The 62,371-nt window shown below is 38.0% G+C and overlaps 3 protein-coding genes and 1 long non-coding RNA gene across 5 annotated transcripts in view; 2 read left to right on the forward strand and 2 right to left on the reverse strand.

Moving 5' to 3' along the window:
• LOC146489948 (uncharacterized) overlaps positions 1 to 3,030 on the forward strand; it is a 28,463-nt gene extending 25,433 nt beyond the window's left edge. The window contains exons 6-7 of one of the 2 annotated variants that reach the window (XM_085112722.1): positions 1 to 1,809; positions 2,474 to 3,030. The exon at positions 1 to 1,809 is cut by the window's left edge and continues 2,883 nt beyond it. In XM_085112722.1, coding sequence (XP_084968848.1) covers positions 1 to 1,809; positions 2,474 to 2,484 — 1,820 coding nt within the window. In that variant the 3' untranslated portion in view covers positions 2,485 to 3,030. Of the gene's footprint in view, positions 1,928 to 2,473 lie in introns of those variants that run through there. The other variant, XM_085112654.1, reaches the window with a different exon arrangement.
• Positions 3,031 to 41,829: 38,799 nt separating this feature from the next.
• LOC146489949 (melanocyte-stimulating hormone receptor-like) lies at positions 41,830 to 44,514 on the reverse strand. Its single transcript, XM_085117554.1, has one exon. It carries the CDS (start codon positions 44,411 to 44,413, stop codon positions 43,484 to 43,486), a length of 930 nt encoding a protein of 309 aa, XP_084973680.1. The 5' UTR covers positions 44,414 to 44,514; the 3' UTR covers positions 41,830 to 43,483.
• Positions 44,515 to 47,775: 3,261 nt separating this feature from the next.
• Positions 47,776 to 48,842, forward strand: LOC146489950 (uncharacterized). Its single transcript, XR_014866883.1, has 2 exons — positions 47,776 to 48,207; positions 48,701 to 48,842. It is a non-coding gene; the product is annotated as an uncharacterized LOC146489950 (long non-coding RNA).
• An 8,237-nt stretch (positions 48,843 to 57,079) lies between these two features.
• On the reverse strand, positions 57,080 to 60,005 carry LOC146489951 (melanocyte-stimulating hormone receptor-like). Its single transcript, XM_085118050.1, has one exon. The coding sequence runs from the start codon at positions 58,939 to 58,941 to the stop codon at positions 58,033 to 58,035; it is 909 nt and encodes a 302-aa protein (XP_084974176.1). The 5' UTR covers positions 58,942 to 60,005; the 3' UTR covers positions 57,080 to 58,032.
• Between the last annotated feature and the right edge of the window lie 2,366 nt (positions 60,006 to 62,371).

Here is a 62,371-nt window from a genome sequence, read left to right on the forward strand (position 1 = left end):
AAAAGGATCTGAAAATAGCAAAAGAATTAAACGATAGATCCGGAGAAGGGAATGCCTATTGCCACCTCGGCAACGATTATAAGAGGCTTGGCAACTTCCAAAAGGCCATAGAGTACTACGAAAAGCATCTGACAATAGCAAAAGAAGTAGGCAATAGAGCCGGACAAGGAGTGGCCTTTTTCAACCTTGGTGTCACTTATTTGCGCCTGAGAAACGTCCTAAAGGCCATAGAGTACAATGAAAAGTCTCTGGAAATAGCGGAAGAAGTAGGCAATAGAACCGGGGAAGGAAAGGCTTACTTCAACCTCGGCAGCATTTACCAACTTCTGGGAAAGTTTCAAGAAGCTTACGAATGTTTTCAAGCTAGTGTAAATATACTTGATATTGTCAGAGCTTTCATTACTCGTGAAGATGCCTTGAAAATAAGTTTTCGACACCTTTGTGGTGCTGCTTACAGTTGTCTTTGGCAAAGCCTATTGAAGCTGGGAACAATAGATGAGGCTTTGTGTGCTGCTGAGGCTGGTCGAGCGCAGGCTTTGGTTGACATCTTAAAAATACAGTATGGTTTCACAGAATCTCCATCAGAGTCACTTGAACCTAAAGAAACAATTTCTTACATTTTAAACAAGTTATCTACAACAACGGCTTTCTTGGGTCATAGGCGCAACAAAATCACTTTCTGGATTATCAGCAAGGGGAACAAGGTTGATTTTCGAGAAAAGAAATTGGAGCCAGAAAGAGTAGACGAAGATGCAGTGACTGTCTTGTTGAATACTACTATGGAGAAGATTGGAGTTCGTGTCCGAGTAAAATGTGAGAATCGTTCACTGGATGAGCTAGATGATGGTGATGTTGATAACACTGATGAAGAGGATGAAGATAAACAAGGAGTGCCCTCACAATGCACCATCAATGCGTTAGAACCATTACATGATGCGATTCTTGGCCCCATTGCAGACTTGTGTCAAGGTAACGAGTTGATTGTTGTCCCCGATGGTCCCCTTTGCCTGGCTCCATTCTCTGCTCTGAGCACATCTATCCACATCCGCACTGTACCCTCGTTGACCAGTTTAAGACTTATCACAGATCGCCCCGAGGACTGCAAAAGTGTGCAGGAGGCACTGCTTGTCGGAGATCCATATCTGGGGAATGTCGAGTATCCAAAGTACAGGCAACTGCCATTTGCAAGAAAGGAAGTAGAGATGATAGGAGAAATTTTAAAGATTCCCCCACTAATAGGAACAGAGGCAACCAAAGACGAGGTGTTAAAACGAATTTCTACAGCCGCCTTAGTTCACATCGCAGCTCACGGACGAAAGGAAACGGGAGAAATTGCTTTAGCTGCAAATCCCGGATGGGAAAAACATTGCGATGGAAGTTCAAGATCCAGAGCAAAGAACAAGGGTCCTAAGGAAGAGGACTACATGTTGCAAATGTCGGATGTCCAAGCTGTTAAACTGCGAGCAAAGCTGGTTGTGCTTAGTTGCTGTCATAGTGGCAGGGGAGGGATTAACTCTGAGGGTGTCGTCGGAATTGCTCGGGCTTTCTTGGCTGCTGGCGCTCGTTCTGTTCTGGCTTCACTTTGGGCAATTTCAGACCAGGCAACTATGGAGTTCATGAAGAGTTTCTACCAACATCTTGGAGATGGTAAAACCGCCAGTATGGCTCTTCACCAGGCTATGAAGTGTCTACGAGAATCAGAGGAGTTCTGTGCTGTGAAGTACTGGGCTCCTTTTGTACTAATTGGTGATGACATTCACTTGAATTTGGACGCAAAGAAGCAAAACGCTAAAATGATGCGTGAAAATAGTAAGTTTTCTTTCCAAATGTTGTGGTGGTTGTTGTTGTTGCCTTTTTGTGAAAAACATAATCTTTGTTTAATGTTTGACTTTTGAATTATCCACCTACGGGACAGGTGGTTGTAACAAAAGTGTTAAAAAGCAAGTTGTATAGCTGCCTGTTGTTTTACAATCAAAAAGTGGGGAAGTCCAAAACAGAGAAAACCCAGATTTAGCACAAAAAATGGCAATCCTACCTTCACCCAAAAATAAAAAAATGCTTCAGTAGACGGAAGCTTATTAAAAGGAGTCTGAAAAAAACATTCACCAAATGAAAAAAAGAATGAATGAATGCATGAATATCCAGAAGGGAAGTTTATGTAATTTTGGCTCCCAGAGAGCAATTAAATCGGACGTAATTTTTCTGCTGATTATTTAAATACATTGACAATATTTGTTTCTAAACCTATCAAGCTACTAAGTAGAACCAAAGTCAGGGTAATCCATATTTTGTTTTGGTTTTCATAGCCTTCACATTGTACTTGCACTTAAGTCCAACGAATTGATGTTAACATTACAATTTCGGAAAATCCTTGAAAAAAGTGCCTGAGTAAACATCTGCACCAATCACATCACATGGATCATGGTGTAATATTTTGGCTTAGCTTATGTGCTTCATTTCTTCTCTCTTACAGTGGCTGAATAATCAAGTCAAGAGAATGCCCACAAATCAGTGAACCAAACTTTGCCAACATACATTTTCCCCTTACCCTGGGGATTTATTTTATCCGTTCTAATCTGGAAACCTGTAAAAAGGTCGTGCCATGAGCCGTTTCTTAAATGCCTATTTGATTAAGCCGCTATTTTCTTTTTCGTAGTGATAATGTGGGAAAATAAGATCGAGGGACATTTTTTAACAAATTTTCTTATTTTCTCTCTATACGACTATAAAACGCTTTACATAGGCAAAACAGCCGTTAGATTTTATATGTGACCATAATTTGCATTCATAAAGATACGCATAGACAACCAATCCAGAACAGAAGTTAAGCAAGGGCCGTTAGGCAATAAGTACACTTAGTAAACAAATTTTATTGCTTGAATGATTGTCTCTTACGCAGCTGTAACTTGGCCCTCAGTAACACTTTTACACACTTACGACTGTTCAAACATTTTGATACGAAACACATATCCTTCTACGCTTTTAGCCAATCGCCGTTGTGGTTCCGTTTTCCCGAACTAACACATGCCAAATTCTACGCCGGAAGATCCATAACCATGACCTGTGCTTATTTGCCGTTTCTGGGATGTTATTAGACTCGGTTTTGGTCCATGATACAATTTTTAGGGTACCAAAATTTCACAACGTGTAAATGGCTGTCCACTGTTGCCGCATCCTGTTGATTCTCGGTTTGGTCTAAAAGTAAAGTAAAGTAATTTATTTAATGTCAAATACACAGGGGGTGGTCTCCCAGTCCCCCGAGCCACAGGCTCGTGATAAAAGTGTTTGACAATATAAAAAAGCTAATGGCTACTAATTAAATTAAAAAAATAACATCTATCTATAAAGATAAATAAATAAAAGTTTTCTACGCAGTCCGATCAGCCTTGTAGAAATTTGAGTCATTTATATTTTTGGCTGATTAGATCTTTTACAGATCCTGTGTATACTTGCAGCAATACTTGTTTACTTTTAAATCGGGCCGTAAAGATTTTTTTTTAAGTATTTTGGTCTGAAAATCGGTATGGATTTTACAGAGTTGGGAATGGATGCTAGAAACCAGATCTGAAAATTGGACATGAATTCCAGAGGCCAGGGGCCCGCTTCCCGAAAATCACGGTAACTTACCGGGCCCGAAAAGTCTCTTTGGTGACAAATGTTTCTTAGCAGAAGTCAATTTTTGTTAGTTTTGAATACTAAATTTTAAAATTTTATAATTCGATCCGATCTATGAAAACATTGGCCAAGTACCATGTCTATAATCACTGTGTAATCGGCGAAAAAAACATTTAAAAATATACTTATCGCGCCCGGTAAGTAACCGGGACTTTCGAGAAACGGCACCCAGGTCCTGACCACCAAATCTGCAGAGGAAAGGGTAATCGAACTTTTTAGTATCCTCTGGAAATTGTTTTGGCTGTGTAACCGCGCCAGCCGCCTTCTTTGCTACGACTGTCAGTGTCATGTTGCTATTGAGCATCGTTTAGAAATGTTCAGCATTTCTCTCCGCACATGGATCAACTCCTTCAATCGAACCACCGAGAAGCGTATAGCAGGTACTTCGCCACAGTTTTGTCACGTTTTCAGCGCTTAAAAAGTAGGCCAAAGGCGGCAATGAGGATTCGAAGCTCAGCATGCCTATTATATGGGTGTACGTGCGATGGGACAGGCCTTACCGCGAAAGTTTGCTCGTGGGAAATGTGCAAACGTTTAAAGCAATTCTCTCAACTTAGTATTTTAAAGTGCCTATCACCCTTACACAGTTTTAATGAATTTCGAAAGTTTATGCATGTCTAAGACCCTTTGTGAAGAAATAAATCGTATTCCACGTTTCGCTTTGTTTAAATCAGACGACACAATACCCCGAAATAGGCCGTTTTCCGCCACATTGAATACAAAAAAGAGCAGTTGAGGGACTGGGAACTAACATGCTTATGAGGTCGACCCGGTATATCGGCCACAGAGCATTTGCTCATTAATTTTGTCACTAAATTCTGTGTTCTGAACATGGAATGTGCCAGGAAGGTATGTGGTAAATATAGGTGAATGTGCTGCCTTCTCAGATATGTAGAAGGGTATAGTTCTGCACCCTATACTGTTCAATAATGATGAAGCAAGGAAACGCAGAAAGAAGTAGATCGATTTCATGAAACAAAGACGGGCTAAATGAGAGTTTACCCGGAAACTCGTCAATATGCTCCAAGCACTTCACGAACGACTACTTCAGGCGTCGATTCTGATTTATTGATGAAGTAAGTAGCAAGTCAATCATTCCAAGACTGAAACGAGATGGTATCGGTATAAATGTGATGCCAACTGTCCATGTACTAATTTTGCAATAAATAACCCTGGGTTGGAGTCAAAGTTAGCAATTGCTGTTTCTTGAAGGTGTCAAATATCCAGGTCACGTGATTTGAACTGTTCCCTTGAGCTTAATTTTGATCACAGTCAATTCAAAAGTCATTTTTTGTCAGCTCAACTCTTGAACTTCCTTTAGCAAAACTAATGACCCACAGGAATATTTTTGTTGCACACATCAGTAATCTCACGATCTTTAAACAACCAGTCACTTGACGAGCCTGTGGCTAATCTGAAAACGTATGACGATAGAGCATACTCTGTTGCAGGACCGAAACTATGGAACAAATTACCATTGACAGACTGTGGACAAACTGTCATCTTTTCCAGTTCTTCATCCTGGATAATACAACATCTAGATTAATTTATTACGAGCTTGTATTCCTGGAAATGTTTCACTCTTTAAGAGGCTGAAGTTTTACTGCCGCCAGCACCAACGTTAGCTAGCAGGGGAGTAACATCACGGACCAAGGTTATCAAAGGAAGACTCACGGATGGCTCACCCAACGTGTTATTGTATCATGCCCCAAAGAGGTCATGTTTCTTCCAAAAAGAACATCTAATAGACGTCATAGCTTTTTGTAACTTTTGAACCCAAGCGGCTTTAATTTAAGAGATGTTCTATCTTAATTACGCACTACAGAGTCAAAGCAATTGACAAAGTAGATACAGTACTAAAATTCAAAATTTCCGAATATTCACAATACGGAAAGGCTAGATTTTGAGCGACAAAAGGGTTACGAATAACAAAAACGGAAATAAATTTATTTACATTCTGCTGTACAGTTGTAGAAAATGCTCTGTGCTTTTATAAAACTCGAAGCAAAGAAAAGTCGCAGTATGGCAAAGACACCTTGTTGAAAATCGATAGTAAAGCGAATAACAGAGGACGAATGAACGTATTTTTATAGCATGGCAGGCCATGCAGGGACAAATCTCACGGCTACGTCAGGACTGATTTGAAACACAAACAACAAATTTCGCTCAATTCCTTTACTTTTAGCGGTGTCACAGTGATTTGGGCATCCCCGAGTTTTGGGCACCCCCGTGCCCAAATCCCTAATGATATGGGTATCCCCTTCCAATATGGCTGCCGTGTTTTCGGTATCCCCCGGTACCCTTCCCCCATGCCCAAAACACTTGTGATTTGGGTATCCCCTAAACATGCGAGCAGATTTTCGCGGGAATACGGAAAATCTTCGAAAGATGGATTCCCATAAATAGAAATGTTTTAGGGTATGTCAAAAGCCAGTGCTATCCGCTCAAGTTTTTTACGAAACAAAAAAAGTCCGGTTTTAGGAAAAAATTTCGAAAAATTTCGAGTACGATCAATAAAAGGATTTCCTGTTTCACATCGATAAACGAAAGGATACAAGAAGGTCGAGCAGCGTTACTGCTGGCCAGATTATTACAAGGATACAATTGAAATGGTAAGAATTGCTTTTCACTGCCGTGCATGCTTCTTCCCGCGGCATTGATTTGTCGACATCAATTGATATATTTTTAAATTTAAAATCCGCAAGCAAAAGAAGCTTCAAAAACTTACGTCAATTTTGACCTAAATATAACAACAAGTTAAAGCCGGCTATACTTTACCCCCAAAATCCCCCCTTAACGGTATCGAACGTAAAAGGAGTTATTTTGGTCTAGGTCTTGCTGCAGAAAAGCGTTTGACCCACAGTTTGCCCGTTGTCACGCCACTTCCTTTGTGGGCATTTATATTTTGAAGGGAGGGGAAAGTGGGTTGAGCAGTTACCAAAATAAAAAAATCCTGAACAAGAATGAATGATTTATGAAACAAAGGTAGCTGTCCTGGCAATCCCTCTTTTGCTCTGTGTTTTTGGAAGTTAACTGATTATTTCCCTTTCGGCTGACATATGAGATGGGGATACTTGTATATCACTACCCCAATCTTTCACTCCCTTAGTACTTCATAAACCTGATTTGTAAAACAGATTTCTTGTTTTCAATGAAACTATTAGCGTGGCTTGTTTAATTTATTTTTTCCCTTAGGCTGTTTCTACGGTGAAGGGGACGACCGAAAACACTACAGCCATATTGGAAGGGGATACCCATATCACTAACTAGGGATTTAGGTATCCCATATATTTCATTCTCCCTAGCTACTTTAGAAAACTGATTTGTGGGCTGATTTATTTTTTTAGAAGTCATTTGAACGTTTTTGGTATATGTTACTTAGCAGATATTTTTCCTGTCGGCCGACTCCACTGCGAAGCCATATTGGAAGGGGATACCCATATCACTAGGGATTTAGGTATCCCATATATTTAATTCTCCTTTAGTTTACAAAGCCGATTTGTAAAGCTGATTTATTTTTATTATAATTATTTTTTTGAGTACTCATTGGAACGTTTTCAGTCTATATAAACTCACCAGAGTTTTTCCTGTCGGCCGATTCCACTTCGAAGCCATATTGGAAGGGGATACCCATCTCACTAGGGATACCCCATATATTTCATTCTCAGTTGACTTGCTAAAGCCGATTTTTAAGGCTGATTTCTTTTCTTGAGTAACCCTCCAGATTTTGTTTCCTGTTGGCAGATTTCACCATGAAGCGACTGATATTGGACGGGAAGATCAATAACACTAGGCTGCACTAGCGATTCAGGTATCCCGATTCTTTCAGTTTAATTTATTTTCCTTACTTCATGTTGTTATATTCATTTGATTGTTTATATTTAAGTATTATTTTCGTTTTTCTTTCTTTGTACGATCCAGTGGACGGCCTTATCTCATTCTCGTCTTTACCCGTTGTGATTTATATTGTTTCAGGCTGGACACCGTCGGATCGAATGAGTAACTCAGAACTGAGAAAACTTGCCTTCATATTGCGTGACAGCTGTACCGTCAGTTATCATGTTCTCACTGATTAGTGATTAAATTTTAAATCGCCAAACGAAGCAGGCTTTCAAATGCCCAGATTTGTCTACGTTTACCTGCATTGGAAAGATTTGTACCAAACACATGTTTGCACAAGTTAAATTCAGCGCGTAGTCAAGAAAACAACACAAAGACAAATTGCAGACGAGGGTCAGATAAAACTGTGTTCAGCGACGTCTTGTTTTCATTTCGCGTAAAATAATGTCTATAATTGAGACAACAGGATAAGCGATTACTTTTTACTGTACATGCGGTGGTGCTGCTTGGTGGAAAACGAATTGGCCACCGTAATGACATTCGAGTGATTACGTATACTCCTCTGAAGATCTGAAATCTGGAGATTTTTATCTTCTGAGCACCCCCCTTAAACAAAATTGATGTACTTAACCCCCCCCCCCCCCCCCCCGCCTCATTGGCACAAAATTCACACGAAACTAGAGCTTTTTTGTCCTGCTCTTTAATTGGTTGAACGTTTATATCCAATCACTGAGAAAGTCGCTTATATTACAATAATGATAAAAGCGTATTTTCTTAGGCTTCCGTCACAGTTTGTGGCAGATTGGGTAAAACAGGTATGCAAATGTAGCCATGACACGATATTTCTTAAATTTACGGAAAATTTGAGTTGAAATACAAGACTATTATACAAATAAGATGCCAAGTAGCTTTTATCCGGGAGGTTTAGTCACCCGTAAGGGAGATCGGGAGATTTGTTCCGTATCCGGGAGACTCCCGGATAATCCGGGAGAGTTGGCATGATAGGTATAGAGAGTTAGCCTCTCGTCAGATTGACGAAGGGCTATAAAATACTCTAAACTTCAGCAGCACTCGAATCTCTTTACGGTGGCCAATTTACACTTAGTCATCGACTCTGTTGATAAACTAAATATTTAGACAACACTTCGTCTTTAAGACTTCGATTGAATTGACTTGCCCCAGTCTGCTGTATTTTACATTGTCAGTGTTTTGTGTATCCCTACCGGGGATACCCATATCACTAGGGATTTGGGTACGGGGATGCCCAAAACTCGGGGATGCCCAAATCACTGTGACAGCGGTTTATCCTCAGACACTAACTAGAGGAGCAAAAACTTGGCTCCAGTCTCCCGCATAATGCAGAGCAGTTGGCCGTTTGGGGCAACAGCAAGATAAATAAGTTATTCTTTTAAAATACCATCCAAACTTCAGATTTGTTTCAAATAAATTTTCATTAAGGACAAAGGATGCTTATTAGAGTGTGACGCCTATCGCAACTGAAAGTGAGATTTTTTAAGCGTTTTTATGGTTTCGTACCGCACGCAATGCAGTAATGTTTGTTTTAAGAATAGCTTAAAACAGACCTCGCTTCTTAACGTTTGAATGCAAGTGTTAAATGGTGGCCTTGAAAACTAATTAAAGTGCAATAAGCTTAGATAATGCTGGGTCATTTTGTATTTGCTGGCACATTTGTGTTGAGCATCCTTTTAGTGATACGCAAAGAGGAATTTGACCGGAAGTGGCCTTATCAGTATCTTAATTACAAGCAAAGCTATACAGTTAAAAAGGTTCAACCTTAGTATTTACATTTTGATTTTCATATAGTTTTCATATAGTCAGACAGAAGCTCTTAAGTATTAGGAAGGTTTATTTGCAATGCACTTAAACATGTTGAGCAGAAGCAAGGTTTTGAAATGTTACATTAATATATGAACACCTGTCACTCTTTAAAATTAATTCCTTTTTCTTTTGCAGCCAGTTAAATATAACTTTCTTATCATTGAACGAGAACAATTGGTTTACATAAAGACTGCTCATTGTGTATGGTGCATCTTTCAAGTTGTAGCCTGAACACTTTACCCTGTCAACCAATAAATATTAATTTTTCCGCTATATATTAAAGCATACCTTTGAGATCCGAATGGGGGAAACACAGCTGAAATGATCAAAGACCGTATTGTTTATCTGCTCCCTTGCCATCTAAGGCAATTGGTATCGGCTTATAAATAAAACGAAAGCAATTTCCAGCTTCGCTTTTACAGCTTATTTGCTTAAAACTAGCTTTTCAAGGACAAAAGGGCTCTTTTATCGAAATTAAACACAACTGTCCAGCGTTTTAAAGATGTGTCAACTTGCAAGGCTCTCGATCGAGTGGACGCAAATATTCTTCGTACCGAAACCAAAATTATCCGTTCGTTAGAAACGATTGAGAATCATCTTTCTCCATTTTACGTGCCAGTGTCGTTACTGCGAAATATTTTATTGACTGTGTTCTTAAGAATTTCGCGAATTTCCTGATATTGCCAACAATGAATAAAAGGATTTAACGAAGATTAGTATAAATCTACTAGTGTTCTATCACGAATGCCGTTCTCTGATTGGCTACGCTACTCGCTATCTATTCTGTGATAGATAGTGAGTAGCGGTTTTCAACAAAATGGCGGCCGCTTCGTCGCGTTTTTGAAGTGTCTGCGATGAGGATATAGACAATTTACTTGTTTAGTTTTGAACGACTAGTAGATTTATACTAAAACAATTAGATTATTCGCTCTCGATTTCTATGCGTGATAGCTGATTCGGGCTGCGCCCTCATCAGCTATCACGCGATAGAAATCTCGAGCTCATAATCTAATTGTTAAATAGATGAAGAATAGCAATTCGGAAACTTTTTCAGCTACCGGCAAGAATAAAATTGGGATAAAATTTGTCATTACCAATCCATATGGAAGATAAGTAAACAAGCTAGGAAAACAATTTATACAAACAAAGCGTTAATGGATGATTTTTTTTCTCGGATCGAGTAGCTCCATTACCAGGCTATTATTTATTTCCTTTGTATTTGATTCTGGTGATGTCTCATAACATTGTAAATACAATACACACAATACACAGTCGTCAGGAAAAGTCTAGCAAGTTCAGTAATAGTAGCTGCCAAAATGTTGTGGTGAGGAAAACGAAATCATCATGGAGGCAACGATAGCACTCGTGAACCATAAACAAGCTAAGACTGAAATAACACGCTTTCAGTTGGAGTGACAAGTTCTTGATATCGCAGATGGAGAGAAACAGAAATTATGCTTTCCACAGGACGCGAAAGCGAGAAACCACAATGAAAGAGAAAATAAAGTACAAAACACAAAAAATGAGCAAGAAGATAAACTAGTTGTGAGAGTTCCTCTTACTCGTGCGAACAAAACTGGGTAGCCATGGCGAACTTTGCTTGATTTTAGGATCGTTCCCGTAGCCTTCAAATGGCAAATAATCAGAATCAGGTCGACTCTTAGCAAGGTGAACTGAAGTAAACGTCTGTGCTGTTTATATTACCGTCTAACTTTGTGAGCGAGTTCAGAACCTCATTTAAAATGTGTTATGAGCAATAATTTAAGCTAATCTTATATAATTATTTTGACGACTGCATCACACCTGGAATGCGTCTGCCACAAACGCAATGTTGTACGCAGAGTCCTCTGGCTCTTTGGCCAACGGTTCGTCGCTGGGAGAGACTCGAGGGTATTTTTTTATCGCAGGGTTTCTGCGGTAAAACAATGCAAGCCGTTACGGGGCAGCCAATCAAAAAATTAAATTTTTTTTTTTATTATTCTCCAGAGTCTCTCCCAGCGGCCAACCACTGGCCAAAGAACCTGAGGACTCTGGGTAAGAGACTGGCTCAAGAAACAAACAATAATTATATTCGGCGGTTGTAGAAACTAATAACTTTGTCGTTATGTATGATTTTACCCAAAATGTTACTTTCATTAAAGCGAAAATGGATTCCCAATAGGCTAGACGACTTAGATCAGACAGGGATCACAGTAAAATTCATTGAAATGTCCCTGTTTTTTATTTATTTATTTATTTATTTATTTATTTATTTATTTATTTATTTATTTATTTATTCACCACGACATACAATCATAGAAAGTTACAGTGAATAATAGACTAGGATCTTACATAAGTTTACAGTAAATAATAATAGTAAAAAAGAAGAAGTAAGCAAAGCAATTAACTATCGGTGTATAAATGAACAATTAGCAGTCGCCAACTAAGTCTCCACCGTTTGTTTACTTAAAGCAAAAACACGTTGGTAGATAGCTAAATCCACTCTTTAGAGTTTAAATTTTAAAATCTAAGTTTTTTCTTATAAAATTTCTCATCCCGTCTTCCGTTTGCGGTAGAAAAAGCCCGTGCAAACGTTTTTCAGTGGAAACAGTTGGTTTTAGGAAATTAAATAGCAAGTACTTGAGCCCCCAGAAAAAGTCCCTCATAATAGGTGTAGCTCTTTTTATTATAAAGCTGGCTCCGCGAGAGAGCAAGATGAAAATCACATTATCTAATCCTGCACCGTGATTGGCTTCTGGTTTACAACAATGTGCTATGTGTTTTGATTGGCTGCCCCGTAACGGGAAGAGTCGACCTGGTTCTGATTATCTGCGCTTAAAGCCTAAGGGAACGATTCTAAAAATCAAGCTAAGTTCGCCATGACTGACCAATTTTACACGCACGAGTTGAATTTAATGACATTCGTACACAACTAATTCGCCTTCAAGGAACCTTTCTGCTCATTGTACACACATTGCAATGTTTTTGTTTGAATAAACCTTTATTTCAAACACAATACTGACAATACTTTACAATCCCATGTACTACTATAATCATCTTCTTTGATAAATATTATAATCTAAGAAGAAGAGCAGCTTTCATTATACATATGAAATAATATTTTAAATTTTGTACTTATATTTTATTTTTTGGATAAAGTCCGGAAGAAATAGAGGTGGCGAGTCATTCTGGAGCTTTCTTTTATAAATATAATAACATAGGAAGAGGAGGGTACAATACTGAGTGTGTTGGTTTTTTTCGGTGAAAATTTCTAAAAACTCTTGGTCTACTATTGATCGAGGATGAAGGAATTACCTTTATAATGGGACAAATAAAAACATAGCACAATGTCATTTGTTGATTTCACTTTCTAAGCACTAAGTCTCCTAGCTTAATATTAGTTTGCATAACACGGCTGCTATATACTGATTATGTCTCATATTTAATGCTTTCCTCTCATTGATAGTTTTTATCAAGACTGTGTCATAAATTTACCAACGTAGTGAAATTAGTGATCATCGAAAGGCATCTATATGAACACGTTTTCTGTGAATTACGCATAGTTAATTATCACCATTTGAAGGCCGTGTATAGTTTTATTAAAGCTATTCACGTAGGAGAAGCAACATAAAGTTGCAGTCTACTGTACTTTGGAACCATTTCTTTGCTTTTCTTTATGTTGGTCCTTATGCTGGAGTTTTCAAATCATATTTTTCTTGTTAGTTTCATGAAGAGGTTATGGCTCATAATTTGCATAATAGAGAAATCTAGTAATTGGAAGCGCCGACAGGGTCTTGAACCATCTGGCCGAACGAATTTATTTTATGGTAAGTAAGACAAAGTCTTTGTCTTTTAAGTTACAGCGTGAATACTTTGCCTTTACAACCGATAAATCTTAATTTTACCGCTATATATTAAAGCCTGCATTTAAGATCCGAATGAGGCAAACACAACCCATCTCAGTGTTTCCTTGTCAACTAAGGCAATTGGTATCAGCTCATAATTAAAACGAACACAATTTCCATGAAGGTTTTTATTGCCTGTTTGTTTAAAGCTATTATCGTATGCTTTGAAGTCCCATGACACTTAAATCTGCCAGTTTTTCAAAGATTATAGGCTTTTCTTTCGAACTGAAAAACGGCTGTGCATCGTCTTATGGATGTTTGAACTTGCACTACTTTCCATCGAGTAGACGATATTTTTCCCGGCGAAAGCAAAATTATCTGTTCGTCCTCCATTTTTTACGTCCCAGTGTCGTTACTGCAAAATATTTTCTTTACTGTCTTTTTAACAATTTCGCAAATTTCTCGATATCGCCAGCAGTAAATAAAAGGATTTAACGAAGAATTGAGGAAAACTAGCAATTCGGAAACTTTTTCAGCTACCGACAAGAATGAATTTGGGATACAATTGGTTAGTACCAAAATAGCATAGCATAAATATGGAAGATAACAAGCTAGAAAAACAATATGTACAAACAAAGCATTAACGGAGGATTTTTTCTCTCGGAGTAGCTCCACTGCTTGAGCATTATTTTGAAGATGAAGTTGGCTTTGTATCTGATTCTGGTGACGTCTGATAACTTTATAAATACGAATATATGCCACAGTCGTCAGGAAAAGTCCAGCAAGTTCAGTAATCGTAGCTACCAAAATGTTGTGGTGAGGAAACGAAATCATCATGGAGGCAATGATAGCACTCGTGAACCATAAACACGCTAAGACCGAAATAACACGCTTTGGAGTGACAAGTTCTTGATATCGCAGATGGAGAGAAACAGCAAGAAACCTATCGACAGCAATTGTGGTTATAGTCAGAAACGATGCGGAAGCAAGAAGATAAGAAGAAAAGGAAGCTGCGTTTAAAATCGCCGGACAGAAGATCTCAAATCTGAAATTTCCATTTGCTGCCATTCTTAACATCACCGCAAATATCACACCATATATTACTTGTGCCAACATTCCCACTGCAAGATCCGAGAAAGCGAGACTCAGGAACAACTTCTTCATATTACTGGGCATCGATGAGGTTTTCCACATGGCACGAATGACGAGAAGATTACCAAGAACCGCAATTAAAGAGAAGATAAAATAGAAAACACAAAAAATGAGCAGGAAGGTTCCGTGAAGGCGAATTAGTTGTGAAAGTTCCTCCAACTCGTGCGTGCAAAATTGGCCAGCCATGGCGAACTTAGCTCGATTTTTGAATCGTTCATTCGGTCTTTAAGCGCAAATAATTAGGATCAGGTCGTCTTTTAACTGGGAGAACTGAAGTAAACGTCTGATGGGCTGCTTATCCTTTCTTTCTTTGTGAGCGACTTAAGAACCTCGTTTAAAATGTGTTGTGAGCAATACTTTCACCTAGCCTTATGTAATTATTCATTATTATTTTTGTTAATTTTGACGATCGCATCTCACCTGCATGCTATGCGGCTGCCTCAAACGCAAAGTCGTACGCAGAGTCCTTTGGCTCTTTGGCCAGCGGTTGGTCACCGGGAGAGACTCTGGGGCACAGGAAATTTATTACCGCAAGGTTTCTGCGGTAAAACAATGCAAGCCGTTACGGGCAGCCAATCAAAACAAATTTTTTTTTCAATTCCCCAGAGTTTCTCCCGGCGGTCAAGGACTGCCCAAAGAACTTGAGGACTCTGGGTAAGAGACTGCTTCAAGAAACAAACAATATGTTCGGCGGTTGTAGAAACTAATAACTTTGTCTTTCGGTATGATTGAACCCAAAATGTTACTTTCATTAAAGCGAAAATGGATTCCCAATAGGAAAGACGAGTTAGATCAGACAGGGATCACAGAAAAATTCATTGAAATGTCCCCGTTTTTTATTCATCCCTTTGCCATCCCAAAACAATTAACTATCAGTGTATAAATGAACAATTAGCAGTCGCAAACTAAGCCTTCTCTATTTGTTTACTAAAAGCAAAGACACGTTGGTAGATAGCTAAATCCACTCTTTGGAGTTTAAATTTTGAAATCTAAGTTTTTCCTTACATTATTTCTTATCCTGTCTTCCGTTTGCGGTAGAAAAAGCCTGTGCAAACGTTTTTTTCAGTGAAGCTGCTTTTTTGGTTTTAGAAAATAAGAATAACAAGTACTTGAGCCCCTAGAAAAAAGTTTTTGATTCGTTTCGTCCACACACTTCACCATCTATTTTGAAGTCAATTCAAAGCGTACTAGAATTTTCAATATTGTTCGCTGTATAAACTATTTATCCTGAACAACGTGAGCGCTGAACGTGAAAAGGTAGTTACTAGTGAACTACTCGTCAGCAGCTCACCATATCTAGACACGAAAGGAGACAAACGGTCACAACATAGCGAAAGCGAGTGGCGCATCAAGGTTTCTAGACGAGCTGTTTTCCTATATCGAGGGTGTTGACTTTTTTTGTTTTGTTTTTTGAATAAACCTTTATTTCATATACATACAACACTTTAAAGCCTAAAACTTACAATACTGACAACACTTTACAATCCCATATATTACTATAATCATCAACTTTGATAAATATTATAATCTAAGAAGAAGAGCAGCTTTTATTATATATAATAAATAATATTTTAAATTTTATACTTATATTTTATTTCTTTGATTAAGTCCGGAAGCAATAGAGGTGGTGAGTCATTCTGGAGCTTTCTTTTATATATTACAACGTAGGAAGATGAGGGTATAACACTGAGCGTGTTGATGCTTTCGGTGACAGTTTCTAAAACTCTTGGTTTACTTTTGATCGAGGATGCAGGAATAACTATTATAATGGGACAAATGAAAACATAGCACAATGTCATTTGTTGATTTCACTAAGTTTCCTAGTTTAATATTAGTTTGCGTAACAAGGCTTGTACTGTCGCACTTTGTAATAAAGCTGTCACACTTTGTAATACCTGTCGCACTTTGTAATAAAACTTGTCGCACTTTGTAATAAAATAGCTGTCACACTTTATAATAACAAGTTGTCGCACTTTGTAATAACAAATTGTCGCACTTTGTAATGAGCTTTTAAATTACTTTTGAATATAATGTTCTGTGGAAAATAAGTGAATTCACTGATCACCCAGGGCACAAATACGTTCGTCTTTGATATTTTACTTTGCATACTAAAACTGAGGTTATGAAAAAGAAACGCGTTCTCCTCCACGCTTCTCGCAATTGCTGTTTTTCTTGACTACGATGTATCTTGACAGAAACACTTTGTCACCACGAATAATGACTTTTAAAAATCGCTCCATTGTTAGGTCCATTGTTAGGTACGTCCCTCGTCTAGTGTTTATTTTGGATAGTAAATGAATAGAATTTCTTCTTCTTGAAAAAGGCACAGCTGCAAATAAAAGCGAACTTTACAGGGAAATGACTGTAAAAATATTTGTTATCAAAAAGTTTTGTTCATTGTTTTCATGTTTCATTCCTGTGACTCCCTTCCCACCACCCCCCCCCCCCCACCCCTCCCGCTCCCCCCAAAACACAGTAGAACAAGTAGCGAGTCACTCGAAGTCTTCATCAACCTTACTAACCCTTAGACTCAACCCTCTCGCGCATCTCTACCAAATTTCGTATTCAAAGGAAATTTAAAAGCTTACTCAGGCCTGTAGCAAGGATAAAATAACTAGGGGGGCCGAGCAAAATGGTTAAACAAAACTACTCTTCCCCCCCCCCCCCCCCCCGCACCCGGTCCGTCACCCCAAAAAACAGACAGATTAAGGAGTTTAAGATGCAACAAGAGCATAAAAAAGCAGTAGATTTAGTAAGCGAATCAACAACTTTGCACCTGCGTCACACGTTTTGGTACATTTTTTTGCCGTTGTTGATTTATTTTTTTTTTCAGGTTTTTTACGCGGACTAACCCGTGAAATTTCCTAATTTCACGTTTGAAGGAGGACGTAAACAAACAAGGACAAGCTTTTCTTTCTCTTTTTAAATTTGGGATCGGGCAGTGACAATCCGACTGCAGGAAAATTTTGCTCTTGAGAGGACATATTTGTGTGGCTTTCGACAACGCGCGAATACTAAATTGTCATAAACTAAGGGCATTTATATTGCTATCAATGAGCGGATGTCTTAAAAAACAAGTAGTTTATTTCAACAGCTTTCACGGTTTGAGATTGGTTGATTTCGATCCATTTTGGTTCTTATTTCCGATTCACAAGGTAGGAGTGCCTTCGTTGCCGTTGTATATAAAAACAAACTGTTAGCGAAAGAAACTGACAGGTAGTAAACGAATTATTGAAGGTTGTGAAAAGGCACTTGCAGCATCAGAGTTCAAGACTGATTGATCAGAGCACATTAATCTGTTTTAATTATCATTTTTTGGCACATTGTTTTTTAACTTCCAAAAAATCTGGGGGGGCTCAAGCCCTCCCCCCCCCCCCCCCTGTGGCCCTCCCCCTGCTACGGGCCTGTTACTACAAAGTGCGACAATTTGTTATTACACAGTGCGACAGCTTAATTTATTACAAAGTGCGACAACCTGTTATTACAAAGTGTGACAGCTATTTTACTACAAAGTGCGACAATTGTTAACCCTTCGCATACTAACAACGCATATATGCGTCGAAAATACCGTTCTGGCTTCTATGAATTGCTTCTTGTTTAACTTAAGCTACAACGTCATGATAATGTGTGAATGACACCAGCTGATGTATATTTCCATCATCAAACCCAGCAAATCGACTACGCCTCCCGATTTTCGCTGCATATCACCGTTCGTTTGGCAACAAAGTCCTAAATGCCAATTGTTCGGCCAAATAATAACATCAAAAATTACACTTATTTATCGTCAATTTTTAATCCAAATAATTTGTTCAAAATTGAAAAGTCTATATTTACAGCAAACCTCAAGGTCAGACCTTGGTATCTGACTGGAAGTTTTCCTCTCAACGCTTTCCGAGGGCTATACTTCAGCCATTTTATCAGACCCAGTCTTGCGTATCTCACGTTGCCTCGTTTACGCCCGAAGAGAATTCTGGGTAATTCAGCCATAGCGCGAGCGTAGAACTCCTGCTCTTTCCATTTCATAGTTTTTTTATAAGTGTCGAGCCACCCAGTACCACCAGCAAAATTTCGAATCCATTGAATATTTTACTACTCCAAACTCGCCCAAATAGCCTTGGCAGGTCCTGGAATCCATCCACAAAACGGCCAGAGAGGCAACTTCACTCGTGGGCCTCCATGTCTGCTACACAGCATGTTTGGCGACTCAGTCAGCATGAAATCACCTCTCACCTCTGTTTTCTTTCAGAGGATTGCCTCTACCCACATTCCAGCTTAATGATGCCAGAATGGGGGTTTCTGCAGAGGAAAATGGCTCGAAAAACACTTATAAAGCGATGATTTTACCAGATTCGTGCTCGTGCACTCGCTCGAAACAAACAACAACCGTCACTTGCATCACGTGACAATTTAGCCTGAGCCCACAGTTTCTTAAGACCGCAGATATTTTTATTTCATCTCCATTTATGGAGAAATTAAGTGGCTCAGACTATTTATTGTCAAAAAGTCATTGAAAAAAATACCACACACCTGGTATTTAAAGGGTTAAAGTGCCACTACGACGAAAATTTTTACTTCCATTTTCGCCCTTTTCGTGTTCCAATCCATTTAATGAGTTCGTAATTGCAAAAATAGCTATTAATTAGCTTTATACAAACTTACTGATCCTGGGAATACGTGGCCGAAAACCGTCGAAAACCCGTCCGCCATTACTCCGACGGCAAAGTGACGCCCGTGGTGATTCTAAAATGCGGTTGCTTGTATGAGATCTTTGTGTGACGTCATACGCGCATCGAACTTGCAAGAACTCAGTAAACCTCAGTAATCGTAAGCCCTAAAGTAAGTGAATAGGCAAGATTATTTGTAAGATTCGCCATCCAGTTTGGTGAAAATCGATCTAAAGGACAATTTTACCGAATATCTTGGATTATAATTTCCCTGGCGGTGGATTTGGAGTCGTATGACTGCAAAGAATACGCTTCGAAGACACGCGATTGACATGTAAAGCCGAAGAAGAAACGAATTCACTCCAGCATTTACTCAGCAACTGTATTGGAGGTAGACATATGGTTATTTAATATTCTGGATATGTTTTCTATTTGGGATTAGTAAACAGAACCTAATCACAATTCGCAGCAGCACTTGAGCAACAAATTATTGAATAGGATGGATAACTCCAGACCAATACATGTTGATGTTATGTTGGTGACTTGTATGGTGTTCGCAAGTATCAATCAAAGCTGCATAATGAGTCAAGAAAAAAAGAACTATTAACCTCGTTTTTTTATAGTTCAATAAAGCTTTGACAAAACTGAAATGATGTACAATTAACTTCAGTTGAAAAGTGGGTAGCTGTAGCTGTAATATACAGAATATTTGCAATATTACAATACTACAGGGCTGTAATCTACCAGGTATTACCTGGTTAGATCCCTTCCTCATTCTACAACAACTTTCAAGCAGTAAATGAAGTAATCATGAGGGGCCTAATATTTTAAAGCCACAGTCCAAGTAACATTCAACAATAAATTGTGTAAAGCCCTCAAATGCAGCTGGAAAACTAAAGATTAATAAGAAAGTTTAGGAGGACAGCTAAGGAGGAAACCTTAGTAGGCTTGCATCATATCTCACCCATTTTTGTTATTTCAATAATGTTTGTTCCTTGGTCAATGAGGATGTGTGAATCTGAGTGAAACAAGCAAACCAGCCTCTTGATCTCATTTAAAACTGACACTATAATAATTTGTAATCACTTTACATATTGAGTGTGAAGAGCCAGCATAACACTGTGCTGTAACAGTATTGTGTATTTTCCCACAAAATCACACAATGTTCACAGACATAAAATTGAAATATTAAAGTTATGAAGGAATGACCATCCTTTCCACAGATATACCTTAATTATTCTTGGAGATTCAACCAGAAATGAGATTTAATGTCTTTTTTCTTTGGTGTTTTCAATTAAGAGCCAAAATACTTTAACCTAAATTTTCACACAAACCACAGCTTATTTTTGTTGTTGTTTTTGTTCAGCGACATGAACTTCATTTTAATTTTTTTTTCTATCTTGTAATTTTTATCTTACATGACCCCACAAACATTTTCATGCTTTATACTTGTACATGTGTTTGTTGTTTTTCTATTCTATTTAGCTTTTTCCTTCTGTCAAATAGTCCTGGCTTTCTTATGTTGGATGTTGATATCTGTGGGTTTTTACTTTGGCCTTCAGAAAATAACCAGAACCAGGAACAGGGCCAGCTTTAAATATCAAAGCCATTTTTTATGCCAATATGCCACATATTTTACTTTTTTTCATTTTATTATTATTATTATTATTATTATTATTATTATTATTATTATTATTATTATTATTATTATTATTATTATTATTATTATTATTTTTATTTGGGGGGGGGGGGGGCTTTTTGTTTTGTTTTTGTTGTTGCTGTTATGACATAACACTCAAATCTCCCTCACTATGAACAAGCCAACAAAATAATTGGCCATCAGTAAACAATTTCCATAATCCCTTCACTGTTTATATTAATGTGCTTGACCTATATCCAGGAGATTTTTTTGAAGACTCTCCTATCAGCTATGTTGGCAGTTTCTAGGATCAAAATTTAAAGGTACGCCTTTCGCTGTGGCCCTCTCTGATAACCATATTCAACAATGAGAAAACTCAGAGCACAAGAATGCATGCCATGATCCCACTGGCCAAGAACCTTCCCTGTATAAAGATAAGTTTACCCTTGAAGTCAGAGGCCAGTCTTGCTGTCTACTCTCACCATGTCTGCAGCATTGTGGTTCTTGATGACATGGGTATGACAGCAACTTTTAAAAAAACCACACACACACACAGTCTGCATGCATTACCAGTACCTACTTGTCATATTGATATGATATCAATGCTAAATATTGCAAAAAATTTGCTGATAGTTCTCCTCCTCTCCCTTCAATTTATAAATTTGCACATTATGTACAATGTAAACCTTAGTGTAAGATCCTGGCTCATTCTCCTGGACAAGGTATCTTCTGTAACTGTGAAAATGCCTTCATGCTTCCCTAAACTAACCCTAATAATACAGATCCCAATATTTTAAGGTTCAGGAAGTGTCGTTGACAGATCTAAACTAAAAGCTAAGTGAGATTTACTATGGCATTATTTACCATGGGTGGTCCTTTTTACCATGGTGTGCTTAATTAGGTGACCTTGTTGACGCCTTTGTACTGTCTCTGGTATATACCAAAACAGCGCAATACTTTTGTTAGAAATTTATTATGTTGTACCAAAAATGCTATAAAATTGGCTGTTCATATAACAGACTTTGCCAAGAAAACAAAAGAAGGCAAAAATACAAAATTAATAATTCAAACACAAAGATGAAATTTACCAAGCACTGGTAGTTTTCCACACTCTTTAGAATAGGGTATTGGACAAAATACTGTCTCATAATTTTGTCAGCTTGGTTCATTTGTTCTCTTTAGTACAAACTAATATGGTTTAAATTGAAGATATTATCTTGACTTGTCCCAGAAGATAACTTTCATGCATAATATTCACTGCAAGTCTGCACAAAGGTGCAGTCAAAGCATTATTTACAAGTGATGTTTAAAAAAATTGCTCAATAATAGTATTATAATATTAGTTAATAACACAGACCAAATAGGATTGCCACAATACCTTCTTGACTCACAGTAATCAGTGATGGTTACATTAGAGAATTTTGTAAGTTGGAGTGTCAGCAGGTCCACATCAGCTGGAAAGTTGCCTGCAAATTTCTTCTGACCTGTACTTTCACATATCATGTGATTGTTTCAATATATAGAGATGAATTTTTCATGTCAATGTCACAATCAGTTTAATTACAATTGCTCATTTAATACAGATCGAAAATCTCGCCTTGCTGTGTATTCTACAGTCGGCATACAAGTCTTTCAGAAATGTGTTGGGTGCTTTGTACGAAGAGACCATTCGAAAAACTCGAGGCAGTTGATTGTCAATATTATACCACAAGCAATTATTATTATTATTATTTTTTTGAATAAAATGGAGTATCTATGAACTTTTAATTTACCAAAGCATGACACTTATAGGAAGTAGACGTAATGAACACTAGACAAACAAAGCATTACAATGAGCTATAAACAAAACATACACACCACCACTCCGCGCCACTTGCACGCATTCACGAAAACAGTTCATTTCCGATTCTACAGTATTTTAGAACCATAAATGTTCAAACAACCACCATTAGGTTTCTTTCGGGTGCCCACAATACGTGTGCGTTGTAAAGACGGCCCTTGAGCCACTAAAATAAAAAGAAGTGGCTTCTTTCAGCGAGAAAGCAGGCCATGTTGTTGTGCGCGTATGACGTCATATTCCTGTCGGTGCAACTAGATCCAGCTCTCTATGTAGTTCACGGCCATTTGTCGTTTGAGTAATGGCGGCACAGCGAAGCTAAACTTCGCGTTTAAAATAACTGGTCTTTCCGTTGGAATTTCGAGGTAGAATTTGGCGTGGTAAGTATTTATCACTTCTACTTTCCAAAGCTGAAGAAAAAAAGGGATGCAAATTTTTGATCGTAGTGGCACTTTAATACAAAGTGCAATAGGTATCACAAAGTGTGACAGTTTTATCATAAAGTGCGACAGGTATTACAAAGAGCGATGATTATTTCAAAGTGCGACAGAACACGGCTGCTATATACTGATTATGTCTTATTTTTAATGCTTTCCTCTCATTGATAGTTTTTGATCAAGACTGTGTCATAAACTTACCAAAATAGTGAAATTAGTGATCATTAAAAAGGAACAATATGGCACGTTTTCTGTGAACTAAAGTTAATTATCACCACTTGAACACCGTGTACAGCTTTATTGAGCTATTCACATAGGAGGAGCAATATTAAGTTTCAGTCTACTGTACTTTGGAATCATTTCTTTCTTTCTCTTTATGTTGGTCCTTATGCTGGAGAGCATAAGGACCAACATCGTGAGTTTCATGAAGAGGTCAAGGCTCATAATTTGCATAATAGTGAAATTCAAGTAATTGGAAGCGCTGCCAAGTCATGAAAGCCGCCGATTTTATTTTATGGTGAGTAGGACAAAGTCTTTGTTACAGCCTGGACACTTTGCCTTTACAACCGATAAATCTTAATTTTACCGCTATATATAAACGCCTGCAATTAAGATCCGAATGAGGCAAACACAGACTAAATAATAGAAGACCGCATTGTTCATCTAAGTGTTTCCGTCCTTGACAACTAAGGCAATTGGTATCAACTCATAATTAAAACGAAAGCAATTTCCATGATAGCTTTTACTGCTTGTTTTTTTAAAGCTATTATCGTATGCTTTGAAGTCCCATTATACTTACATCTGCTAGTTTATCAAAGATTAAAGGCTTTTCTATCGAACTGAAAAACAGCCGTACATCGTCTTGTAGATATTTGCATGGACTTGCACTGCTTTCCATCGAGTAGACGATATTTTTCCCGGCGAAAGCAAAATTATCTGTTCGTCAGAAACGATTAATGAGGACCATTCTTTCTCCATTTTACACCCCAGTATCATTACTGCGAAATATTTTCTTTACTGTCTTTTTAACAATTTCGCGAATTTCTCGATATCGCCAGAAGTAAATAAAAGGATTTAACGAAGAATTGAGGAAAACTAGCAATTCGGAAACTTTTTCAGCTACCGACAAGAATGAATTTGGGATACAATTGGTCAGTACCAAAATAGCATAGCATAAATATGGAAGATAACAAGCTAGAAAAACAATATGTACAAACAAAGCATTAACGGAGGATTTTTTCTCTCGGAGTAGTTCCATTGCGTGAGCATTATTTTGAAGCTGAAGTTGGCTTTGTATCTGATTCTGGTGATGTCTGATAACTTTGTAAATGCGAATATATGCCACAGTCGTCAGAAAGAGTTCAGCAAGTTCAGTAATCGTAGCTACCAAAATGTTGTGGTGAGGAAACGAAATCATCATGGAGGCAATGATAGCACTCGTGAACCATAAACACGCTAAGACTGAAATAACACGCTTTGGAGTGACAAGCTCTTGATATCGCAGATGGAGAGAAACAGCAAGAAACCTATCGACAGCAATTGTGGTTATAGTCAGAAACGATGCGGAAGCAAGAAGATAAGAAGAAAAGGAAGCTGCGTTTAAAATCGCCGGACAGAAGATCTCAAATCTGAAATTTCCATTTGCTGCCATTCTTAACATCACCGCAAATATCACACCATATATTAATTGCGCCAACATTCCCACTGCAAAATCAGACAAAGCGAGACTCAGGAACAACTTCTTCATATTAGTGGGCATCGATGAGGTTTTCCACATGGCACGAATGACGAGAAGATTACCAAGAACCGCAATTAAAGAGAAAATAAAATAGAAAACACAAAAAATGAGCAGGAAGGTTCCGTGAAGGCGAATTAGTTGTGAAAGTTCCTCCAACTCGTGCGTGCAAAATTGGCCAGCCATGGCGAACTTAGCTCGATTTTTGGATCGTTCATTCGGTCTTTAAGCGCAGATAATTAGGATCAGGTCGTCTTTTAACTGGGAGAACTGAAGTAAACGTCTGATGTGCTGTTTATCCTTTCTCTCTTTGTGAGCGACTTGAGAACCTCGTTTAAAATATGTTGTGAGCAATAATTTCACCTAGCCTTATGTAATTATTCATTATTATTTTTGTTAATTTTGACGATCGCATCTCACCTGCATGCTATGCGGCTGCCTCAAACGCAAAGTCGTACGCAGAGTCCTTTGGCTCTTTGGCCAGCGGTTGGTCACCGGGAGAGACTCTGGGGCACAGGAAATTTATTACCGCAAGGTTTCTGCGGTAAAACAATGCAAGCCGTTACGGGCAGCCAATTAAAAAAAAATTTTTTTTCAATTCTCCAGAGTCTCTCCCGGCGGTCAAGGACTGCCCAAAGAACTTGAGGACTCTGGGTAAGAGACTTGTTCAAGAAACAAACAATATGTTCGGCGGTTGTAGAAACTAATAACTTTGTCTTTCGGTATGATTGAACCCAAAATGTTACTTTCATTAAAGCGAAAATGGATTCCCAATAGGAAAGACGAGTTAGATCAGACAGGGATCACAGAAAAATTCATTGAAATGTCCCCGTTTTTTATTCATCCCTTTGCCATCCCAAAACAATTAACTATCAGTGTATAAATGAACAATTAGCAGTCGCAAACTAAGCCTTCCCTATTTGTTTACTAAAAGCAAAGACACGTTGGTAGATAGCTAAATCCACTCTTTAGAGTTTAAATTTTGAAATCTAAGTTTTTCCTTACACTATTTTTTATCCTGTCTTCCGTTTGCGGTAGAAAAAGCCTGTGCAAACGTTTTTTTCAGTGAAGCTGTTTTTTCTGGTTTTAGGAAATAAGAATAACAAGTACTTGAGCCCCCAGAAAAAAGTTTTTGATTCGTTTCGTCCACACACTTCACCGTCTATTTTGAAGTCAATTCAAAGCGTACTGAAACTTTCAATATTGTTCGCTGTTTATCCTGAACAACGTGAGCGCTGAACGTGAAAAGGTAGTTACCAGTGAACTACTCGTCAACAGCTCACCATATCTAGACACGAAAGGAGACAAACGGTCACAACATAGCAAAAGCAAGTGGCGCATCAAGGTTTCTAGACGAGCCGTTTTCCGATACCGAGGGTGTTGACTTTTTTTGTTTTGTTTTTTGAATAAACCTTTATTTCATATACATACAACACTTTAAAGCCTAAAACTTACAATACTGACAACACTTTACAATCCCATATATTACTATAATCATCAACTTTGATAAATATTATAATCTAAGAAGAAGAGCAGCTTTCATTATATATAATAAATAATATTTAAATTTTATACTTATATTTTATTTTTTTGATTAAATCCGGAAGCAATAGAGGTGTGAGTAATTCTGGAGCTTTCTTTTATATATTACAACGTAGGAAGATGAGGGTATAACACTGAGCGTGTTGATGCTTTCGGTGACAGTTTCTAAAACTCTTGGTTTACTTTTGATCGAGGATGCAGGAATAACTATTATAATGGGACAAATGAAAACATAGCACAATGTCATTTGTTGATTTCACTAAGTTTCCTAGTTTAATATTAGTTTGCGTAACAAGACTTGTTCTGTCGCACTTTTTAATAATCATCGCACTTTGTAATAAAGCTGTCACACTTTGTAATACCTGTCGCACTTTGTAATAAAACTTGTCGCACTTTGTAATAAAATAGCTGTCACACTTTATAATAACAAGTTGTCGCACTTTGTAATAACAAATTGTCGCACTTTGTAATGAGCTTTTAAATTACTTTTGAATATAATGTTCTGTGGAAAATAAGTGAATTCACTGATCACCTACGGCACATATACGTTCGTCTTTGATATTTTATTTTGCATACTAAACTGAGGTTATGAAAAAGAAACGCGTTCTCCTCCACGCTTCTCGCAATTGTTGTTTGTCTTGACTACGATGTATCTTGACAGAAACACTTTGTCACCACGAATAATGACTTTTAAAAATCGGTTTTGTTAAGCCGCTCCATTGTTAGGTACGTCCCTCGTCTAGTGTTTATTTTGGATAGTAAATGAATAGAATTTCTTCTTCTTGAAAAAGGCACAGCTGCAAATAAAAGCGAACTTTACAGGGAAATGACTGTAAAAATATTTGTTATCAAAAATTTTTGTTCATTGTTTTCATGTTTCATTCCTGTGACTCCCTTCCCACCACCCCCCCCCCCCCACCACCCCTCCCGCTCCCCCCAAAACACAGTAGAACAAGTAGCGAATCACTCGAAGTCTTCATCAACCTTACTAACCCTTAAACTCAACCCTCTCGCGCATCTCTTTATTTTAACCTGGAGTTATCTCTCCTCTGTTCACTTATTGCATTCCGTCATTGCTAAGCAAGCTGTGTGATCTCCAAAATAACAATAGCGAGAAGCGTGGAGGACAACGCGTTATATTTTTTTCTTTTTTTTTTTTCGCCTCAATTTAGCTTGCAGAGCAAAACATCAAGGAAAAATGTATTTGTGCCCTGGGGGATTAGTCAAGTCATAATTTCTACCAAATTTCGTATTCGAAGGAAATTTAAAAGCTTACTCAGGCCTGTAGCAAGGCTAAAATAACTAGGGGGGCCGAGCAAAATGGTTAAACAAAACTACTCTTCCCCCCCCCCCGGTCCGTCACCCCAAAAAACAGACATATTAGGGAGTTTGAGATGCAACAAAAGCATAAAAAAAGCAGTAGATTTAGTAAGCGAATCAACAACTTTGCACCTACGTCACACTTTTTGGTACATTTTTTTTTTTTTTTTTTTTACGCAGACTACCCCGTGAAATTTCCTAATTTCACGTTTGAAGGAGGACGTAAGCAAACAAGGACAAGCTTTCCTTTCTCTTTCTAAATTTGGGATCGGGCAGTGAGAATCTGACTGCAGGAAAATTTTGCTCTTGAGAGGACATATTTGTGTGGCTTTCGACAACGCGCGAATACTAAATTGTCATAAACTAAGGGCATTTATATTGCTATCAATGAGCGGATGTCTTAAAAAACAAGTAGTTTATTTCAACAGCTTTCACGGTTTGAGATTGGTTGATTTCGATCCATTTTGGTTCTTATTTCCGATTCACAAGGTAGGAGTGCGTTCGTTGCCGTTGTATATAAAAGCAAACTGTTAGCGAAAGAAACTGACAGGTAGTAAACGAATTATTGAAGGTTGTGAAAAGGCACTTGCAGCATCAGAGTTCAAGACTGATTGATCAGCGCACATTAATCTGTTTTAATTATCATTTTTTGGTACATTGTTTTTTAACTTCCAAAAGCCCCCTTTGGTCCTTATGCTGGAGAGCATAAGGACCAACATCGTGAGTTTCATGAAGAGGTCAAGGCTCATAATTTGCATAATAGTGAAATTCAAGTAATTGGAAGCGCTGCCAAGTCATGAAAGCCGCCAATTTCATTTTATGGTGAGTAGGACAAAGTCTTTGTTACAGCCTGGACACTTTGCCTTTACAACCGATAAATCTTAATTTTACCGCTATATATAAACGCCTGCAATTAAGATCCGAATGAGGCAAACACAGGCTAAATAATAGAAGACCGCATTGTTCATCTAAGTGTTTCCTTGTCAACTAAGGCAATTGGTATCAACTCATAATTAAAACGAAAGCAATTTCCATGATAGCTTTTACTGCTTGTTTTTTTAAAGCTATTATCGTATTCTTTGAAGTCCCATTACACTAACATCTGCTAGTTTATCAAAGATTAAAGGCTTTTCCATCGAGTAGACGATATTTTTCCCGGCGAAAGCAAAATTATCTGTTCGTCAGAAACGATTAATGAGGACCATTCTCTCTCCATTTTACACCCCAGTATCATTACTGCGAAATATTTTCTTTACTGTCTTTTGAGCAATTTCGCGAGTTTCTCGATATCGCCAGCAGTAAATAAAAGGATTTAACGAAGAATTGAGGAAAACTAGCAATTCGGAAACTTTTTCAGCTACCGACAAGAATGAATTTGGGATACAATTGGTCAGTACCAAAATAGCATAGCATAAATATGGAAGATAACAAGCTAGAAAAACAATATGTAAAAACAAAGCATTAACGGAGGATTTTTTCTCTCGGAGTAGCTCCATTGCGTGAGCATTATTTTGAAGCTGAAGTTGGCTTTTTATCTGATTCTGGTGATGTCTGATAACTTTGTAAATGCGAATATATGCCACAGTCGTCAGGAAAAGTCCAGCAAGTTCAGTAATCGTAGCTACCAAAATGTTGTGGTGAGGAAACGAAATCATCATGGAGGCAATGATAGCACTCGTGAGCCATAAACACGCTAAGACTGAAATAACACGCTTTGGAGTGACAAGCTCTTGATATCGCAGATGGAGAGAAACAGCAAGAAACCTATCGACAGCAATTGTAGTTATAGTCAGAAACGATGCAGAAGCAAGAAGATAAGAAGAAAAGGAAGCTGCGTTTAAAATCGCCGGACAGAAGATCTCAAATCTAAAATTGCCATTTGCTGCCATTCTTAACATCACCGCAAATATCACACCATATATTAATTGCGCCAACATTCCCACTGCAAGATCAGACAAAGCGAGACTCAGGAACAACTTCTTCATATTACTGGGCATTGATGAGGTTTTCCACACGGCACGAATGACGAGAAGATTACCAAGAACCGCAATTAAAGAGAAAATAAAATAGAAAACACAAAAAATGAGCAGGAAGGTTCCGTGAAGGCGAATTAGTTGTGAAAGTTCCTCCAACTCGTGCGTGCAAAATTGGCCAGCCATGGCGAACTTAGCTCTATTTTTGAATCGTTCATTCAGTCTTTAAGCGCAGATAGTTAAGATCAGGTCGTCTTTTAACTGGGAGAACTGAAGTAAATGTCTGTGCTGTTTATCCTTTCTCTCTTTGTGAGCGACTTGAGAACCTCGTTTAAAATGTGTTGTGAGCAATAATTTCACCTAGCCTTATATAATTATTCATTATTATTTTTGTTAATTTTGACGACCGCATCTCACCTGCATGCTATGCGGCTGCCTCAAACGCAATGTCGTACGCAGAGTCCTCTGGCTCTTTGGCCAGCGGTTGGTCGCCGGGAGAGACTCTGGGCACAACAAACAATATATTCGACGGTTGTAGAAGATAATAGCTTTGTCTTTATGTGTGATCAAACCCAAAATGTTATTTTCATGAAAGCGAAACTGTGATTCCTAATAGGAAAGACGGGTTAGATTAGACAGGGATCACAGAAAAAATTCATTGAAATGTCACCGTGTTTGGTCCATCCCTTTGCCATCCCAAAACAATTTACAATCATTTTATAAATGAACAAGTAGCAGTTGTTAACTAAGCCTCTACTGTTTGGTTAGCGAAGACACTTTGGTAGATAGCTAAAATCACTCTTTAGAGTTTAAATTTTGAAATCTAAGTTTTCCTTACATTATTTCAGTCTTATCCGTGAAAAAATTTTCAGTGGAATCATGTCAAAGTCAAGAACCTGCCCGTTGGTTCAGCTTAGGAAATTAAAATAGCCAGTATTTTAGCCCCCTGAAAATGTCCCTCGTGTACCTGGCTGGCTCCGCGAGCGAGCAAGGTGAATATCAAATACTGCACCGTGATTGGCTACCCGCTCGGGGTTTCCCGTTGCCCGTTCACTTGCCATCGAAAGTTTCGTGTATTAATAAGTTTTCTCGGAACAAACACGCACTAAAACGTTCAGAAAACTCTCGATATTTGCCCAAAGAAAACGAAAGGGACATGAAATTATCTTGATCTTGATGCATTCTAAAGTTTATTTTTGCTTTATTTAGTGAATGTTGAAGCGGTAATCTTTCTGTACTTATACCAAGCCAATTTGAGTGCTCAATTAAATCTGTGTCCTTCTTTGCACTGACTGTTTTAAATTCCAGCATTGGGTGCAGTTCAGACCAGTATTTTTCTCAAGATCGCCGAAGAACCTTACGTTTTTAATTTACTACCCTGCTTCCTGTCAGCGACATAATCTTCTCAAGTTTTTATAATTTATCCGTTCTATTTTCCAGCTTTATGTTTGCATATCTTTTAGATTGCACCTCGAAAACTTTGCAGAAAAGACGCCACTTTGGGATTCAGGCAAAGGATGGCCAGTTAGCCCTTTTTCGGAACCTTGCCGTTTTTGCAAAATCTAAATTTTGCGTATTCGAGAATCGTTTACTTCCTTAATGCCGTTGTAAAATAAACTGAAGTCCAATTTTCTATGATTACATGCTAACCTAAAACATTGAGAATAAATTTAACACCGTCTGTACAGTACTTATATAATAAATCCTTTATAGGCGTATAGCTATTCTGAGACCTAAATTGCCTTAGCTTTGGGCGACTTAAGGCGATTTAAAGCAACTTAAGCAAAGCACGCTGTAAAATTGAAGCTATTTTAAGGGATTTGAGGCGATTTTAGGTGACTTAAGAAGATTTTTACACAAGGTGCAGTGAGTACGCTACACCGTTGCCCATGTAACGGTAAAAATGAATTTTGTGCCGCTTGCACTAAGAGACAATGGTGCATGGATCTTCTGAAGTGTATGTTAAAGTGCTAAAATGAACCCATGAATTTCCCACTGAGTGTTCACCCCAGTTAGGAAATGGGAGATCGCGTGAGACAAATTAAAAATCTCTGACCTCCATGGGAATCGAACCCACGATCTCCGAATTTTATCGTCCGTTGCTCTACCGACTGAGCTATAATTAAGACCAGACGGTTGCAAGTCGTGGGTGATTACCATAATCACCCACGACCCTTATCGTTTTAAAACAAATACTTTGCGTGCCAATAACTAAAACAATTTTAATTCAAAATTTTGTGACACACCTCTAAACGTAGGGCCGACAGACAGAAGTCATGTTCCGCTGGAATTCTGTTATCGTTAGTTTAGAAGGTCTATGACCAAGATTATTTACTTATTCTGTTTGTTTATTCCTCACGTCAGCGGCGCACTTCTTTGTGTCTTAATAAATTATTTCAATCTCAACCAGAAATTAGCTAATGGCCGTAATATTTGACAGAGTAAGTACTTACATGTGTTTTTCATATAAGAGGGTAAGTCCACTTTAATTGTTTTACAAATGTTTGGTTTCCATGGCGCTTTGCTCACGACTTGGTCCACATTAAACAAGCAAACAGCCATTTTAGTATAACGGTTAACAATTTTAAGTTCACGTATTTCTCTACAGCTTGAAAATATGTGGTAATAAGTGAGAGAGAAACATCAGAAAATGTTGGTAACGACTGGAGATGCCTTTTCAAAAAGTAGTTAGTATCAGAAGCCTCAGAGGCCATTAACGTTCGACCCAGTTTATCTTGTAATTCAAACACTGAACGATTAAGCATACAAATCATGAGAATTAAAAGAAGAAACCACCACCTGATGTTTGCACAACCTCTCCCAGCTGCCACTCTATAGAAAATATGATGAGACTTTTGAGGAAAATTTGCATGCGGTAACAGGGCTTCCAAGGGCTAAAGATGAGCAAACAACGAGACAGTTCAGTTCAGTTAAGAGGACAATATGAAAAATTTTTCAAATTTCCCGACAAAATTACCTTGCCAACAGAAGACGCCTTAAATAATTATCAGCATGCAAATTTTTTCTATTTTTTTTTTATTTTTGGAGGATAGGATTAAAAAGACTTCTTTTCTCCATTTTGTGCCGTTGGGTGATATATTTTGTTCAACTGAGTAAAAACAAGTATTATACATGTTTTTCAAATCGCCAAATATTGCCATAACTTCACGGGAAATTAAGTGTTGAATAAAAATAAAAGAAAAAACATCATTCGTAAGTGTTAATTGGTTGTTCATGAGGTGATTTTTTTCTCGTGTTGATGATTTACTCATCACGAGATTTATGAATGTCCGAGTTTTGTACAATTTGATGAAGATATCCAGGAACGATGGGTGATGGCACTGGTGTATGAGGGAGGAAACTGTATTCACTTTTGCTGTTAAAATAGAAAAGCCGACGTCGAAATGTTTCCCTCTGCGTTATTTCAGATCAGTAAACCGCTACTTTCTGCAGTTGCTCGCAAAGTTGTAAATTGTATTGTTTAGACCATGTTGAAATATTGTGACAAGTTTTGAAGTGTAATTGCAACCCTGCGTTATCCTTTTGTTAAAATGTTATCTAACTGCTTTGTTTTTAAATTGAAGTTACTAATTTTGCAACGCTTGGTTTTCATTTTATACAATGGAACATTAGAAATTTTTACTTTGTAATCCCGTTTGTTTATGTACTTTGGGATTAAGTGGTGTTTCTGCTCCCGTTGAATAAAGTCCCCAAAGGCCAAAACCCTGGCACCTCATGTGTGAGGTCTTTGATAAAATTCTTGCCTAAATTGTAGGAATCCGAGGTTCCAAAAGGTGATGGGGACAATTCAATACATACTTTTTTAGAAAGCCGAAAATCCACTTTTAATTCCATACTGATGTTTTGTTTCTCTAGTTGTTCAGTAATTATTAAGAAAGAGTATTCTGTCAACACACAAAAGATTATTTTATTTATGCATTCATTTATTTCTTTTACTGCTATTTCAAATATTCTTTGACTAATTTATATACATTACTCACGAATTTCCTTTGTTTTAATCTCCGCCAAGAGAGATTGTATTGTTTTGCCTTGTTCACTTTAAGAGACTGCAGACGGCGTCGTTTTGCAGCTTATTAGCAAAAACTAAAAACGACTACCACGTCTCTGCGTCTTCATCTTAGTGATTGATTCGAAATAATTTCTTTACTACACCCATGACAATTTCACGAATTTCACGATATCGCCAACAATAAGCAATTGGATTCATAGACGAATTTAGAAAAACTAAGAACAATGACACATCTTCAGCTAAATAAAAAGCAGTACGGGAACCTTTGATTATAAACAGTGTCTCGGAGCACAAAAGAGGAAGATAACAAACTAGGAAAATAGCATATACAATGAAAGCATTAATGGCGGACTTCTGGTCTCGGAGTAGTTCCATTGCTTGAGCATTTTGTATCTGAAGCTGGCTTTGTATTTGGTTCTGATGATATCTCACAACTTTGAAAATATGAACATATGCCATAGCAGTCAACAGAACTCCGACTATTTCTGTAATCACAATGACTTTTCTACTGTGATCGGGAAATGAAATAAATATTAAACCAGTGACACAACTTGTCAACCATAGGGAAACTACGGCTATTATCACACGCTCTGCAGTTACAAGTTCTTGATATCGTAGGTGAAGGGATACGGCAAGAAGTCTATCGATAGCAATGGCGCATATGTTGAGGAACGATGCACAGGAGAGGAAGAATGAAAAATAATAACTGATAGTTAAACTCGCTGGACAAAGAAATTCGGCGTTGCTTTGTCCACTCGCTGTCATTCTTAACATCACCGCAATAATGATACCAAACATTAATTGTGCAAACAATCCAACAGCAAGATCAGAGAAGGCAAGATTGAGGAAAAACGTCTTGATATTGGCAGGTATCGACGAGGCTTTCCTCAGGCCGTGAATAGCAAGAAGGTTTCCAATGGTTGCAACAACAGGGAAAAACAAGTTTACCATACAAACAGCGAACATAATGGTCGTGTGACTGCGAACGAGTTCTTCTTGTCCTCCCAACCACTCTGCACAAAACTGCGAAGTCATGGCAATTTTGATTATTCCGAAAAGACTTCTTGATATCAGTTTGAGTCTATATTTCCTATTCACTGTTTGTTACCAAATGGACAAATAAATTATGTTTTTGGAGCAAATCCTTCGTTTCAGCAATCCGAAGAATACTTTTGATAAATGTGCGGATTCTTGCTCAAGTGCTACATAAAATAAAAGAAAGAGAGGTACATCTGTCAAGTTGTTGGTTTATTAATTGACAGTTGGCGGTTAGTTATGTATCCTGCATTAGTTGCATCACTCTTGATTGGTCAGTTTAAAATGGAAACCATCAAGAAGTCGTCAAAACATGTAGAAAATGTCCGCCCACAATTAATTACAGTAGACAGCGTTAGAGTATAATTAATATGTATAAACAACAGGCCATTTTTTGCGATGATGTCGTTTTTAATCGCGGCAGGTGAAACAAAAGACGGTAAAGGCGCCTGCTCTCGCAAGTTAGGTTTTGATTACTGTTACTTTTACAGTTCACCTTAGTTTTCAACTTTATCATGCAAATCATGCTTACCTTTATATAAAAGGTCACTGGCATGACAAAATTTAAATGACAAAGAGAAAACTGAATTAATTTAATTTGAGTTTTAGTAAACCGATGCCATCGTCAAAATGGTCTATTAAAGGCTATCAAAACCTTTGTACGTGACGGGTAAAAGTACCCAAATATAATTTGCTTTCGTTAAATATCTGAAACATCTAATATAAAGACTGTTCAACGTTTGAATCTGCAATCTCTTAGCGCTATCCTGTTGAGGTCTGGGAATATTCTCGGCACAAAAAATGGCTGTTAAGATCGACATATTTCGTTGACGAAACCTTTGTACGTGACGGGTAAAAGTACCCAAATATAATTTGCATTTTTTAAATATCTGAAATATCCAATATAAAGACTGTTCAACGTTTGAATCAGCAATCTCTAAGCGCTATCCTGTTGAGGTCTGGGAATATTCTCGACACAAAAAATAACTATTAAGATCGACATATTTCTTTGAACAGCTGGTATTTATGCATTTTGATTATTGTTTTCAGAGTGGCAGAAGTTGTGGTTATAATAGCCACAAAAAATGATTGTGGAAAGCCCTATATTCCTCCTCTTAATGGTCATTGAAGGCCCGGAGGTGCGGGTGCTCTCCTATATAAGCTATATAGGCATGTGCGGAGTCAAAGGGTATACGGTTTTTGAGTCGTCAGTGGTCTGAAATGGGAATAGATTATGACGATTTAGGGCTGAAAGTTTGAAAATGGCTATATAGTGAGTTTTACGGAAACGGCCTGACTAAATTGGTCTGATTTTTAGAGGTTTATTTTGGTCTGAAATAGGATCAGGGTTGGAGGGGGGGGCTCAAAGAAGCTTTACTAAAAGATAATAAGCCTACATAAACAAAGTAGTACCACGTTTGTTTTTCTGGCCCTTTGCGAGTGTCCTTTCTTAAAAAAGACGTTTGCAGCAGCATTTCGCGTGGTATTTTCCTTATTTCGCCTAGTTTTTCCCTCCTTCATCCCCCTCCCCGGGGAATCAGTTTTCACTCATACAAGTAGCTCCTTTTCATCACTCACGCGATATATATTCTGGAACCTGAAAATGCTAAGAAGGCTAAATTATAATAAAAAAATGTTTGACCAAAAAGTTTTCATTTTACATGCTGTTAATACATGTTAAAGCTCAATAATGAATAGAGACGAAATAAATGCCACAATTGTTTGTGTATTCCCCAGTGTTCCCTAGGACACCTTAAAATTACTTAACCCCAAACAGTTTTTGAGCTCAAATAAATCTATTTGTTATTTGAAGTATTTCCTCGTAAAAAAAATTTTGGTTTCGGTTGAATCCTCGATTTTCTATGCCCTTCCAAAGTTTTACCCGTTCTGATGCACTAGTGAGTGTAGGAAGACTGGGTCGAGCGGGCTTGATGACGTCCCAAGAACCGAGAACGAAAGCGTTTCAGTATTTTTTTTTGTTGTTGTTGTTGTTTTTAGGTTTTGTTGGGACCGTCGGAGCGTATAAGTGTAATTAACAATTATTCCACGAGCGCGCGTTGGATATGAGATGATAGATAGCCAACGAGGCGCGAAGCGCCGAGTTGGCTATAATCATCTCATATCCAACAAGCGCGAGTGGAATAATTGTTTTATTAAAAACAATCAAGAAATATTGTAAGTTATGGCTGGTTTCGCTTAGCAAGAACAACCAGAAGACCATTTTAATGATCCTTATCCTCGGGCATGGTATAATAGTTCATATACCATGGCCGCTAAGCCAATCAAATCCCTGGAATTGCATTATACAATGATCCAGTTTTTAATAATCATTGTTAACATTATGCATTAAAATTTTGTCTAATGTACGTCTTAAAGTCGAGTTTGAATTCGTATAACAGCTAAGAATTTCGAAATAAACTTCATTCTTCGAGCAAAAATTGAGCGATACCGGCAACACGCAAAATAAACTGTAGCAGCACTTCGAGCTACGAAAACGAGGACCTTTTCACCAGTGGACAACTTCATTTTGCATAGCAGGGATTGGTATTAAGATATGAAGAGGAGATGAAAGTATAAAAGCAAACGTAGAGCTTGATAAAAAGCTCAGGGGTTGCCGAACCGAAGCAGTCAGTGAATCCTTATGGTAAGAGACGTTCGCAATTCTCGCCGCATTTAGCTATAAAAAGTGCATCGTCTCAAGTAGAATGCTTCTTTTTGTTTTCTTGGACTAAAATTTGACGTAAACCCTACGTTCATTCCCTTTTTGCTACTTGTAGGTGTGAAAGCTGTAGAATCGACTTGTTGCAAAATGTAGCCGGGCAAATAAACGTTGTTACTGCAAGGGAGCCTGTAGGTTTAGTTGAAACGGAGTCTCCTATCTAGCTGCAGATAAACACAAAAGTAAAGGCAGCGAAGGGATGAACAAATGATAGTCGTAAATTAGGCTTCAGCCTCGCGTATCTCTAAAAGAAACTACAGTGCAACTGAAAGAAGAATTAATACAAAACGCCATAAAAAGAAACCGTGATACTGACGACATACAACCCACAATTCCTTGACTCGCTCTGACGAAGGGCTCTCGCACGAAACTTCAGCACTCGAATCTCTTTGAGGTGGCCAAATTACCTTGTCAACTACGTTAATAAAACCAAACATTCGTACCTGGATTAAGGTTACATTAGGAGATTTTACAGAAACAAGCCCATAAGAGTCGTGCAGGCATATCAACTCCATGTTTACAACAGCTGTTTCGACATGGCAAATTGAAATATGGGAACAGGCAGGGGGCCACGAGAAAAGCTCTATCTGGTTATTTCAGTACATTTCGTACGAATATAGAAGTTGCGTAGCCCCGACACCGGCCGCCGATCAACAGGTTCATTCGGGAAAATTTACTTCAACTCCCTGGAAAAACATTGCCCGTACACCGACGCTGATATTAATGAGAAATTATTAAACAGTTCACGTATTTATTCAATATCTTGAAGTACACCTACTTTTAAGTTACGTTACATACCAAAATAAGAGAGCGCTGGTATATCAAACATCTCTCGTTTTCAGAATAATATCCAAGGCAGTATTTTGCAGCTTTCTAGGAAAAAAGCAAAGCATCGAACACAGTTTTTTTACCTCATTCATCACAGCTGTTGATGCGGAATATTTTCTTTACGACCATCTTAAAGTTTACCAAGATAAGATATCGCAGGTGGAGAGAAACAGCGAGAACTCTCTTGTGAAGATTCAAAGTGAAAAAAGGTTTAGCAGCTAGGCCTGTAAAACTCAAAACAAAGCAAGAAAACATTACTCCAATCCCCAAACAACTACACTGGCCATACGTAAAGCTCAGAATTTAATACAATATCACATTGATGACTCTTGACCCTATTATTGTTGTTGTTTTCTAGGGACTAGCCTACGTGGCAAGCGTTCTCAAGGGAATACTTGGAGTATGAATAGTACATCCAAAATGTTTCCTTTGAGGTCCACAACGAGACGTGATGACGTCACATTGCGTAAAAATTCTGTCATTATAATAGCTATGTGTACTGACCACGTTAAATAAAGTTTTTGTTGTTGTTGTTGTTTGAGTGCCAAATGGCGGCCACCTTGGATCCGCGATCTAAGGGGAAACGCTTCCATCTTCAGTAAAGAACCAAAATAGACCCATTCGGCTAACGCAATGTTGTACCCAATTCAAATCCTTTGGACATAAAATGTTTTGTTCTAAGTATTTCCATATCATTTAAATGTGAATGCTACATTATAATGCAAATGCAATAAACAAAGAATCTTAACCCCGAGGGATCTGAATTGGGTACAACATTGCGTTAGCCGAATGAGTCTATTAAAACGAAAAGTAATCAAAACCACTAAAAGAACATTGATATGAGCTAAAACATAAAAGTGAATATAAGAAAAACAGCCTGTCAATTATTGGTTGCCATGATCAAATCAAAGTCAATGAACACTAACCGTCTACATCAAATTGTACCCAGATAAATTTCTGAAAGTTAACCAAATGTCATGGCCACTGCGCAAATATTAAAAACAAAAAACGTTTTTTAGGTTCAAAGATACCGCGGGCAGAATCCTCCCCCCCCCCCCCCCCCAAAGTCTAGATAGGGTTAAATATCTAAAAATCTACCAAGCACTACAAGTCACGTGTTGTTTACGTTCTGTGTTAATCGTACCCGCCACTGTATTTCAAGCTCGACAACAATCAAAACATGGCTCACTCTTTCCACCAGTGGTCCAGAACCCTATCGTTCAGGGGTAGCTGAAACCAATTTTGTAGTCGCGTAAATACCCAAGTTCGATCGTCCATGATGGCGAAATACGAGTCAGCGTGTTCTTAAATATAAAACGAAAAACTGCAAGCCCTGGGAAAAGTATATTTGTTGTCGGCGTCGACGTTATCTTCTTGAAACAAAGTCATGCTGAATTACGAAACCTATTTGAGGTGGAGGTTGTAATAAAAGAGGCAGAATTACCGAAAACATTTCATGATTCGTGTCATTCATGTTTACGTTTATCAGTGTTTCTCATCAAATAGGGTAAAGGTTTACCGTTCCCCTTGGTCAATTTATCAGCGTGTAACCGCAAGTATGAAATCGATCAAAACCCAGACTGAACCCAACCCAAGCTATTTTCCCCAGGGGAGCTTTCGGGAAGAGGTCTAGTGTAACCGCACCTAATATGACTTCACGTATACCCCGTGGACTTGACTTGACTTGTCCCCTAGCGCCAAGATGGCGTATAGGGCCTCAAACCCCGTGGAAGTGGAAGAGAAATCGAGACTCGGAGCAGCCACTTATCTTAGGGTTTTCAAAAGGTGGATGACAACAAGCAGATTTGTGAGAGTTCTTCATAACAACAGCAGCCACCTCTTTGTAGTGAAATCCGTGGTTTTGTTTTTTTTCTCGTGATTTTTTTTTTCCGTTGGTTGTTTCAACTCGTTGCAGCCTTTCTTTCTACAAAGAGTCCTCCTTAAACAAACGTGTCACCCCATTCACTACCATCCGTTTCGGAAAGACCATGATTTCGAATAGCAAATGACATTTTCCGGGCAAATCAAACCCACTGGACCCTCCCACGCGTGTCTATTTGCATGTAAACAAAAGTGCTGTCCTTACCTGAGCAAGAGTCGTTTTGCCAAACAGGTGCGGTCACCAAGCTAGAATTGTACAGACAATTACGAAGCTAATTGTAACCTTGACCAAGAAACGAGCGATTCTGAGGCTGTTGTAATGGAATTTGGAAGTCGGTGTGCAACCGACATGGACTTTATTTATCTTCGGTCTCGCTGTTTGTGATTTATTGGCCTCCACACGCTGAGGGTTCGCTGCTCATCTTAGCTCTTGTCCAAACATTGACCAGCCAAAAAACACCAAGGGACAATGAGGTTGAGGTAAGAAGGCTCTGCTTTATATAATTTTCAGTATTTTTCTCCAGTGACTCGGTGCGTTGGCAATCTCAGTATTATCATGGTTTATCGGAATCACTGAAATTCGACTCAATCATGTGCAATTTTCGCGTGCAAATTAAAGCCAAGAAAATTGACTCTTAAGTTAGCAGGACAACTTAAGAAACCATAAAATAAAGATGATTACATTTTATATTGAAATATTCTGGATATATCGACCACCATCATCTTCAGTTCCAAATCCATAAATTACCTCGTGTTACATATCACGATTGGCCTACCTATGTTATGTGATTATTACAGAGTATTGGTCAACCAAATCCACAGTGAACGCAATTTTGAAATGCGCGATCCATTTATTATTTTTGTACTAACAGTATCGTATGGAAATTTGTGATGTGGTATATATTCATTTTTTATTTTATTTTAGCTGATCTTATTTTATCTTTGACGATTCTAAAAACATAGATCCTGCATACTGATCCCCCAAATTATATTACCTATTATAACACGCAAAAGCCGGAGTTTGACATATAGCGGCTTTCTTCAATACCTAGGTCCTAAGGATACTAGTCATCACAGTGTTTATCCCAGTATTTAGTAGGATTTAGTTTACAGAGTCTTTCAGTCAGTCAGTCACAAATCTCTGCACCCGAATGGAGTGGAGATGTATATAGAGCGTTTTCATTCAAGTGACTACTGGCCATATTGGTTTACTGAAACAAAATAAAGTATTTGCGTAAAACCGAGTTCAATTCCCAGAGGTTTAGTTTGGGACACCAACATGGCCACCATTCAGCTTTGTTTTGGGACACCAACATGGCCGTTGTGACGTGTTGTGAAAACACTCTATAGTGTAAAATATGTCTTATTTTGCTTAACCCTGCCCGCTAGGTCCGGGCTTGAAGGCAAGCTGCCATTACGCTAGTTGAAACTGGAAGGAGCTTGCCGTCACGCTGGTTGAAACTGGAGGGAGCTTGCCGTCAAGTGCTAGCCTGTGACCTTGCTCAGGGTGGGGGATAATTGCCGGTAATGGCTGGCAGTTGTGCGTCAAAAGCATGGGGCTGGCGAGGGGAGGGTTTTAACACTTTGAAATCAGTTGAATTTGGTTCCGTTCCTAGGCTAGAGTGATTTAGGAGGAACGTTTTAGGCGACATCCCCCAATTAGCTGTATGGTCTTAACAGCGGATTGGCTGATACTGGCAGAAGCCTGGGGGCAGGGCTAAGAGCAGGTGGGTGACTCGCAGCTGGGTGTAAAGAGCACATGATGCTCTTTGCTTACAAAAAGATAGGCCTTAATTGATTGTCATTTCTTATTTTCGTTCAAATACATGTTTTATTGATACACAACAATTATCGTCATCATCATTATCATCATCAAAATCGTTCATACAAACACTCTTGACGTGTATTTTTATTTATATCTAATTTATTTCAATATTCAAACATGCACTTGTTATCTTCCTTTTATACACGTAATAGGTTTAATCCCTGAAAAACATTAACAATACGTACGCTTGGAGGATGGTTAACAGTTTCTTTTCTTGTCTTTCCCCTTGTTGCACAATGAAAACTACATAAATATTTGAAGTCTGAACAAATGCGACATTTTTCTTAACAGCTGCAGAGACGATTTAGTTTCCAATGCAATAAGTTTTGTAGCATCAAATTTTCTCAAACGCTTGTGAGTATCTGTATATGCAATCAGAGCGATTTAAATATTCCAATTGGTAATAACCGGAAAAGATTTCTCCATCAGCTTGTGAAAAACAATCTTGATCAAGAGGGGGACTAATGATCATAAAGAAATACATCTTGACCGTAAGGCTGAATATTGAAATTTGCTTCACTAGAACTTATAATCAGATAATTAACTGTTGGTGACGAGAATTAACATAAAATAACAATCAATATTACTACCAACAGCATGTGCGTCTTCTAGTTTCTTTACGGCCATTACTGATTAATTTTTTTTCCTATTACTGAAAACCGTTTAAATTTAGTTTTTACATCACATAGGACTGAAATGGAGAAGGTAATTAATCCTTTTCGTATTTTGTTTGTTTGGTTCTTATCCTTGTCCCCGAGAGGTTTATCTCCAAAGGAAAGGTTCTTCTTCAGAATCAACGGTTTCCGTTGTGCTACATAATCAAGGCAATTTCTACGAAGTGCGTCCAGTTTTGCCGGCGCCATTTTTGTTTTCTCCTCCGCTCAAAAACCACCATTTCTAAATTCCAATTCGATTTGGTAAGTGTCCCCAGTTAGTGCTCTACACTAAATACATTGACACTTAAATGAAAGATTTATTCTATTTTATTTGTTTTAACAACGAAAAGAACAACATGGATTGGTTTCACTTTTCATTTTGAAGATCCTGTTATTGAATTATCAGAAACCGTAAGACCTTCATTAGCAGCGTTATTTAATTTATTTATTGCATGTTTTTGTACTTTAACTCATATCGTCATTTTTCTTTCCCTATTTCATCACTTCGTGTTTAGTACAAATAAAGGGGAGAAGTTAAGCTCAGTCTTTCAACTTAACACTTTTTAGAACGATTTTCAATTGAGTGTCGAAAGTCCCGGTAATTGCCTTTCCCGAGTTTTGTTCTGCTGCAGGTTAAAAAAAAGTCGCTCCACTTTTTCAACCAATGACGAGCGAAAGCAAAAGTAATTGCAAGTTGCTCGCACGCGTTTTCTCACCCTTGGCCCCTGTTACATGTATTTGCTTCGAATTCTGATTGGCTCATTGCACTGCTCTGTTTTCTGTGATTGGCCAGAGTACTTACTTAAGTTTTGGTGTTAGGACACTAAGTCGAAAGCTGCTCCACCATATGTGAACTAAAACTGAATGTGATAATTACAAATGAATCCCCTATCTAGTTAATGACATTCATTGTATGAATAAGTGACATATTCATCTAAAATTATTAAATACAATACTTACTTAAGCAACGTTCGCATAACTATCATAGAGGAATACAGAAAGGAAAGATCATGAAGGCATCTCTTCTCCATCTCAAGTGTCCGTGATGCGGAATATTCTTTTCAAAGTGCTTTTAACAATTCCACGAACTTCTTTGTATCGCCAGCAGTAAACGATGGGATTTAACGAAGAATTCAGAAGAACAAGGAAACCGGTGACGTGATTAGCCGCCAAAATAGTCAGTCCAAACCTGTTGGTCATGGACAAAATTAAAGAGCACAAGTAAGGGAGATAACAGGCAACAAAAACTGCGTAGAAAAACGCAGTATTAAACGCCGATTTCTTTTCTCGAATTAGCTCCCTTGCTGCTTCGGTTGACAGCTGCTGTTGGCTTTGAATTTGGTTCCGATGATATCTTACAACTTTAAAGATACGAATATATGCCACGGTTGAAAAGAGAATTCCGCCGATTTGAATAGTAACAGTTACTATTCTGCTATGGTTAGGAAGTGATATAAAAATTGAAGCGGCGACACCGCTTGTTAGCCATAAAATCACCAAGGCTACGATTACACGCTTTGAAGTGACAAGTTCTTGATAACGCAGATGGAAACAGATAACGAGAAGTCTGTCGACGGCGATGGCTGTTACAGTGATGAACGATACACAAGCGAGCATGAAAAGAGAGAAATAACATACAGTTACAGTTGTTGGACAAAGGAAGTCCAATTTATAGTTTCCATTCGCTGTCATTCTTAATATTACCGCGAAAATAACACCAAACATTAATTGCGCAAACAATCCAACGGCAAGATCTGAGAAGGCAAGACTCAGGAACAACTTCCTTATATTAGCAGGTATTGACGACGTCTTCAATAGAGCGTGAATAACAAGAAGATTTCCAAGGGTTGCTACGGCAGTAAAAGACAGGTGTAACACACACAAAGTCAACGTGACAGATCCATGAAAGTAAACAAGTTGGGTTAGCTCCTTCAGTGTTTCAGTGCAAAACTGGGAAGCCATTATTCAGAGCGATAAGTGTTTCACTTTCAGGTTGCATAATGAGGCTGACTATCAAGTCAGTCTCAATTGCGTGACTGAATTAGAAAGCTGTCATTTGTCATTTTAGGTCAAATATTGCAGGTGGTTTTTTAATATGATAACCATAGCAAGTGAATCTTTGCACGTCCATCCGTTCTGTATTCAGTCAGACATTATATGCGGAGAGTGGTAATGCTTTTGTCAGACTTTTCAAAATGTCTTCAAGAAATGATAAAATTATCTAATGTTTGCGAATTATGCTTGTTGTTTCCTGAATTTTTTTTCTTTTAATTCTGGTTCCTATTTGCTTTGACCTTTTTTTCCAAAAGGTTATTATTGTTCAGCTTTTAGTTTTTGCAGTGTCATCTGCAATTCATAACAAATTTTTATCAGACTCTTTTACATTGTCAACATTGCGCGATATCTTGTTGAAGGCATGTTAAGAAGGAACTCACGTATGAGTTCTAATTTGTTGATATAAATATGCATGTAGTTATATTTAACTCCTACGCTGCAAGCGCCTGGTAACCCGAAACAGTGTTTCATACATGTGTATATCTGCCACGAAGAAAAATTCGAATGTTAGTCGATATCATATCTCCAATACCGCCTGAATTTTGCCAAGCTTTCTTCTCGTAACTGCTTATATTATGTTGCATGAGGCACTGCGATTGTCTTTTTTCTTATTAAAATATTTAGCAGGCCGTCCTAATAAATGATATTTCATGTTTCACATTCATTCATACACCGCAAGATATGGACTGAATTTATAAAGCGTAAAGAAGAGGTTCAATTAATGCTTGCCACTCCATTCATGGATATTGATAGCAGGTGTGGACTGAATAATGTCCGTAAGCACAATATTTTATTTTAAAAGGGAAATAGCGTAGGATAAAATTGCAATTTTCACCATTTTTCTTTGGGTTTTACTCCTTTGTACTCCTCGTTTTTATTAGTAAAACAATCTACTTATGCACTAATCATACTACAGTCGACTCTAGACAATTCGAACCGTGAGCGGAAATTGAACAAGGTTCGCGTTACCAACCGGAAGTTCGAGTTATCGGGAGTTGAGGACAAATGACCGGAAATAAGGACAAATCGGTGTTTACTGTGTTTTACCTAGTTAAAAGGGTTCTGTGCTCAAATAAATCAAGTATTCTTAAAGTGCCGGCATGCAGATCTCGCTTTCCGTAGGCACGAGGGGAGGCTCGTTTACAACAGAAGAGCGCCTTTAAAATTTTGTTTGATCAAAAAACAGAAATACTTGCTAAAATAAAATGAAAATGCCTTCAGTTCTGACTCTAAACCATAGAGGTAAACGAAATTTTTCGGGCTGAGAAAACAAATGCCATATCTTTTAGTTGTACTGTTGATCTTCCTCCCACGTGCGATGAGCAGTTTGATGCCAAATTCTAGATCATGTAGACAATAACCAAGGCGTGGCTTGACTGGGTCTTTTAAGATGGGGCTATGTTAGGTTCTTTGCCCTTGAAGATTTCTTGTGCGTTAAGGTCAGGAACGATGAGCATTGGCGAATAAAGATAAATAACGAACAGACAAAGTTGTTGGGCAAAGAAACTCAACGTTACACCTTCCATTTGCTAGCAACCTCAACATAAATATTGTGATTGAAAGTGTGTAAATGAGTCGTCGTTTTGGCGCCTTTCCCTTCATACGTCTGTTTTAAAGCCATGGCAGTTGAATAAAGGCTAAGTTACCTTTGATGACGATATTTCATGTCCATATATTAACATCATATCAAAGTCATTATCTGCCTTTGCATGAACCTATTTCTGGGGCAATTTATGTTTGGCTGCTGTCAGGGTGTTGATTAGTCGTAAGCCGTGAGAAAGGTTAAAGCCCTCAATTGGTAGCTGTTACTTTGTTTAGAAAAAATAAACACTTCCACTGCTTCTTTAGTATTAACAGTAACCATTATGAAATATGATCCTTCCCTACTTACATTTGATTGATAAACTGTTTCCGCTTTACCTGATCCGCTTAGAAATTATATGGAAAACGCCGTGGCCCTGCGTGTCAGATTTCATTATTAATCTGTGACTTTTCGAGTATATTAATGGCTGTTGCTGAGTATCTATTTAGATATGGAATATGACTGGAAAAATACGAAGCCTCTTCTGAGTTAAATATTTATGTAAATACTAAAACAAGACCCTCATAAAACCGGTGTGCACAAGATAACAACGGATCGCCCTCTAAACCCGATATAATCAACTTGATTTCGTTTATTTAATTATTTATTTATTTTATTTATTAAGCTTTGTCCAATATGGACAGGGATACCGCAACAGCTAAGGCCAATTACTGCGGACCCGGGATATACGGAAAATACGCACAAAGACCAGACCACAACACCGGGAACTACGTCCCCTACTCTTTGCGGTTCTTTACAAACAAAAGAACAAGGTTTGTGAGACGGGGCCTACGGTTTATCGTCCTTATCCGAGAAGACTAGAAAGTCTAACCATTTGCAGATGTCAGAGCAAAGGCAGCACTTTCTCCTCAGTTATTTAAAGACCCTAAGTTTGTTTTATGCTATCCATTCATTTTTTACTGGTTTTAATTTTAAGCTCCCCGTTTTCCAACGATGGAAAAGTGCGAGGCAACGCAGTTCTCCACTCCACCACAGCTGAGCGCACGATGTTGCAACTTGAAATTACCGGTCATCAGAAGCAACATCAGTCCCCTTTTATGTTCGGGGACATCACGTATAGATCACATCAGTAATATATATATTTAGCCAAGCCTAAAAGCGGAGCTCCAATTTTTTTGATAGCATTTATAGAAATCTGCTTATCGTATGGACGTAGATCTTCATCCTTTCTAAAGCTATATATATTCTTAATGCACATGCAGCAAACTCCCCATCAATAATGTAATACCAGAAGCCCATGATCATCGGTTCCTGGTAATACAGAGAGCTCAATTATTTAAGGCTGATTTGTTGTAACAGAGGGCATTTTTTCTTAATTTTCCTTTCACCAAGCAAGGGTTGGTGATTGGTTGATCTTTGCGCTTGTACCCCAATCTCGTCCCCAGAGCCCACGCGCGTTTTTGAATGGGAATGAGTTTCCTGGAACCAGGTTTGTGAGCCCGCGAGAATGGGCACCCCCACCAAACCCATGTTTTCGCGAAAAGCACTGGGCTCTGAAATCTGGTTCCAGTCCTTGTTATCTATAGTCTCCTTCGCAGCCGTTATTAGGGTCGTCACGCAACGATCCTCCCCACGGCGCGTAGCGTGACGACACTAATAACGGCTGCGAAGGAGACTATGTTATCTAAGGTCTTCCGATTCCCTGATCCTAGACTCCTTTAAAAAAATGGTGGCAGTCTCGTTCTCCGTGCCCGCATTACCCTTATCCAGCGGAACGGGCGCTGGATATGGTAGGTACTTCATATATGGTAATTATTAATAATTACCATATATGAAGTACCTACTTGAGAACGAGCGAAGAGGCCAACTTTAGTTGTCTTTGCTTCGTTCTAGAGAGTTGGATAAAACAGGATAAAATAGCAGTGTTCAGACATCTTCCTGTATTAGGATTGTGGATAAAAAAAGAAAGGATCTTTTTAATTTTTGCATAAGTTTTCAGGTTTGGAAGCGATCGAATTTTTCCTGCACGACTGTGTGGAAATGTTCCGTTTTAACAGCAGATTTGAAGGAAAACTTTTAGTGTGATAAATGTCAAAAGTAAAAGGGGTTTTGCTGTGTCGGTGGAAGGGAAAGGTCCGACAGCTCAGCAATTAAGGAGGTAAGATAACTTCAAATCTTAATGTATGTATACACACCTTTAAACTGTTTGTAGTGGGGGTTTTTTTCTGACGAGGGAGCAATTTTCTAAAAGAAATCTTTAATCAAGATAATATTAAAATACGCCATTTTCATGATGGCGTCCTTTTACTACAACTACCAGAATTCATTTCGTTTTCCTTTTCAAATGCAAATTTTGTAATCCCAGTGGACAGAAGAGAACAATAGCTCTAATTAGCATGAGAAAGCAAAAACCAGAAGGATTATGGTAGTTGTAGTAAAATGACGCCATAGTGAAAATGTCCTGTTGCAGGCTAATACGGACAATAGTAGGCCAGTGTTGTTATTCATGTGGTCTACTACTACTAGGAGATCGTTCCAAACTGGTACACCGTGGAGCAATTGAAAAACGAGTCATTATAAGTTATAGGGATTTACAAAATATTTAAAATTTCATCTTTTTTTAGTCAAATTGAGATTTTTTTTATTTTTAGGTTCTGTTTGAGGGAGATGCACATTGGGGATGTTTGAATACAGGAGAGATATTTCTTCAAGTCAAATTGGCTTTGTGCCATTTTTATATTTTCTTACTGCACTTGTAGCTCATTAATTTAATAAATTAGTTTGAAAAGCTCATTTTTAAAAATTTCTGTTATTCCCAGGTTGATAGCTATTCTTGTACACTTGAAGTTGTTTAGTTTGTTTTTTGTATAAATTCAAACTAAGTGCTCAGTTCCATGAAACTGATATTGATTTACAAGAGAGTCAAGATGTCTTTCTAACCCTTAACTTAATCTAAGAATGCAGTATATAATTTTTCCCATTTGTTTCGGTAGGGATAGGAAAACATGAACCTTTCATAACTTCCTGTCATTCACATTAGTTCCTTTGTTTTGAGAGTGCAAAGTGATACTGTTTTGTTCAGAGAAACCATTGCAGTAATTGGCTGCCTCTTATTCTTGATATTGTTAAGTCAAAACAACAATCACTTGTGAATGCCTTTTGCTACTTTGTATATGTGGAAACTAGTAATTATCAAAGCTGGATCAGAGAGTACGTTTGGTAACCTCGATCCTAGCGTAGGTTCTCTCCTTTGCCAATTTGGTGATGATGTCATCTGCCCCTGCAAAATCTACAGGGGGTGCCAGATATACGTCCCAATATCCTTTCATTCATGCAATCAACTTTGGTTCCCCCATACAATCTCAACTCCAATCTGTGTAAGGAGTGCGTTCTTTCTACGTTGAATGCAATAAATGTCATAAGTCTAATTATTCAATGGAAAAAATTTTCTTCCAGTCCCTAGTCATTTGAGCCTGGTTTTAAATTAAGTTAGTAAATTGTTTGTGTTTGACATAGATTCAAATAACAATTGTGTATAAATTCTCAACTGTCCCTGTCAAAATCTTTACCAAAAAAAATCCATCAGGCAGTTATGGGAGCCAGTTATCCCCAGCAGTTTTTCTACACTTTGCTACACGAGAGTTAACTTGGAGTAAAGTTGGAAATAACACAACAATTAAGGAATAATGAAATTTTGTGCTGTGCAGTACTGACTATACAACTGAGAAATCAGAGAATTATCCCTGGAGTGTAAATTTCTGTTTGGGAAGGACACCACTTAAATTTTGCATTACCCTAGTGAAGAGATTAATTTTGGTCCATCAGTGATCAACAAAATCCTGGGGTCATAGGTTTTAATCCTGCCAAGGTCAAAGAGTTTTTCTTTACCTTTCATGGACCACATTTCCTTACTGAGGTAATACTGAAAAGAAAACTAAGTGGTGTCCTTCCACCACAAAAATTTACACTGCAGATTTTATTCTCTGGTTTCTCATTTAAGGAACAGGCCTTGCTCCAACCCATTAACCTTTTGTCCTTACAAGCAAAATCCCAATTTAAGAAGTCATTAGACTGCTAAACACTACACTCCCGCAGCCTCATCACTCCAGTTTATGGATAGCACCTCATCTGAGAAGTCCCATTCATTTTTAACAGCAAAATACCTACCATGTATCATTAATTTTAATAAGCATTCTCTAAAAAATATTCCTTACTTTAATTTTCATCATCCTGTTTTTGCGAGAGAAAAAAATAGAAGGAACAAGAGTGCCTAAAGAGAGTTGATGTATAGCAACAATCCTCTACTGAATCCACAAAATGATGTACAACATTATACTTTGCTTGAAATATTGCAAATTAAAAGCATTTTGCCACTTTAATCTCCAAAACAATCAGTGGATTAAACTATTTTTATATAAATAAAGATTTTACATAAACCCTGTACAGAATGGAAAAGGAAAATAATATTATTTAGTGTTTTTCCTTATGTTACTGAAAAAGTTATACCTGACTATGTGATAAGGTGTAGAAAACTGTAGCACTGGTTACTGATGTCACAAAACCCATGAAAATTAACAGTTATTATTGGATAATCAAAACTAAGTAAAAGAATATAATTTACTTGGCATATTAACATTTTCATAATAATGTTATGTGACAATCACTGCAGTGGAAGTACCAACTTTTTTTAACTTCCCAGGGAAAATAAATTTTGTTCAAAAGATAGGAGGCAAAAAACTGACTGAGGCAAATCCAAGAGAATTAACAACTATTTGTTCAAAGAATTGGGAGTGCTGAAAAACATTGAGAGTTCAAATAACTGAGATTGCACCGTAAAAAAAATAACTGTACATATTTCATAATTCATTACCCACTACCAAGTTTTAAATTTTTCTTTCAATTAAAAGAGATGGCTGATAAGAAGTTTCACCTTTTGTCTGTTATTAATCACAGTTATCAAAAGAAGCCAGGGTCTGGTTGCATTAAACATGTCCTGAATATCAGTCGCTAATCTCTCTAGATGATTGGTGAGAGATGGGAAACAGCTGATATTCAGGCTTTGTAAAAAATATATGTATAACTAAAGGTAAGGTGAGGTTTTGTCTTACAGTGCAACAAACTCAACCGGGGCCACCGATAAGACCGACACTTTGAAATTTAAAGAAATGTTCTCGTTTTTTATTGGTTTACCAACTACCAAAGCCAGACTCCTTTGTTGTAAACGTGACCTGTGATTGGCTGATCAATGTTGGGTGGCCCCAGTTGAGTTCGTTGCACTGTAAAGTATACAGGTAATGCCCCTTGTTCAGCATATTTCTGTAGCCTCTATCAATTCAATAGTTATAAGAATGATTGAGTGACAGTGCTGACTGTTGCTTATAAACACAGCTATTGTAGGCCCAGACATCCAGTGGCCAATCTCTGTTGTACACAACATGCTAGAACAATAGCCCTACATCAGGCCAACTAATTAAAATCTTTACTGCTGAAGAAAAATTTTATATGCTCAGCGAGTGCCCATTCAATTTGGCTCCTGCCATTACATCAACATTTACCAAAAGGTAAAAAATTTAATGCACAACTGGATCTATCCCTTGATGGGAAAAGTGCACAGTCAGAAACTTTCAAACAAGAATGGATAATTTTCAAGTTTATGAATTGCCTCAACAAGAACTTCCATTAACTAAGTGATTCATGAGCCATACTGTGTTTTCATCACATCTGTCATGATCTGTGATGATAAATAAAAAGTATACATCAATTTATTTTTTGCTACAGCTAAAACACAAGATCTAAACCTAACAGTAAAGGTTACACCCTCTGTGCAATGGCTTTTGTGCCCAGGCAGTGGCAAATCTTAAAACACTCCTGAGTTAGGGTTCATAATTTATGCAGATGGGGGCCTATGATGATTTTTAAATTTTTCCTTAAGTTCACGTTTTGGATAATGCTATTGTTTGATGAGGTCAGGTTCCGAGATGCCGAATTGTCCAGAATTTGCAAGTCTGATTACTGCATCAGGATTCATCGAGCACACGAAAGCAGTGTCTGGGGGAAAGCTGGCTGGAAAGGACTAACCTGCAGTTCAGTGGCCGAGATGCTACTACTGATGGCAGTTCTTGATCTATAAAATGGAATATTTTCAGATTTCATGACAAATCAGACAAAGAAATTTAGAAGACGACTGTGACCAGCTCACTATGGAATTACGAAGATAAAGAATGGAAAGAAATGCATGGAGGGTTGCTCATGACATAGCGTTGCACATTGACGATGCACCTGTTGTCAGATAACATAAGGGCATTTGTAACAGAGAGGGAGGAGGAGGCGGGTTTTTTTTTTTTTTTTTTTCAACAGGACCCAGCTAATCATGATTGCTTGAAGGCATGTGAAACTTCAAAAAAACATGTGCCTGGCTATAATTATTATTTTGCAAAAATTTGTGGCTAGACTTATACATGGAATTTGTCAAAGACACCTGTGAGGTTAAGAAAGAGCAGCAGTGCACTTCATGTGAAAATGGTTGGCTGGCTCCATGATGGGCAAAATTCCATGCCCTTTCCTGGATAAAGAGAAGTTAAGGTACAAATTAAAATGTCTTTGAATCTCCGGCTAGATGGAACAGCATGACCAGTACTGTTGATGACTTTATGCCTAATTCCTTCAATGAAGGAAAGCTGAACACAGTGAAAGAAACTGCAGACTTTTCTTCTACCATAGTTTGTGGTTTCTGAGGAGCTAGTGAAAATATACCTAGACCATTCAAAACATCTCCATTTTTCCAAAGATTTGCGAAGTCAAGCAACCATTGAGAAGCGATGAAACAGAGAATGAGGTTAAAATAATTATTGGGAAGAGTTACTACTATCTGGAGGGTTAAAATCTCTTTTTTTTAACTTAACACTCTCTTGAAAAAACACTTTCTTCCATACAAGAAAAAAATTGAAAAAATGAAAAGCTTGTGCTAAAAACCGGTCATCTACAAGAAGCAAAGGGGACCGACATTAGCGACAATGAAAGTCTCAGGCCAGCGTCTTTTACATTAGCTAACAAACCCACATCTGATGATAATGATAAAAAAAGGTGGAGACGACACTGTTGTTGTGGGTGAAACATGGTGCAGTGAAACTGAGGGGATGCTGAGTGAGTGTGAGAATGATGATAGTAAGTGTGAACTTTTACCATTGCTGGCAAATAAAAAGTGCAGCAGTACAAGTGGACACACTTTGCAGTCAATAATTATTTGTAAATCGCTTAACCCTAATTAGTATAGAAAAGTGCTTAGACCTCAACAATATTGTTAGTTGTTAACTGGAAGGGGTATTTTGCAGAATGCTGAATGCCGAATGTCACATTTTACGCCACTTATAACAGTTTAGCAGTATTAAGGTTACCGTATACCTTTAGGGGTCTTTTGCTTCCAGGCTATGTAGCATGTCTGGTTTAAACTGTAGATATGTCAACCCCTGTATCAAATTAAAGCTTATAGAGCTGGCTATCAAACTATATCAAGAATTTTGAAATTAAATGAATTGTCTAATTTTTTACCACCTCTAAATGTGAGCATCCGAATCACCTTTTAAAGGCTACAAGTGCAATTGAATTTTGTTTTTCGCTAATTTAATTTGCTCCTCAGTTTCCGGTACACCCAAAGCGCAAAAAAAACATGTCTGCGTTCTGTGATATAATTCAATTGCAGTGAAAAGTTACAGAACATTTTCGAAATACGATTAAAGAAATGTGAAGTGATCGTATATAAAAATCACTCGGAGAAAAAATATTTCAAAAGAAAAAATTTGCGACACGTCTTTGTTCCTTATATGTTAAACTAGCTATTGTCCAAAATTGAAGGTAAACAAACAAATTCCATTTGAGTTTTAGCTCTTTAAAGTGCCCCCTTCAAGCGAAAAAATTGATTCAAGAAAACAGCGCTAAAAATTCGACAATTCATTTTATTTCAAAATTCTTGGTATAGTTTAATTAATAAGCCGGCTCTATAAGCTTTAATTAATCTGATGTGGGGGTTAGGTATCCACAGTTTAAACCGGACGCTCTACATCGCTTGGATGAGAGACACCTATTAAGCAACGAACTAAGTTATGAAGGTCTAAGCACATTTCTTTTCTGTTTAGGGATAACACTGATTATACAGACGGTTAGCTTTAATTTGTTGTTATGGCAGCCATTGCATTAAAGGACTTCTATAGATTCAACATTCGGTGTTCTGCAAAATACCCCTGCCGCTTGAAAATTAAACCTTAATTCTACTCGGCCTCATGCAAATAAAAATACTATCTGCTATACAATAAGGTACATTAAGGTGTAGTAAGTATAAGGTGTCCCCTTGAAACCCACAAACCCATTTCAGCAGAACTGACATTCTTAAAGCTACATGGATGTGAGTGGGGGGTACAAAAAATATCAAAATATTATGTACACTGTACAGGAAAATATTCAGGACGGGATTGGCTATTTAACGAGTTTTGATAGTTTTTTTCACGCTCAAAGTATTATTTTGTTATTATTTTAAAGATGATTGAGGCGAACTGTCACTGTCTTAGGCAAATTTTGTTGATCAACCATAAACCTCAGAGAAAAAGGCTACACTAACCATGAAACAGACTTAAAATATACATGGATACTAGAGTAATAAATGGAAAAAAAACAAACTGTGATAATTCATAACAATCAGGACAGAGATAAACTTAACGACGATCCTCAAAAATTTGCACAAACGAGCGAACAAATTTTGCGTACTTTTGATGTTATGATGAAAATGAGGTCACACTAATGACTAATTTTACATTCGCTATCCTTTAAAGTATTTGTGTTTGTTCTCTGTGAAGATTGTCAGAAACAAATGCAAAAATTAGAAATATATACGAGAAAAACTTGTCAGTAGTTCATGCTAGCTTAAACGATTAAAAAAAAAACGTTACGAGACGTTTGTTTCACTGACTATTTTACCTGAGAATCAAATTTTCTTACATGAAGCAAAAAGGAATGAGATAAGAAAATAAAACTCCAAGGGAAATAACGAACATGGACCGAAAAAATGAGTACAAGAGACTTTTCTGAAGTTGGCAGTAGCTTAAGTTAAACGTGTGGCAGTGTGAACACTGCAAAAAAATAACTTGCAAAAGTCGACAGCAAAGTTTTGTAAACAAAATCACATATAAGACTTATTAGCTTAAATATACTCGCCTCTTTGGAAATAACCAGTCCTTTTAATCCATTGCTGATTTTTTCGTTCGTTTTACAACGTTAAATGAACAAAAAGTTTCACTTCAAGGGGAAAAATCCGACGTTTCTTCGCGGATCAGATCCGCTGTTTATGATGTGCCGCCTCAAGAGCAGTCCTTTTTCGCCGCTATATGCCTTGCTCTTTTTCCCGCTGTTGGAAAGCAAAATTGAACCAGACTAGAAAATAAAACGCCAAGGGATCGAAATACTGAACATGAACCGAAAAAATGAGCTAAAAGGACTACTCTGAAGTTAGCAGTATTAACTGCGTGTCAACACAGCAAGCTAAGAAATCAATTTATTGCAAAACAACCGCAAACGAGCAAAGCTTTGCCTACAAAATCACATGAATATACATGTACTTGCCTCTTCTGAGAATAGCCAGTCCTTTTATTCCAATGCTGATCTTTTCGTTTGTTTTACAGCGTTTAGTGAGCGAAACGTTTCACTTCAAGAATTAAGGGGAAAACTCCAACTTCTCGTTGCGCCGGATCGGAGTAAAATGATTCACTTCAAAATCGGCGACGCTAAAAGCTGGAACGGTTGAACGGCGGAACGGCGAAATGGTGGAAAATCACTACAAATCCTAAACCATGGAACGGCGGAGATCACCCCAAATAAACTGTAACCTTGAACCTAACCCTTACCCGTTCCGTGTTCTAGGATTTGGGGTGATTTTCTGCCTTTCCACCGTTCCGGTTTTTAGGGTTGCCCCTTCAAGACTCACGGCGCCTGCTGTTTATGATCAATGCCCCCTTCATGTAAATTCCCGCCGCGCGTAGTCTTACTCTTTCTCCCGCTGTTGAAAGGTAAAATTTGGAGGAGATCGGAGGAAATTAAAAAAAATAAAACTCCAAGGGAAATTTTGAACATGGACCGAAAAAAAATGAGCTCAAAAGACTGCTCTGAAGTTAGCAATATTAAGCTCAAGTTTAAATTAAACGGCGTGTCAACACTGCAAGAAAACAAGATCTTGCACGATAGCAATTCAGTAAAGTTTTGTCAACAAAATCACATGAATATACTCGCCTCTTCTGAGAATAATCAGTCCTTTTATTCCATTGTTGATTTTTGTCGTTTGTTTTACAACGTCAAGCGGACGAAACGTTTCACTTTTAGAGGAAAAGTCCAACGTTTCGTAGCGCCGGATCGGAGTAAAATGGTTTCACTTCAAGATTCTGATGACGTGCCAGTCAATTTGTTTCCTCCACTGCTAGACGTTTTGCTGTTTCTCCCGCTGTCGGTCACATAAATTGACTTCGTATTTTGTCGTCTTTAAAATTATGCTTTGCTTTTCTTTTTCTAAAACGCAGTTGGCGATGCAACTTCCCGCCGAAAAACAAGAAAAACGCGGGTTGCCACACAGGTTGACTGTGGCATTTCACAATGGCTTACATAGAGGGGTGGACGGACGTACGGATGTACGTACGTACGTACGCCGGACGGACAGTGACGTCATAACCAAACCAAAATTTCTCGCATTCACGGGTTACCAAATTCTCTTAGCTATGGGGCTCCGCTCGCGCGCGCCTTGCGGCGCGCGCGGGAGCTCCGCTATCAATAGCAGGTGGTTTATGTTTTACTCAACCCCTTAAAACTGAGTTTCCTTCGAAATAGCCCTCAATCTACATAAATTAATAAGAGTCGTTAGCGTTTTAAAAATAAGCCGCGGCCGCCCTCAAAGGCACTTATTGGAATTCAGACACGTAGTTGGCACAAAATCGACAATACAAGATTTATTAAGGATACCAGGTGAAATAATATCTTGTAAGCGTTGCTGAGCATCATCAAAGCAAAGAATTGACTTGCACTCTACTATCTATCGTAATACGTCCTAATGACGTCTGCTAAAAGCTGGTTACCTAATTTAGCACAATAACGACAGAACCAATGCTAAGAGTACCCAGCATAATAATAAGCAACTTATCAGTGATATAAGCAGCAACAAATTACTGTTATTATGAATTAAACAACGCAAAAAACTGAGGCTCTGTTTTTCTGTTGCTGTTATTGTTAATTGGTTTTTGTTGTTGTTGTTGTTGTTGTTGTTGTTGTTGTTGTTGTTGTTGTTTGTTTTTGTTTTGTGTTTTGTTTTGTTTTTTAATATTTTGGTTTCATAGTGCAAGAAATAACAATAAAAACAGAAAAAAACTTTTTTCTGTTTTTGACTAGGACTAAACAGAAGAAGCGCTCTGTTTTCCTGCCTTTCGTAAACTATAAATAATGATCCCGAAAGACGCATTTCATTTTCCGCAGTAGAAGAGTGCAATTCTCGAGCTCTTTTCGTTTTCATGGAAAAACCGGTTGTTCCGGTATAAGAAATCAAATCGAGGTGTCATTGCCATAGAATGTTAGGGAACAAAGCGCGTATTTCATCAAGAGGATGGCGGTACTCGTGCGATGTGGCAGTTGGTACAGTAATGCACCGATAATTGCGATAAAAGCAAACAAAGAGGAATCTATGTGAAAGGTTTCATAAATGAAACATCTTAGTGGAAAGGACTGTTCCAGTTGACTCCACCCGGAAAAACCGGCCATGCTATACAGATGGAAAGCGCTCTTGGTCTTTTCGTTTTCGCCTTAAAGGACTGAACAGAAGAAGCGTTCTGTTTTCCTGCCTTTCGTAAACTATAAATGATGATCCTGAAAGACGCATTTCATTTCGTCCATTAAAGATTCATAACAGAGGTTAGTAGGCATCAAATCAAGTTTTTCATTTTATGACCCATTTTAATTTGTTTTATGCGAAACATTTCTTTATTGTGCTTTTCATGATTTCACGAATCTCGCGATATCTCCAACAGTAAACAATAGGGTTTAATGAGGAGTTGAGGAGGAGCAAGAAAAATGTGACGTGTTCTGCTACCAAAAAAGAGTTTCGCCGGCTAGCAGTCAGCAACAAAATTGCTAAGCACAAATTTGGGAGGTAACATGCTAAGAACACAACGTAGACAAACAAAGAATTCAAAGCGGACTTCTTTTCTCGTAGTAGATCCACTGCTTGAACACTAGTTAGGCTTTGTATCTGATTCTGGTGATATCTTACAGCTTTATAAATACGGAAATACGCCACAGATGTAAACAGGAGTCCAAAAACTCCAATAACGGCAGATACAATGTTGTTGCGATTAGAAAGTGAAATGAATAAAGAGGCAGATACACCACTTGTTAACCATAAGGACACCAGGGCTATAATAATGCGTTTTGTGGTGACAAGTTCTTGATATCGCAGATGGAGAGAGACAGCAAGTAGTCTATCGACAGATATGGCAGTTACATTCAGGAAAGATGCAGAAACAAGCAGAACGAATGCGAAGTAACCCATATTTAAAGTAGTTGGGCAGAATATTCCAAAGTTGTAGTTTCCATTCTCTGCCGTCGTCGACATTATGACGATAATAACACCTAACATCAGTTGCGGAAACAATCCCACAGAAAGATCAGAGACAGCGAGACTCAGGAACAACTTCTTCAAGTTGGCAGGTATCGATGAGGCTTTCCACAGGGCGAAAATAACCAGAAGATTTCCGACCGTCGCCACGAGAGAAAATGTCAAGTTTAATCCAGAAAAGGTCAACATAAAACCTTCGTAATGATCAACAAGGTGTTCTACTCCTTTCAACCTTTTGTTGCAGCTCTCAGCAGACATGGTGGACTAAATATTGTTCATGTCGATGTGAGTGTTTTCATCATATATTACCAGACATAACTAGGCAATCTATAAAATTCAGGAAAATGAAATGACTCTTATTATCATATTTGCTCGTGTCGGGTGGTTTCGAGCCAATTTAAAATGAAAGGCAAGTGTCAGTTACACACGTCTTCTTTTGCCACTTATAACTGCCTCAAGCTTTTTAAACGTAAAATATCACGGATATTTCTCTGTGTTTTGGCCAGAACTGCTCAAATATTTCACAACGTTCCTTTTCTCCAACATCAAAGTGTTCTTAACAAATTATTGATTTTTCCTGGGAAGAACAAACTAGAATCAATACTTCAGCGATTTCTCCAGAACACACAGGCGGAAATTGAAAAACATTGGACACCTTTTTTAAAGTAGCAATCCATTTCAGTAGCAAGGATAATTAACACTAGTTTTTTGGTGCACTAGGAGGGTAATTGTTATTTAGACTGAACCATCACTTTAACCAATACAAACGTTTTTTGGCCATTCATAGTAACACTACAAATGGGTAGTGTTGTCTTCGTAATTAGCTATCTTTGTTTAGCAAATTTAAAGTATACCCACCTGTTTCCTTAAAAAATGCAAATATATTAATTGCTCTTAGTAAATTATTTGAAGTGAGGAGTCATATCATAGTAGGTAAAGACTGCAGAGAAAGACTGTTTTGATTGTCATTGATTGACATTACCACCGCATAAGCGGGGGACATAATCAAAATCAAATGAATTGTGAATCGTTGGTTGAGAAGACTGTAACTGTGATTAGTGCGTTTCGATCCGTCTATTGTTAAGCAAATGTAAGAGAGTCCGATTGTTAGCAAGATAAGTGAGTGTCGATATTGTCAATAAGTAGTTTGTAAGGTGCAGATAGTGTGTGGGCGCAATGGTTCAGTGGTGTTAATATGAAACATACGCAGCGGCGACGGCAACGCCAACGAAAACGTCATTTGAAAATATAACTTTATTTTATTTGTGCTTCTTCGCAATTATTTTAACTCGCTCAACTTGTACAAAAACAGCGAACTACCCAGAAACCAAATTGGTAAGAGTGGCGTTCAAGTTAAGAAAGTACGTAAATAAAAAATTCACTGACATGTTCTCACATTCACCACAAAGCCTTGAATTTAGGGAGCTTAAGCAGCGACATTGGCAACGGCAACGAAAACGTCACCTGAAAATATAGCTTTATTTCATTTGTGCTACTTCGCGATTATTTCAACTCGTTCAACTTCAATTTAAAAAAACGGTGAACTACCCAGGAACCAAATTGGTAGGAGTAGCGTTTAAGTTAAGAATTAAAATGAAAAATTCACCGTCGTGTGCTCACGTTCTCCAAAAACCCAGAATTTGGTCATTTCACGTTGTTGTTTTGCAGAGGACGGCAAAGAAATGTACCAAAATGTAAAACGCACGTGCAGAGCGGTTGTTATTGCTCATTAAACCTATTGTTATGTGGCTTTGTCGTGGCCGTCGCCGTCGTCGTTTCTTAAAGCCGGCGACACACTTGGCGATTTTGTACGCCGATCGCCGCGATTGGCGAAAATCGCCAGGTGTGCCAGGTGCAGCGATTGCAATTGCGATTGCGATTTTTTCGCTGCGATCGGCGTAATAAAATCGCCGATATCTGGCATGTCAGATACTGGCGATTAAATTCGCCAAGTGTGCCCGTTCCCGAGATTTTCTATGCTTATCACTGCGAATCGCCAGGGAAGTCAACCCATCAGGTTGGGCAATTTTATCACATGACTTTTCGAAAATGCCACGTCGCTGCGATCGGCGAAAAAAATCGCCAAGTGTGTCCGCATTAATCGGGGGCGAAAATCGCAAGCGATTTTCGCTGGTGATCAAATTCGCCGCGATCGGCGTATAAAATCGCCAATTGTGTCGCCGGCTTAACTGAAGCTACCTTTGTTTTGCAGAGGACGGGAAAGAAGCGTACCAAAATGTAAAACACACATGCAGAACGATTGTTTTTGCTAATTGAACCTATTGTTTTGCGGCGTTGTCGTTGTCATCGCATTGCGTAAGTTCCCTAATGTTGTTCGAAGTTAGTGAACCAGCTTATCAGAGTGATAGTAGTCTGCAGTCGATGATATGTGCGGGTTCTTGTTGTTGTTGTTGTTGTTGTTAGTTTTTGTTTTGTTTTGTTTCAGTTTGTTTGTGATTGTTCAGGTTACTATTTGTAGTCGCTCGTCCGTGTTCAGACAGTCGTATGTTCAAATTTCCGCCATTCTAACCGATATAAGTGGCCTGGTACTTAGAATTTGATCTTTTTTTAAATATAATAATAAACTTTATTTCACAACAACCATTTACATGCAATCCAACATTAACATCTTGTTACAAATATTTCTAATAATAAATGTACACGGTGAAGGACATGTTCAATAGATAAGAGCGTCCTTTAAGGGGAGTATTAAGGATCTGAAGTTATGAAAAGCTTTCTGTTTGATATTTGAGACTGAGTAATATCATTTTTGAGGCCTTCAAGAATTATTGCTTGAGAACGAGCTTACGAGTGTAAATATAATATCGCATGATTAAAATTAAACTTTCTGGTAATTTTTTCCCATGTTTGATGGAAAGCACCCCGAAGAGCGTTTCTTCTATCGACAGGTAGAAATGTGAATTATTTGAGTTTTTGAACCATTGAATTACATTAGTTATAAACACCTTATGTTTGTGAAGTGACGATGGAAAAACGAATGATCAATAGAGTCAGGGTCACCACAATAGAAGCACTCATCGTCATCCTTTATTCCAAATCTGCGTAATTCTTTCTTAGTTACAATGATTCTGTGTATGAATTTGAGATGGAACCCTTGAGTATATTCTCTTTACAGGTTGTCTTCAATTAAGTAAAAATTTGTTCGCTTACTGATAAAGACCTGCTCCATTTCATCGGGCCAGCATGACAGCGGGGGCTGCCATTGATGAACAGCCAGTAAAAATCTTTTGTCTAGGTTTAATTGAGTTTTATCATTAAGCAGGAATTGAAAGGTGTTGTCAATACGCAAATTGCCCGTAATTGCCTGTGCACAGCTTCTAACTTTGATCGATATATATCAATAAGTGCCTGGGCTAATAACTTGATAGAGTTGAAGGAACGCAGAATTTTATCTTGCATGTAATGAACTATAAACTGCTCTCGCTTTTTCGCCAGGTTCGTCTCTGCCCTTAACTTCGTCAGATGTTTTTGCAATGCAGTGATAGGTCTAAATACGTTATAATAAACGTTATCCAAGTCCTCGCACTGCAAAGGCACGCGCGCGAAGCTCCATAGCTAAAAGATTTTGGTAACCCGTGAATGCGAGAAATTTTGGTTTGGTTATGACGTCACTTTCGTCCTTCCGTACATCCGTACGCAATCCCACAATGCTAATGCGCCCGTGTTT

This window comes from Pavona decussata, unplaced genomic scaffold (assembly GCF_977016875.1).
Source record: "Pavona decussata unplaced genomic scaffold, jaPavDecu1.1 SCAFFOLD_2, whole genome shotgun sequence".
NCBI classification, from domain to species: Eukaryota; Metazoa; Cnidaria; class Anthozoa; order Scleractinia; family Agariciidae; genus Pavona; species Pavona decussata.

Excerpts from the sequence above, each read along its gene's own strand:
- LOC146489949 (XM_085117554.1), bottom strand. The coding sequence starts at position 44,413 with ATGGCTTCCCAGTTTTGCACTGAAACACTGAAGGAGCTAACCCAACTT.
- LOC146489951 (XM_085118050.1), bottom strand. The coding sequence starts at position 58,941 with ATGTCTGCTGAGAGCTGCAACAAAAGGTTGAAAGGAGTAGAACACCTT.